Source organism: Desmodus rotundus, chromosome 4 (assembly GCF_022682495.2).
Source record: "Desmodus rotundus isolate HL8 chromosome 4, HLdesRot8A.1, whole genome shotgun sequence".
NCBI classification, from domain to species: Eukaryota; Metazoa; Chordata; class Mammalia; order Chiroptera; family Phyllostomidae; genus Desmodus; species Desmodus rotundus.
Genome location: NC_071390.1, coordinates 49,229,636 through 49,281,256, shown reverse-complemented (window position 1 = coordinate 49,281,256; position 51,621 = coordinate 49,229,636). Strand labels below are relative to the sequence as shown.

At 42.7% G+C, this 51,621-nt stretch overlaps 1 protein-coding gene and 1 pseudogene across 1 annotated transcript; both read left to right on the top strand.

The window, feature by feature from the left end:
• Nucleotides 1-9,183: 9,183 nt before the first annotated feature.
• PPA1 (inorganic pyrophosphatase 1) lies at nt 9,184-45,826 on the top strand. The gene is made up of 11 exons (XM_053922539.2): nt 9,184-9,391; nt 11,844-11,902; nt 21,435-21,488; nt 22,509-22,628; nt 24,438-24,524; nt 25,336-25,462; nt 40,426-40,553; nt 40,813-40,898; nt 43,843-43,912; nt 44,894-44,936; nt 45,483-45,826. Exons 1-11 carry the CDS (start codon nt 9,328-9,330, stop codon nt 45,512-45,514), a joined length of 870 nt encoding a protein of 289 aa, XP_053778514.1. The 5' UTR covers nt 9,184-9,327; the 3' UTR covers nt 45,515-45,826.
• On the top strand, nt 26,730-37,958 carry LOC128780669 (insulin-like growth factor 2 mRNA-binding protein 3 pseudogene; annotated as a pseudogene).
• Nucleotides 45,827-51,621: the final 5,795 nt, after the last annotated feature.

Sequence of the window (51,621 nt, the reverse complement as noted above, 5' to 3'; positions counted from 1 at the left end):
GCCTTGGGTCGTGTGCTCCTGCTGGCTGCAACGCCCAGGCCTTTGGGTCCTGTCACCAGCAAATGCTGCTGTTGTCATGTGCGAGCAAACAAATTAACATGGGTGGAAAAACCCAAGCTTAGTGATTCAGGCAAAGTAGGCTGTCACATAGCCAGGGGCAGTGTGAAATCACTCTGTGTTTGAGGAGTAATCATTTCACACCCCACTCTGTCTCCCTCTCTGCGGGGAGGTCAGGCCAGCCAAAGCCGAGCTGTCTGAGTACCTGAGCGGCCTATATTCATGTGTTTTGCCGGCCCCCAAGGAACAGCAGTTTGCATGGTGTGTTTTGTCCGTTCAGAGTGCTGCCCAGCGGTCTTCTGAAGCTACCGCTGATGATCATAATCACTCCCCTTTATTCTTGTCTGTGGAAGATGAGTCTGCTACCTATGCTATAAATTATGGAAAATATTGCAAAAGAACTTCGTGTTTACTTTTAACTTTCTGTTGCATTAGTAATCTTCCCCCTTTTGCATCTTCCTTCTGAACGAGAAGTTTCCAGGCAAAACAGCTATCCTCCCTGCATAAAGGTCAACAGTAAGCTGTGTTATCATGGACATAACCGCAGTATTCCCATTGCCCAGAGGGAAAACGGAGATGTGGAGAGGTCAAGGCACTTCCTTGACATTGTCAAAGTTCGTAAGTGGTGAAATCAAAACAAAAGTTTCAGGCTTTGTGGGCTGCAGTCCAGTGTTCTTGACACGAAACCAAATTACCTAGTTGGTTAGGTCCCCATTTTTAAGTGTGACAAGTTAGACAACACTCGATTCTGGCATGTGCACACTCCACAAACTAGTGTCTGCTGAGCCTGAGAACGTGCGGGCAGTGAGCGGAGATAGAAAGGGAAGAGTCGTCACGTGGAACAGTACTTTCTTGATAGAGTATCAAGGGTGGCCACATAACCAATGGAACGGACTGAGGGTGTCAGAAAAGGGTTCCCATAAAAACCGGAAATAAGTCTTGAAGACTGGGCTAGTGACAACCAGGTAAAGAGGAGGGTTTGAAGCAGGGAAGTGATGCACTCAGATCCTCATCTGTTAAAGCTCACACTGGCAGCCGGTAGAGAATGACTTGAGGGAGATAGAACTGGAGACCAGCGAGGCAGGAGCGAGTTATTTGTGAGAATCCAGGTGAGAAATCCCAGGATTGGCTAAGGCTGTAGAGATGAAGAAGAGGTGACAAGTTCAAGAGATGTTTGAGAGATCCACGCAATATTACCTAGTAACTGGTAGGTTGTGGGAGGATGGGTCGTCATCTAGGGTGATTTTAGTTGCCATTGACAGAAATCTGACCTAAGCCAGCTTAAACTAAAGGGATATATTGGCTCATAGAATAGTAGGTGCAAGGAATTGGTTGATCCAGTGGCTCAACAGTGACGTCAAGGACCCAGGTTGTCTCTATTCCTCTGCTCTGCCACCTGTTGTGCAATGTGAACTTCATCCTGAGCCTGGCTTTTTTTTTTTAATATATTTATTGATTATGCTATTACAGTTGTCCCATTTCCCCCCCCCTCACTCCACTCCATCCTGCCCACCCCCTCCCTCCCACATTCCCCCCCTATAGGTCATGTCCATGGGTCATACTTATAAGTTCTTTGGCTTCTACATTTCCTACACTATTCTTACCCTCCCCCTGTCTATTTTCCACCTATCATCTATGCTACTTATTCTCTGTACCTTTTCCCCCCCTCTCCCCCTCCCACTCCCCTATTGACAACTCTCCATGTGATCTCCATCTCTATGGTTCTGTTCCTGTTCTAGTTTTTTGCCTAGTTTGCTCTTGTTTTTGTTTTAGGTGTGATCGTTACTAACTGTGAGTTTGCTGTCATTTTTACTGTTCCTATTTGTGATCTTCTTTTTCTTAGGTAACTCCCTTTAACATTTCATATAATAAGGGCTTGGTGATGATGAACTTCTTTAACTTGACCTTATCTGAGAAGCACTTTATCTTCCCTTCCATTCTAAATGATAGCTTTGCTGGATACAGTAATCTTGGATGTAGGTCCTTGCGTTTAATCTTGGGTAATGTAATTATGATGTGCCTGGGTGTGTTCCTCCTTGGGTCTAGCTTCTTTGGGACTCTCTGAGCTTCCTGGACTTCCCGGAAGTCTGTTTCCTTTGCCAGATTAGGGAAGTATTTGTTCATTATTTGTTCAAATAAGTTTTCAATTTTTTGTTCTTCCTCTTCTCCTTCTGGCACCCCTATAATTCGGATGTTGGAACATTTCAAGATGTCCTGGAGGTTCCTAAGCCTCTCATTTTTCCGAATTCTTGTTTCTTCATTCTTTTCTGGTTGGATGTTTCTTTCTTCCTTCTGGTCCACACCATTGATTTGAGTCCCAGTTTTCTTCGCATCACTATTGGTTCCCTGTACATTTTCCTTTGTTTCTCTTAGCATAGGCTTCATTTTTTCATCTGGTTTTCGAACAGATTCAACCAATTCTGTGAGCATCTTGATAACCAGTGCTTTGAACTGTGCATCTGATAGGTTGGCTATCTCTTCGTCGCTTAGTTGTATTTTTTCTGGAGATTTGAAGTGTTCTGTCATTTGGGCCTCTTTTTTTTTTGGTCTTGGTGCATCTGTTACTTTAAGGGGCGGAGCCTTAGGTGTTCACCTGGCAGGGTAAGGTTGGTTGCTGCGCTGTGATGCTGTACGTGGGGGAGGGGCCGAGAGGGAGCAATGGCGCCCGACACCCACAATCAAACCGGGTCCCTCTGGCGCTGGTCCCCGAGTGGGTGGGCCCGTGCATACTCCAGGCCCCCGTGGGTCTCTCCAACGACCCCTCCCGCGAGGCTGGAAGTCTCCCCCCGCCACTGCCCCAACCCCCACGGGCGTTTTCAATCAGAGGTTTGAGGCCTTATTTCCCAAAGCTGGAGCCCTGGGTTGCGTGGTCTGCTTCGCTCCCCGCCATTTGTCCGGTTTATCTGTGGGCAAATGTGGGGCTGCGGGGTGCTACCCACTGCTCTGCCTGCCCCGCTCTCAGCCACTCTGAGTCCGACCCTCTCGGTTTATCTGTGCGAATGTGGGGCCGCAGGGTCTGCTAGTGCTCGGACTGCCTGCGCCGTTCATCCCACACTCCGCCAGTCTCGGTCCCGCCACAGCCACGCGAGTCCTCTCCACCCCGGTGCCCGTCTCCGCCCCTCCTACCGGTCTGGATGAATGTTTATTTTTTATTTCCTTGGTGTCAGACCCCCTTGCTGTTCGATTCTCTGTCAGTTCTGGTTGTGCGAGGAGGCGCCATCTTGGTTCTCCCGAGCCTGGCTTTCTTAATGGTGCAGGGTGCAGCTATCAGCCTTCAGAGCCACTACATTTCTTGTTTACATTGAGAGAGCACGAGAAAGCCAAAGGGAATATCTCTTCCCAAGACTCTCTCCTAAGAGAACAAAGTAACTTCTCAGAAGGAGTCGGCAACCGCATTGGTTCAAATTGGGTCAGGTATCCATTTCCAAACCAAACCCTGTTGCTAGGGCAATGCCATGTTCTGAATCCCATGATTTCCCAATGGGGTTCCGGAACAGGCAAAGGGGCTGAGATTTCAATGGTCGATTTAGACTGATCAAGACCCATGCTTGGAACTAGTATCCATCTCCAATCAAATTAATCTGGGGGAGGAGGTGAAGACTGTTGGGTAGTTGTGACCATTCGAATGTTCTGGGCTGCAAGAAACAGAAAACTCTGAATCAAACTGGTTTAAACATAACAACAACAAAGTCAACAACAAAGTGAGATAATAATCTCACATAATTTTCCACTTGGCATCTTCACTGTACGTTTATCACTATTACCTACAGACAACCTGTCCTCCAGGTTGCGAGACAGTTGGGGTTGGCAGATGCCATGACAATGTCCAAAAAAGACAGAACATGGCATCTGCCAGTTCTGTATATTATAGAAGCAAGAGAATCTTTCCTAGAAGTTTGCACCACGCCTTCCTTTTCATAACCTTGGCCAGAATTGTGCTGCATGCCCACAACCAAACTAGTAGTGATTAACTTAGATTTACGGCACCTCCCCTGGGGCTGAGATAGCACCTAATTCCCTGAAGCACGTAGCCATTCAGGGGTAGGTAGGTGTGTGTGAACAGCAACAGAGTTCTGTGGGGAAGGGGAAAGGGAGTGCCAAAGGGTACTCGGCGGGCGACCACAGGTGGCCACGGCAGAAGTTAACCAGGAGCCTGGAGGAACTTCCAGTTGCACTGACTGGGTAGCTGTGGCACGGATAACTGAGGTAGAGGACTCAAGGAGGAAAAGGTGAGCTCATTTTTTGACTTTGTGAACAGGAGATGCCAGCCAAACAGAGAAGTCCAGAAGGTGGCTGCATGTAAGGGTTGAGCACACTTTCTTCTTAAAGCCCCCTATTCTCCTGGCTTCCAAGACACCACAGGGCCCTGTTTTATGTCCTACCTCTCTGGTATTCCTTCTCAGACCCCTTTGTGGGGGTTCTGCTGCCGTCCTTCCCTGGAATACTGAGATTCCTTAGGGTTCTATTCCAGGTCCTCGGCTTCTTAAAAGAATTATCAGTGTATTTCTTCTCCTATGACCTAAATTGTCCAAATCAGTGACTTCAGCCAACCTTCCGTTCTCTTCTGAGTTCCAGGCCTCTTATTAACCACACTCTGGGCATCTCAGTTTGGACTTCAGTCTCTCCCCATCCCTGTAATCTCTATAGGATTCTCTCCATTATTTGATCACTTGGAAGGCAAACAGCGTACCAGGTAGTTTGTGATTCTCGGCAAAGTGGTTGGGAAACGGATTGTTACCTGTGTGCCTTGGTTGCTTTTAGCTGTGTTTGATAGGACACTACAAGAAATAGATAAGCTTAGAAAAGAACTGCCTGTTTTGTAAGCAGGGATGAAAGGGAAAAGGGAGAATTAGAGGTTCCAGGACCAACTGGGTGGAAAGATGCAACGGTTGTTCATTTTCAATAAAGGACAGAAATTGAGAAGTGCTTTGAGTAACAAGGCTGATTCAATCCCATATTAAAACAGCCTTGGGGCAGACACTAGATCAAAGGTTTGAGCAGCAGCTCCCAGTAAGTTCTTTAAAAAAAAAAGAAAAGAAAAAGATTTTATTTATTTAGTTTTAGAGAGAGGGGAAGGGAGGGAGAAAAACATCAATGTGTGGTCGCCTCTCATGCACCCCTGGCCTACAACCCAGGTATGTACCCTGACTGGGATTCGAACCGCGACTCGTTGGTTCGCAGGCCCACGTTTAAACCACTGAGCTACACCAGCCAGGCCCCAATAGGTTCCTTGTTGAATAAAATGGTTCAGGGAAAATAGGCTAAAGGTATACTCTCCAATGCAGGCTAAGTTCAAGCTACCCTAGCAATTAGTACTAGAAAGGGACATGTCTTGGAAGAATTATAGCTGTGGTGATTGGCACATGTGGCTGACTAGAATCTGCTCGGTAAAACACTTTCCAAGTTTTAAAGAGAGCTGCATAGCTAAGATACACCAGCTGGGTTAAAAGATCACGACTGCTAGAGAACATCTTTTGGGATCCCAAATTTCTGTGGACAGAAAGGAAGCTGAAAAAGCTGCTCAGCCCCCAAGGAGTGTATATTTTCCAGATGTGGCCAGAAGGATAATGGAAAAGAAAGGAACTTCCAGAGAGTTAAAGCCAAGAGCTATGAAGAACAATAAGAGAGAGCTATTCCCAGGGGACTGAACTGGAACTTAATCAAGACATGTTTCTTACACCCCACAGGATTTTGGATGTGTAAGGACCAGTGATGAATGAGAGTGTTTGATGGATAAGAGTGTTTATTTCAGTGTTTATTCTGTCCTTGTTCAACCACTTCATATTAGGTGTGGACATGGGGGGCAGTAGATAACATTTGTTTCCTTTTCAATTCATAAGTCTCTGGTTCAAGAGAAGCCATATCTTGACATAATACAGATGCTATCATGAGAAATTAAACTTTGACCCTGATGTCATGACGGGTTGAGACTTTTGGGTATTACTTTCTGTAGGGAGAGTGAGTGTATTTTTCACACAAAAAGGGGATAAATGAATACTTATGATCAAGGAAGTACATTGATAAAAGAGTCATAATTTTTTTCACCCTCCATCCCAACCAAACTACCTCAGTAAATGACAAACCATCAACCAGTTGTTGTAGCCGGAAACCCAGAAATCACCCTCAGACCCATCTCCCTCCTCTTTTACTTTGTGCGGCCGATCGCCAGTTCCGCCAGTTCTATCTTGACTATAGCTCTGTGCTCCACCTTGCCTTTTGCGGCCCAGCTCCAGGGCACCGCCGTCATCTTTCACGTGGGCCACTGAAGCAGCTTCTCATCATCCCCCCGCCTCTGGTGTTGCCGAACCTCAATCCAGGCTCCAAGCTGCTAACAGAGTCACTTTATAAAGCAATGCCAATCATGTCATGTTCCTACTAAAACTCTTCTTAGGTTTTCCATTGCTCTTAGGGAGAAGTTCAAACTCCCTCTGAGGCCTTCCAAGGCCCTCTACTGTTTAACCTTGACCACATCTCTGGTTTCACCTCTTAATAATCTGTTTCTGGCTTCTGTCCCATTTTCATCCTTCAGGTCACAGGTGAAGGTCATTTCCTTGAAGAGATTCTCTACTCCCATAATGCAATTTCTTGTACATCCTCTATTACTGTACTTATCCAAATTGATTGTAATTATTTGTTGAAGTCTGTCTTCCCTTCGGATTGGAAGTGAAGGCCAGAACCATGCCTCTTTAAGTGCTAGGTCCCTATCACTTGGCACAGAGCATGGCTGCAGTAAGTGTTAAATAAAACTTAGTTTTTGAAAAATTTTCATGTTATAGGAGCTGTACGTTGTACTCTCTTATACATGAGGTAATATGGGGAGAGTGTATCTCTAGAAAGAGAGAACATGAGAAGAAAGATAATCATGATTAAGATGAGAGGTGAAGAGAAGGCTAAGGGGGAGAATGCTTAATGAGTGGCCAGAGAAATAGGAGGAATGTCAGAGGAGAATGCAACCACCAGCCAGAGTGGAGAAAGCATCAGGAAATTGGAGGTATCCAAGAGAGTCAACCACAGCAATAGGCCAGGATGTGGAACGAAAAGTGCCATTGGATTTGGTTACAGAGCAAGAGAGCTAATGTTTGAGAACAGCTGAGTACCTCCTTTGTCAAACTGATATACTTAAGTATTTTCTGCGGTGTGGCTCAGTGGATTGAGTGCTGACCTGAAAACCAGAGGGTCGCCGGTTCGATTCCCAGTGCCCTGGGTTGCAGCCAGTCCCCCAAGCATTGTTGTTTCTCTCCCTCTCTTTCTCCCTCCCTCCCCACTCTATGAAAATAAATAAATAAAATCTTTAAAAAAAATAAAAAAGAAAGAATTTTCCCCTCTCCTCTTCATTAATTCCTCTATCCACTGGTCCAGCGCAAAGATTCACTATTCAATGAATCTACTCTAGGTCACTAGGTCAGGTATTGTGTTAAGCTCCAGGGAGACATGAGAAGGAGAACAAGGTCCACCTGGACCTGTGGGGCTCCCCACCCTTGCCTGCAAGAGAAAGTTACAAAGCACTGACTCGTGCCCCAGTGAAGCCAGGGCTTGACATTTCACTGGAGTTGGTACTGATGGCCTGCCTCTCCGAACACATTCAATGACACAGAAGTTAGTGTGCGAGTCCAGAGGTCAGCAAACTTTACTATCTTGCTCTGAGCTGGCAAGAGGCAAAAGGGAAAGTACGTGTGGCACACTATTGCATGATTTGTCTGTTCATAAGTCAGTCACATATGAGAATCCAGCTTTTTCCAAGAATACTAGTTTCATCTGCTCAAAGGCAGAAAACAGCAATTCAATGAAAAGAACATCTCAAAAAATTCTCTGAATAGTATTTGCTCTGCAGAGATTCCTTTAATATTCAGCAATACATTGTATTACTGACTGAACTACCCTTCTACTACTTTTTTCTAGCCTGTGTTCTAACTACTGGTGAAACAGTGTGATGTGGTATTCACAAGGTCAGAGAGTCATGGCCTTCTGAAAGTTAATGGGGGTCTGGATGGAAACAAGGGAGGGACACTTTCTATTTAATTAAAATTATCTTACTAGGCTTTCCTTTAATAAAGTGAACATCTCATTTTATATAATGGACATTGTTTTGCAAAAAGAAGAGTTTAAATCAAAATGTCTTTAAGGCACATTATGAGAAACCCAGGCCATCAACAAACTTTTAGATAAAACTTGGCATTCTTTGAAATGTGAATAACATTATTAATTTACAATTAGGATTTTTGAAATATATATATATTTAACAAATACGATTGGGTGTATAAGTGATGCAAATATCTGCCTACAACTTCCATCAGACCTTAGCTTTTGGGGTCTGGCCTGATAAATTGGAACATAAGTAGAAAAATAAGCTCCAAAGAGCTTTCTACCTGAGAGAAATGTCCTCAGGGGACTCGGAGCTCAAGCCTGGACTTGCCCAATGCTTCCATCTAAGGTCCCTGAGGACCTGGGATGGATTGGGCAAGGAGAGGCGCAGAGTGAATCCTCCTCCACTGGGGAGGGTGGGAATAACAAGTTATACTTTCTGAATGTTTACAAGCAGCCAGGCTCTTCCTCCAACTCCTGACGTATTAACTCAGTTAATCATCCTAACAGTTCATGAAATAGTTACTGTGACTATCTCCATTTCCCAGGTGGGAAACTGAGTCTGGGAGGTTAAAGGCAATTTGCCCGATGCCATACACTTAGAAAGTGGTGGAACTGCTACTTAGCTGGCAGCCATTATAGGTGTCAGTAATAGGCCCGGTTTTGCAGGCAGGGCCTTTCTGGTAAAGCGTGTGAGTTATAAAAAAAACCTTTTAAGATAAGTAATTACTCTGTAGGAAAGGGTGTGTCAGAGTCAAAGGCGAATTCTCCTTGTGCGTGGTTGGGGAGAGGTCTGCGACCAGTTCCTAGCTGCTTCAAGCTGAGAACTTGAGCTTGTACTCTCCTTTGTCAAAGCCCGAAAGTCCGCAGGCCAAATAATAGAGCCAAAATCGGCTGCCAGCCACGTGGCCCAGACTGCGAGCAAGGGGCCGGTCAGTGGGGGCGGGCCCGAGGGGGCGAGGCTAGGACCCAAGGACGCGCAGGCCGGGCAGAGTGCGCCTGCGCACGAGGTGGGCCGAGCCGGGGAGGCGCAGACGAGCGTTTGCGAGCCGCGTTAAAGGCGGCTCCCGGCGCCGCTCCCGAGTTCAGCCCTAACACTGCGCAGGCGCGGAGGTTTTCTTGTCAGTCGGATCCGCGTGTAGGCTACTGGCTCTGTGGCAGAGGCGGCGGCGGCTGGCCTCGGGCACCATGAGCGGCTTCAGCAGCGAGGAGCGCGCAGCGCCCTACACTCTCGAGTACCGGGTCTACTTCAGTGAGTACTGGCGGCCCCGCGGCCTTTCCCCGCCCCCATGTCCATTCATTCCCGGGCCTCGTCCCGCGTCCAGCCGGGGCGCCTGCGGCCCGCGCTTAGCCCCTTGTCCCGGGCGCGGGATGGGCGCCTCTGGCCGGTGGCTGGGACGTGGGACGACCCAGTAAGTCCCATTTCACGCGTCTGGACCGCGGGCGGGAGAGCGTGGGCTCGGTGGACCCGAATCTGGGCCAGGCTAGTTTTGCAGGTGTTCGGTAGTGTGTGATGGGAAAAGGAAACCTCTGAGTCACCCTAGAAAGGTGCCTAGAGGTAATCTAATTCCCTTAAGAGGATTGCTGAATTTGGAGGAAGAGGAGGAGGGGTGCGGGGGAGCGGGGGGAGAAGACGCCCTAAGACGCCCTAATTCCATCACTGTAGCTCAGACTTTGGGCACCAAGCGGAGTAAGTGCAGCTCCTTGTGCAAGACGGTGAAACAGGCCCAGATCGCGAGCGTTCAGTAGAGGACTGGACCCATTCCTTTCTCAGGGAAGGGTTGGAGGGGGATCCCGCCAGCGCCCCTGCCTCTCTGCCGCCTGTTTTCCCTAAAGCACTGATGCTGGGAACTGGCCTATGAAACAGAAAGCTGTTCTCTGCAAGTTAAACAGGTGACGTCAATCTGGCAAGCAGAGTGAGAAAGTGCGGAGTTTTTGCCCGTGTGCAGGGGCTAGGCGTCTAGGGGTACTTACCCCAAGTGCGCACTGTGAGCAGAGGTGGCCGCTGGCTCCACTTGCCCCGACGCACCACCTCTTGCCCTGTAGGTGGAGGAGAGCTACTTTCGGGTTCAATCTTACAAGTACCGCGCGCTAACCGATTGCGCCACTGGAGCTCCTACCTTCGGGTTTATCTTTACTCTCTACCAACCCCCTTCCTAAGCTACTAGGAAATAGATTATGGGAGATGAAGGAGGCGTTCGAAAAGGTGTCGCCAAAGGCCTTCTATTTTAACTTCACAGTTTCAGTATTTGGAAGAAAGTGGGCAGGTGCACTGAATTCTGTGAGTTCTCCAGTGTGTGAAGGGCAGGAAAGTGGGTTTAAGGGAACAAATGGGAATCCGGAAAGAGTGGACAAAGCTCCGATCAAAAAACTAAGTAGCCGGGGGTGGGAGGAAAAGGTAGGTGAACTCTCAAGTTTACACATCTAGTTGAACATTACACTACCATGTAAAGTCCAGGAAGGCTGAAACTCCCTTTTTTTAAATTTTGGAAATAGCAAGGGCAGTGCAGGAACTTTTGACAAATAAGTCACTGAGCTATTTTTCCGGAGTTAGTGTTGGCACCAGAAGTTCTTTAGAGGAGGGATTTAGAGGCGTGGCCCTGGTTTGGAGGCCCGGGAATGGTTTGAGTAATATTCAAGCTATATTTGCAGAGCAAACACAGCTTTTACATTATGTATTGGTAACGAATATTTGATAGCCGTCATGGAAGACCACAGCCACTCCTTGACTTTGGCACTGGCTAAAGTAACTTTATCAGATGAAACTCTCTGGAACTAAAGAAACACCAATAATTAGATCCAATTATATAATTTTAAGTTTTCTTAAATCATAGATTTCTTAGACTCCTTCCTTAATAGGAATTGTTTTTAACCTCTATAAATGTTACATTTACCAGTCTCTCTAAAACAGAGTGGGGGGGACTGCAGAGTCACAGTTAACTCTATGGGATTGGGAGTGGCCCCAGATTTTTCCTATTCCACTTTTGTTTCTAAACCTGAAGGGATGCAGTGCGGACTGACCCTTTGGTTAGTCTACAAAGAAAGGAAATTTTGAATTCCTGTTTGGATATAGTAGTTGGGTCTCTAGAATATAGAAATTACCCGTGAAAGTGTTACAGCAGCTTGATTATCCCAAAGAAAAATCATAATCTAAGGTGGCCCTATTTTACTGGAATAACATTTAAGACACCATGGTTTATAATCCAGCAAATTGATGCCCTCCCTCCTCTCCAAGCCCAAGTATCTCATTAGTTTTGTGAACTGCTAACTGATGTAAGATCAACCCCAAACAATTTGCTCACTTTTTGTATACTGTGCACTGCTAGGCTCTGGGGATACAGAGGTGTGTATGTAAGGCAGTCCCTGCCCTCACAGTACCCCTTTTGATTCCTGAGGAATGCATAGGGTGAAAATGTAGCCCAGTCTTAGAGGAGGGTCAGGAAAGATGCAGTATACAACCAGTTTTTTGTGGGGATAAAATCTTGTTATAAAAGTGTGTACTTTACCGCTCTGGTGAGTGGTGTTGAAAATGGGAGAGGCGGTGTGTGTGGGAGCAGGGGATGTATGGGAAATCTCTGTACCTTCTCAACTTTATTGTAAACCTGAAACTGCTCTTAAAAATTAAGTGTTTAAAAAAGTGTCCTTCATAGATCTGGAAATATAATTAACAAAAAAATAATAACTTTTTCTAATTTACTTTGCAGAAAATGAAAAGGGACAGTATATATCTCCATTTCATGATATTCCAATTTATGCAGATAAGGTAAGGTATTGCCACCTTTTGAACCCAGTCTCTTTACTGAGATCAGTTAGTTTCACATACGGATTTTCTTAAAATGAGTGCTTAAAATGCCTCATTGTGCTGTGAGTTAAAGGAACATTAACTAAATAAGAAGTCAGTCTTTTTTTCTTTTTTAAATTCTCACCCGAGGATATGTTCATTGAATTTAGAGAGAGAAGAAGGGGGAGAGAGAGAAAAACACACATTGATGTGAGAGAGATACACTGATTGGTCACTTCCTATATGCACCCCAACTGAGGATCAAACCCACAGCCTAGGTATGTGCCCTGACCGGTGATGGAACCCGCAACCCTTTCGGTGTATGGGATGGCGCTCCAACCAACTGAGCACCCATCCAGGGCAAGAAGTCAGTCTTAAATTCAGATATTCAGTTAAAGAAGCAACTGAATAAATAGGAATAGAAGCAAATGTTGTAAAGCTCTCAGTTAACAAAAAAATTACATTGGTCTTCTCTGTATGGGTATTTGGAACTAAAATCTTAGTACTTTATTAATGGTTTTAAAATTAAGTAGCCAGTTCAAAATTTGGGCTTTGAAATATTTACTAAACAGTAAAAATAAAGTAGATTATTCAGTGAATACAGAAAAATTCAGTATTTTTAATGGACTGGTAGACTTAAGGTCTACAAGTAGAGTTAATAAAGGTAAGTCCACAGACTTCTAAAAAAAGATGTCTATTCTTGTATATACCAGTGAGCCAAAGAAATCTAACTTTAGCACAAATTGATAGGTTTGCCACAAAATGGTAAGAATCTTTACTTTCCTAGGAAAAAAGTTTACAACTACATATTCCAAAATATTCATGATTCTTGGGCGGTAGAATTAATTGCTAGTGACTCTTTTTGTTTCTACTTTCATTTTTGCCTTTTTATATCTTCTCTCCTTTTTATAAAGAGCCGTGTTACTTGTACAGATTTAAGTAGTTATTTAGCCTACTTTCCAATAGGAGAAGTTTGTACTGTATTTAGGAAATGAAAAAAGAACAAACGCTTGATCCTTTTCTCTACCTTAAACCATTTTTTCCCACTTAGTCAAGAAGCTTGATTCACAGTGAGTGCAAAGCTTTTTGAGTTACAAAAGCTGCATAGGTTATTGGGGTTTTTTTTAGCTAGATGTCTGTACATAAACATGTGACCATCACATTGTAGTACATGACTAGAATACTAGTAAAGATGAAATTTTATTCGTGTGTGCTGTCTTACTATTTTTCTGTGCTCGATTATCAGAGAAAAATAGACAAATTCATTTCACTTCTGCCAGGAAGTTTGCTGCGCTTGGCAGAAAATGCAACCTGTGTATCACTTCCAGGGAGCCTGCCCGAGCGGCTCCCGCTGGAGGCCGTGGAGCACGCAGCCACGGGCCAGTTACATGCCGCAGTTACAGGAGGGCCTCTAATTGGCAAGTGTCCTCCTACGGGATTCTCAAAGTTGTATTTACTCAGAAACCTATTCTGTTACATCCGATCTCCTGGGAGATGGTAGGAACTGCAGGATCCTCCCTCCCTCTCGAATTGGCATCATTTGGTTGGCTTGAATGTTTGTTGTATAATTAGTATGTATAGTAAAGCCCTTTACAGTAACATCTCTGACCATCTTGAGTAATGAAGAGTTATAAAATGATGACCCTATGTTTAGTGATGGTACTTTGGCTTACAGATGTACTAAGGAAGGAAAACATTTTCTTGATGTACGTCGTATAGCTCTCTTGTGTGTGTGTGTGTGTGTGTGTGTGTGTCTTAGTCCATTTGGGTTGCTATACCAAAATGCCACAGACTGGATAGCTTATAAACAGCAGAAATGATTTGCTTACAGTTCTGGGGCTAGAAGTTTGAGATCAGTGTGCCAGCACAGTCAGGCGAGGACCCTCTTCTGGTTGCAGACCTCTCAGTGTACCCTCGTGTGGCAGAAGAGTCCAGGGCGCTCTGCAGGGCCTCTTTCATAAGGCACTAATCCCCTTCCTGAGGGCTCTACCCTCACACCCTAACCGCTTCCCAAAGGTCCCACATAATATACCATCATCTTTGAGGATTAGGATTTTGACCTAGGAAATTTGGGGAGACACAGTGGGACCATAGCAATAAGGGATTAGAGAATAATCTAGCCAAGGACCAGAATGATAGCAGTTGTGGTACCTAATCTTATTGCTGCTTCAAGTTACATCAAAATAGGACATTGAGACTACATTGGTTTCATGTAAAACATCCTCACTCCAATTATGGTGACTCCTTAAAGTCTCGGACTGGATTGGTTGTGTCTATACTGTAACCTGGGATTACTCAAATGAAGACTTCGTATTTTCATTTTGAGCCAAAGCTGGCTCAAAAGCACAAGCGCTTGCAACAGCTCTGTTTCACTGGTGGTCCAGACCTCCATGAACTTCAGCCCTTCGGATTCCTGGCTGCGAAGCAGGAAAGAGTTGTTTTGTTTTTAAGGAAGTTAAGGATATACAAAACAAGTAAGGGTGTGGTACACAAATTATTTTGGATTATAGCCTAAATAAAAGATCAGATTGATTCAGTTGGTTACAGAAGAGTGTGATTTTAAAATATTCCAATATGATTAAATTTATATAAATTTTTTGTGTGTGTGGCCATAGACCATCTTCCTAATATGGTCATCCATTTGCTAGGTGATTATGAGGGAAAGGACCTTTAACCTAAATCAGCCCCACTAAGGAAAAATGCCCAAAGGCTTATCCTATTCCAAGTCAGTTCCTTTCAATGTGGAAAGCTTTCAATTTAGTTTATCTGCCATTAGGTAATCAATCCAGCCAATTCTGGGAATCCTTACAATTTAGATACCCTGCTAGGATTATTTCCAAATCCATTGGCTAGAAGAAGGCAGAGACTCACTGGATTCTTTTTCAAGATTATGAGAATGTCCTGCCCTGGCTGGTGTGGCTCAGTGGATTAGCCTGTGAACCAAAGAGTCACTGGTTCGATTCCCAGTCTAGGGAACACGCCTGGGTTGTGGGCCAGGCCCCTGAGGGGGTGTATGAGGGGCAACCACACAGTGTTGTTTCTCTCCCTCTTTCCCTTCCCCTCTCTCTAAAAATAAATAAACAAAATCTTAAAAAAAAATGTCTTTTGCTTTGGGTCTGTTTGGGGATTAAATATAAAAAAGCACCTGTAGCTCAGAATGTCTTCAGACATAAAATTTGTAATATACCAGAAATTTTAAAAATCCAAAACATACCACAAACTGAAACATTGAGTCAATATTATCTAAATTTGAAAGTGTTCCTATATTATGACTGGATGTTTAGTTTTAGAAGTTTGGTATTTTTCTATTCCATCTTAAGCTTTGATGTTAATTAATACAATACTAGTCCTAACAATATAGGCCTCTACTTGTTTTTCAGGCTACTGTTGGGAGCATGGATAAATAATGGAGCTATGTTTCTTTTCTCTCCTAAAAAAAAGTCAAGCTTCTAATCAAATAGATCGGTTGATGCTTGAGAAATATAGCAGAATACTTTTTGCTGTATGTATCATCCTTAACTTTTTAAAGAGACTATGTCAGCGTACCCAAATTTTTTAAGACTCCTTTTACTTCTCAAGTGGATGCTTTTTAGGTTACTCACGTTCTTACAGGGCTTGCTTTCTTTCGAGCTTTCTATTTCTTTTTATAAACAGCTCCATAAATTGAAATTTTAAAAATGTCACAGAATTAATAATATCAACACTGTTTGTCTTCCCCAAGTTGTTATTTATGTAGCATGTTTGGGTTTTCTGGGTTGTTTTGTTTACCTTTTGGTTTTGCATTTTCCAGACCAAAGTTAGAACTGGGAACATAGAGGAAAACTGTTAACAATGAAACTTCATTGACGTGTTATAACTAAAGAATAAGCTCCTATTTCTTCCCCTCAGATGAGCGTAAGACTGAAATTTGAAAACAGCTAGTCTAACCGTAATGTCTGTGGTTAATCAACTTTATCAAAAAATTCAGTCGTGATGATTAAATATGCGTACAGTGTGCTTATAGCAAAGTCTCGATACACCAGTTTGGAGATGAGACCTGTGATCACCCTGCTACTGTAGTATTCCTGTCCGGTCAGTGAAGGTACAAGCCTGCTCCAGATACAGGATTCTTGCTGGGTGTGCGCCATATGATCCCGCAATCCGCTTCTGGGTATAGTGTGAAGGCAACGAAAACAGCATATTGAGAGCTGTCCGCACTCCCGTGTGCTTTGCGGCACTAGTCACAGGAGCCGAGATGTGGAAACAAGCTGTGTCTTCAACAGATGAGTGGATGAGAAAAATATAATGTAAACAAAATATATATATTATGTGTAATAGATATATATGAATGAGGGGGGACCCCCCAAAACCAGAATTTATTTATAAAACATTTATTCATTCTTACATGTGTAAACTTCAGTCACCTTCAAAGTACTCTCCATTTGATGCAATACCCCTAGCAAGATGTTTTTTTCCACTATTCAAAAACAGTTTTTGAGCTTGTCGATTTTGATGCCTTTTAGTGCTTCTGCCATTTTTTTGTTTCACCTCATCCACTCGGACAAAAATGTCTCCATTTGAGGACTTTTTTCATTGTGGGAAACAAAAGTCGCTTGGGGCAAGGTTGGGTTGATAGGTGGGGTGAGGCACGGGAGGTGGTGGAGCATGCCATTTCTTTGGTCAAAAATTGCATCACTGAAGGCAAACCCAGCCTCTCACAGCACCACCCGCTGGTACACTGATACAGATGGGTCCCTAGAACACTCACCTAGTGGGGGAAGCCTGTATTACAAGGGGCCCGCCCTCCAGAAGATAGCTTCGTTTTTTTGGGGGGTGGTCCCTCCTCATATATGTCTCATTTATATACATATATATAAAATTACAACAACACGGATGAACCTTGAAAGGCATTATGCTAAGTGGAATAAACCAGACACAGAAAGACAAAATTGCCATGGTATCACTTGTATGTGGAATCTTAAAAAAAAAAAGTTAAAGGCATAGTAACAGAAAGTAGAAGGGTGGTTATCGGACTGAGGGTGGAAGAAATAAGGAGAGGTTGGTAAAGGGTACATACTTTCATCTATAAGATGATTAAGGTCTGAGGATCTAATGTAAAACCTGGTGGCTATAGTTGACTCATACTGTATTGTATAATTGAAATTTGGTAAGAGAATAGAACTTAAGTGATGCCTCCTCCCCCCAAAAGAAAAGATAAATGTGTAAGGTGATGGATATGGTAATTAATAAGATGGGGAGGGGCAAGAAATCTTTTGACAATATACATGTGTGTCAAATCATCACAATGTACGCTTCAGATATCTTATAATTTCATTTGTCAGTTATTCCTCAATAAAGCTGAAAAAATAAAAAGATATAGGTTAAATTTCATATATCCCTAAAATTTATTTGAAATCTTTTTGATTAATGGAATGTTATAATTTAAACTTATTAAGCTTTCAGTCTCCTTAGAATCTGGACATCTTTAACATTCTTACTTTATTGATGAAGTGATTGTTATACTTCTGACTTTGCGAAGTCAGAGCTAAAGCTGTAGTTGGCCTTCTCCCCTCCTTCTGCAGGCCTGTCAGAATCAACCCACTAAGGACCCTAAACTGTCTCCCTTTCTCTGTAACTATAAACAGGGATCCGAGAGCTCTGATGCCAGAGCAGGGATTTACAAATCCAAAGCTTAGAAGTAGAGAATGGAGTTCGGAGAAGTCCTAACAACGGGGCTAATGAAACGGTAAATTCAGGACTGAGCTAAGTAATAGTTGAAACCAGTTAGGATTGAAGAAAGAAGGTATGAATTTCTGGGTGGTACTAAATTTTCTAAAATCTCGTCTCAGTATTTTTAAGTACATAAGCATTGGAAATACTATATGCATGTCTTTCCCAATTTTTAAATTATCAAGTATGTGCAACGTACAGTCTGCCATTTTAACCATTTTTAAATATTCAGTGATATTAAGTGTTTTCATATTGTACAACCATCACCACCCCTCCCCTCCCGAACTCTTCATCTGGTGACACTGAAACTGTACCCGTTGAACAGTAACCCCCGTTCCCCGCCCGGCCCGTCTCTTCAGGTGTCTCGTGTAAGTGGAATCATACAGTATTTGTGTTTCTGTGTCTTGGCTTATTTCCTTTTGCACAGTGTCCTCAGGGTTCATTCATGCAGCATGTGTCAGAATTCCCTTTAAGGCTGAAGAATATTGCGTGTATATGTCACATTTTGCTTCTCCATGTACGCATCAGTGGACCCTTGGGTTGCTTTCACGTTTGACCTACTGAGAGTGATGCTGCTCCGAACGTAGGTGTGCAGACATCCCTTCAAGACCCTGACCTTCCGTCCCCTTCAGTGTATACCCGGGAGTGTCATTGCTAGATCATATACAGGGTCTGGCACAAACAACGCCCCTGTTTTTTTATTACAAAATCATGAGCATGTAATTCTGAAACATAACAATATCACACCCATGCACACCATATGACATTTTAGGTAAGTGTTCAGATTAAAACTATAAATTATTACACCCATGTTGCTACCCTACCAACCACACTCCAGGAGGCCTTACTTCTGCCACACCCTTGTCTGTTACATCACATTTCCCGAGGCCAGGAGCCTGGAGAAAGGCTGAGGACTCCAACAGGGCATCGCGTTGAGGAGGACTTACATAGGAGGTGTGTCTTGCGCGGTGGCGAGATAACACGGATATCCTCCATGCCTTCCACGCAGTGTTTACAGCTGAAAACACCAAGTCTGGGCGCTGGGAAAGGAATGAGTATTGAATGCAAGGGAAGGGGGGCCGCTAGGTGCCCGGCGGCTTTGGCGGCAGAGCTGGTTAAGAGATAAGATCAAGGGTGGCTCACTACAGTTCCTGTGTACATTCGCAAATGGGGGGTGGGGGCGCAAGAGTCGATGTGGCAGATTAGCTTAGAGACTGAGTCAGCTATGGCCGTAGTGCACGATAAAATAATTCCACTTGTAAGTTTTTGAAATACCGCTATGCTGTTTTCCACAGAGGCTGAGCCGTTTTACTTTCCTACCACTACTAGCACACAAGAGTTCCAATGGGAATGCAGGTTTTAACAGTAAAAGTTTTTCTAGCGATGGCTAATTGGTTGAATTTCTCACATCTGTTGCTCTGAAAATCGTTTCACTTTCCCCTAGTGGCAACCCCCTGAATTAGTCCTGGTGTCTAAGAGAAATAAACTGCTCCTTCCTAAGTAGTTCCTGCTAATATATGAGAAACCTCTTTTTATGTGGAAGTATTTAAAAGCACATTTCTATGTGATAATTAACGGAGAAAGGAATAACTAAAAGCTACTGCACATTTTTTGCTTTTATCAAAAATACAGGAATCACTACAGCATGTCCATACGGTTGAGGATGTGTTAAAGCATTCATCTGACAGACCAGTCCCTCATCTACAGTAGGCTTGTGGAGCCCAAGCTGCAGCATGAGGCCTGCAAGCTGGTAGGACCTGGTCTGGAAATCCAGCCCTTCTGGAGTTAAAAGCTTTTATTCTGTTCATCCCTAGTCTTCAGTGCCTAGAAAAGTGTCTGGGACATAATTGTAGTGCTCAATCAATATTTGTTGAGACAAAGAAATGAGTTGGATATGTGGCTTCTTGCAGGATACTCCTTGCTATTTTTGGCTCAGCTAATGATGTTTTCTGTTTGTTTTGGTTTCCATTAGTTATGCAGGTTTGTGATATTAGGTAATGTGGTTTTGAGATTTATATATTTATCATTTCATTCCATTGGGGTGTTGAGTGTAGTTTTCAAACTTTGAATTAGTGGTTTCAGCTCTATTTGCTACTTTTTCTCTAGGCAGTGTATTCATTTTGTAATATTTTCTTAAAAAAAAAATTAACCACCAGTCTCCTCCATTATGTCAGCTCAGTTTAACCTTTCACGTAGCAACAGCTCCATCTTGTGAGCTGGTAGAATATTGCTGCTGGAAACTGAAAGCCCCTGCTCTGTTCCACCCAGTCTCGTGGACTTACAGGTCCTACATCTTAATGCCAAAGTGATGCAGGTAGATGCTGTTCTTGTAAACTACCCTGAAATATTAGTGTTACTTTTCTAAAGCCATTCATTATTACTTTCCAAGGATAGGACCGTTTATTCAGTCCTGGATTTAAATATTACCTCCATTCTTTGTAGTTTTTGTGTTGTTAGCAAGTAAGTGTCAAGAGGCTGAGAACTATCTTAGTCACCCTTGGCTTAACCAGGAACTTACATGGTTGGCAGAAGTTTTTACACTCTTGAACATAAATCTGTGTAGCTTTTCTGATTGGTTAAAAATAGCAGCAAGGTACTTATTGACTTGAAACCTTTGACTTATTGTTGCTCACCAGTCCTTGTTTGTTTTTTTAATTGAATTTACTGGGGTGATTTAATGAAGTTACAAGGTGATGTCGGTTAATAAAGTTATGTAGTCTTCATCTGTACAGTTCTATAAGTCCCTATTTTTAATGCAAACTAGAAAGGATGTAGTTCTAAGAAGTTGTGTAACTATGTGCTTTTCCTTTGAAATAAACTTTTAAAAGTATACATTTTATAATAGAGTGATCGCAGACTTGGCTTCATGTGTGCCTCTTGTAGAGGCTGTGAACTGAAAAACCGAATTTAAAGTTTTATTCCTTGGTGAACATAATTTTCTGACTCCTTGAAGCTCAGTTTTAATTACACACCCTACGTCAAGTTGATATTTAACTTAGGTGTGCAAAATGAGATCACTGTGTGATTTTCTTTCATTGTGTTTTTAAACAGTAAGCACTTGGAAATTTTAAAAATATTTTATTTTTTTTTAAGATTTTATTCATTCTTAGTAGGGGAGGGAGGAAGAGGGAGAGAAACATCGATTGGTTGCCTCTCACATGCACTGTGAGTGGGAATCATACTGGTGACCTTTCACTTTGCAGGATGACGCCCAACCAAGTGAGCCACCCGGGTAGGGCAGAAGTATGTCGTTCATTTTAAAGTAGTCAACTTACGGCTGTAAACTAATCACACTAGAAATGCTGTTGGTTAAAATATTTTTGGAACGTACTTTATTTCAGCGTCAAACTTCTTGTCCCTTCGATGAGTGAGTACTTGATTTTTAAAAACAGCCAAATTGGGAGGATAATGTGGGTAATTTTGTTTGAGGCTAAAACTAAAGTATGACAAAGTAATTAAATGGATTTGGGATTTGTTTATAAACCACCTCTGAACTAAGCGATCCAAAACCATTCTGAGTAATTGCAGAGTCACAGTGGAAATGAATGGGCTTTGGAGACGATTGCTTTGAAGGTGGACTTCCTCAGAGACGTAAGTTCTGTTAGGTCTAGAAAGTGTTTCCTTTCTTTATAAAACTATTCTCTACACACACACACTCTCACTCACACACACACACACACCGGCCCAACTGTGTAATTATGACTCCAAAGATCTGAAATGACGAGCAGTTGACTTGGAGGGACTAGGGCACCTCGTGGAAGAGGACACATTAGCTCCTGTGACCATCTGACCTTCTGTTTTTCAGGATGTGTTCCACATGGTAGTCGAAGTACCGCGCTGGTCCAATGCGAAAATGGAGGTATGTTTGCCTTAGATTGACTGGCAGATGTGGGATGTTACCGTATTTTGCCACATACAAGGTGCTCCTGTGTAAAATGCGCACCCATGTTTTTTGGCGCATTATACCATTATTATACTCGTGGTATGTAATCATTATACCCATGCATGATGCTAATCTGTATTTTCCCCTCAAAAATTTGGGCCAAAAAGCACACATTATACACAGCAAAATACTGTGGTTTTCATCTAACCACACTGATTTGCTCAAGGGTTAACAGCGAAGGCCCAAGGTTTCCTCTTTCTAGTCCCAATCTGTTTTCCAGTTGTTTCTCCCATTGCCTGCCAATCTTACCTCTGTGCCCCAACTAAACTCCACCATTTACAGTATAAAAATGCACCACAGACTTACCTTCCCGATGCCTTCGCTTCTGGAGTTCCCAAAGCCTGGAATTCTCCTGTCTTGTTCTTTTTAAATGTCACGACTTCACAGAGTCAACAGGCTCTCCTTGGCCACCCCAGCCACAACTGATCTTATGAGAATTTCTGCTGCATTTTGCTAATTTCCTTCTGATGACACCTAAGTAAATATTTGGCTTTTTGTTATGGATATTTATTATGTGTTTTGTATCAATTAAGCTTTTTGAATGTAACCCACTTTGCATGTAATAGACAATCAAAGATTTCAGTTTTTTAAATGCTCTAAAGGAAAGCTGAATTTGGTAATATTTATTTTGCCTTTTTAATAAAAATCTTTTATTTCTCAAATGTTAGGATTTATTCCAGGTAAGTTCAGTTTTTGCTCTCTGGAATTAATAAATGTTCTTTTTCCCTTCTTGATAGTTCCCATATACCTGAATGTTTTCCACTGAAAGGCTGACTGTGGAGAAACTTTTATTTCAACTTACAAAAACATTAGGGGTGTGATACGTCGTTACAGTGGGAGGAGTGGTGTGCATTCCATGAGTAATTTCTGCAAGTCCTTTATCTGAATAGTATTTCATGTCCAAATAGGTGGTGATTGGAAATTTTTTAATTTCAGATTGCTACAAAGGACCCCTTAAACCCAATTAAACAAGATGTGAAAAAAGGAAAGCTCCGTTACGTGGCCAATTTGTTCCCTTATAAAGGGTATATCTGGAACTACGGTGCCATCCCGCAGGTATGCCTCTGTGCGGTTGTGAGAAATGTACTTTTCAGCGTGCAAAAAAGTTAACCCTCTGCTGATAGTAACAAAAGATTTAAACACCTTCAGAAAGGTTTTGCTAGAATAGCCTTTAAAAACATAATGGGTAATTAACTGTTTTAATACTTCCTTGAATAACTTACTTTCAAGATAAATTGAAAGGTAATTGTTTACAAAAATGTTGAAGTTCACATTTGAAAGTTCTTTTTTGAAATATTTACCTTTCTATAGAGACTAGTTATAAACTATACAAATTCTTTTTGTACAGAATGAGTGGCAAATCTATTAAGAGAGACAGTGCAGGCTAGCGGTTATAAAAGCATTGATTTTTGGCCCCAGACAGACTAGGGTTCAAATCCCAAGGCTACCACTTGCTAAGTTACCTAATTGGTTTCTGTTTCGTCCTCCCTGAGACATGACTATCTCCCCCGGAGTTATTAATAGTACTGAGCTCTTGTGGCTATTCTGAGGAAGAAAGCACTTAGTTCACACAGCTGCTGACCTTTGTGTTTAGAGTCCTGATTCCTTCTCTGAGCCAAGCTCTCTGTCATAAGTAAGTAAGATTCTGTTTTCCTGACTAGTCAACCCTCTGGGGCGGGGGGAGTCGGCATTGTTTACGAATTAATCCCCAGCACTGTGCCGGTGTGCGGTAGGTCTTGTGTAACATCTGAATAAAGAATCACTAGAGTCCCGTCTATTACGAGTAAATGATGGGTTTAATTCTGGCTTGGCTGGGATAATGCTGTGACCCTCAGGAGTTTTACACAAAACATCCAATTAATTTTTTTCCTATTGGTAAATGGTTTGTGTTTACTAACCATTAAGCCTATTAAGTGGAATCTACTGTGAAACAATCTGTTACCAAACAGAGGTCAAACTCATCTAGCTTGTTAGGTAATTATGAAGTTGTTTGCCTTAATTATAGGCAGACGCCTTGTACCTCAGTTGATTTAGTATTCAGCCTTGAAATATCATCCATCCGGGAAAACAGTGCTGACATTCTTATTCTTCTGTAGGCTGGATTTGGCTTTGTGGGACCCGGTCCTCCTCTATCCCCCTTCGTATCCCAGCTGAGTAGGCAAATGTATCTAAGAAATGTGTTCTGGATTGGGGGAGAAAAGAACCAAAACAACAGCTATGCTTGGAACTGCACTTCTTGGCAAACGTAGGCCATCTGTTCTTTTATGAAATGCTCTGCAAGGACTCTCTCTTGCAATTTAGCAGGAAAGAAAGCCAGCAATTTGAAGCTTCAAAAAGTCTAATTAAACTTTTTAATTTTGGCTCCTGGCCAGCAGTGACACTCTTACCACAGTGTCAGAACACACAGTGTCTGCTTCCGTGTCACCGCCTCCCTACCTCTGCTCTGGGAACTCATTTTAAAGAAAATCTAGTTAGTAGAAGATAGTAAGTACCAAGAGTCCCTCAAAGCAGTTTCCTTTTAATATGTTTTTTAAAGTAAATATTTAGGCCTATATCTGTGTTTGCATTCATCTCAGTTATTAGGTGGGTGATTTTTGTTTGTTTTAAATAGGATCACTACCTTTTTTAAAGCTTAAATTTAGTGTGGCATTCTGTGCATGATAGGAGCCCTAGCATTTGATCAAAGTTATTGTGTGTAGTGAAGATCCTTAGATGTGAATAAAGAATTTTTTACATGGGAACAAACAGCCGGAGGTTACTGTGTTTTCAGAAGGACTGACGTGGTGATATCTTCTAATGTCAGCACGATGCCCTCTGTCAGGGCATACGTAGGAACCACGTGTTCTAAGCCCTTCTTCCCCCTAGACTTGGGAAGACCCCGGACACAACGACAAACACACTGGCTGTTGCGGCGACAATGACCCAATCGATGTCTGTGAAATTGGAAGCAAGGTAATGGAATCTGGAATGTTTTTCTTTAGTGCCCAGATAATATTAATGAAATATATAACATTCACACTTTAAAAAGTATTATGAATAATGATGTCTCTTCGGGCAATTAGAAACTTCCATTTTATTTAAAGCTCTTGTCTATTTGTATAGTTATAATTTGTGTATTTAAAATCAGCCTGGAAAACGTGTGCCTATGTGACTTACATATGTGCGGAAGGAGTGGACATGTCTGCATTGCTTTAGAAGGCAGGCGACAGCAGTCAGTAAGTGACGGGTATTAGGATGCAAATTTCATCTCAGTCCAAGGGGTTCCTCTACAAAGTAGGGGTGCTTTAGGGTTCGGACTGTAGTTACATGTCTTTATGATATTTCTCAGGCTTGTGGAAATAGTAAACAACTGGAAAAAGTTGTCATTCAGTTTCTTAAGTCATTCAGTCATATTGTATGATGTCTAACTCAATGGCTTCTATAAAATAAGAGGTGGAGAAAGTATGTTAAAACATGTATTTGAAACAAATTATGGAGGGTTCATTCTTTGGCACAAACAATGACAGTTAAAAAAATATTAATTATCCTGAATCATGTTACTGATTCTCTTAGGACCTGTAAGTAGTGAAGGTACATTTTCAACTTTGGAAAGACTGGTAGGCATTTATTCGTTTAGCTTTTTAAAAACTGCTTAAAGGAACAGTCTTAAGGTAAGTCTGCAGAAACTTGGCATCTTCCTTATTTCCTGCTATCGACCAAGCGAAGCTTTTCTTCCAAAGTTTCATTCTGTAGTATTGTCCTGACGGTGGCTATTCACTCTCAGGTATGTGCAAGAGGCGAAGTAATCAAGGTGAAAGTTCTGGGCATATTGGCTATGATTGATGAAGGGGAAACTGACTGGAAGGTGATTGCCATTAACGTGGATGATCCTGATGCAGCCAATTATAATGGTAAGAAACGTTCAAGAGTCTGAACGTGCCTGCATCTGATGCGCCGCTTAACCGGCAGTGACGGAATTGTAAACTCACGCCTTCAAACTGAGAGAGAGTGAGGGAGCAAAACATTTGACGAAGCCTTGTTATTTCTAACACTGAGCTTCTATAAGTAAGTAAACTTTCTCCATTCCAGGAAAGAAAAAATATCTGACGGTTTGTATTTACTGTTCTCTGCTTTCGTTCTCCACATACTCACACTCAGTTGCTGTAGTCATTTATTTTTAAATATCTGTTTTAATTGAAATGTAATCCATATACCATAAAAAGTCATATTTCTTTCTTAACATTTCTATCATCACAGAAGGGTTTATTGGACAACACTGTAGAGTCCCTAAGGGCTTCTTTTTTTACTTTTAATAATTTTTTATATTTCAATGATAGTTGATGTCCAATATTATATTAGTTTCAGCTATACAACCCAGTGATTAGACATTTATATAACTTACGAAGTGGTCACCCTGCTGAATCTAGTACCCATCTGAGACCATACGTAGGTATTACACAATTGTTGGCTGTATTTCCTATGCTGTACTTTACATCCCCATGACCGTTCTGTAACTACCAATTTTTATTTCTTAGTCCCTGCGCCTTTTTCACCCCTCCCCCCGGGACCCCTCTCATCTGGCAACCATCAAAATGTTCTCTGTATCTAAGAGTCTGTTTTCATTCTGCTTGCTTGTTTTGTTTTTTAGATTCCATATATACATGAAGTCCTATGGCATTTTTCTTTCTCTGATTTACTTCCCTCAGTACAATACCCTCTAGGTGCATCCGTGTTTTTTCAGGCGGCAAGATCTCAGTCCCTGTCTTGGCTGAGTCATGTTCCATCGTGTGTGCGCACCGCTGCTGCTGCATCCATCCGTCTGCGGATGGACACCAACGTTGCTTCCGTGCTGTAAATAATCCTGTAGTGAACATATAGATGCAAATGTCTTTTTGAATTAGTGTTTTGGGTTTCTTTGGATGAATACCCAGAAATGGAATTACTGGGTCCTTCTTTGTCTCTCTTTTTAAAAAGATTTTATTTATTTATTTTTAGAGAGGGGAAGGGAGGGAGAAAGAGAAGGAAGGAAACATCAATGTGTGGTTGTCTCTCGAGTGCCCCCCCCCCCACAATGGGGACCTGGCCCACAACCTAGGCATGTGCCCTGACTGGGAATCGAACTGGTGACTTTGGTTCTCAGTCCAGTGTTCACTCCACTGAGCCACACCAGCCAGGGCCTTCTTTGTCTCTTGTATGGCCTTTGTTTTAAAGTCTGTTTTGTCTGGTGTAAGTATTGCTACCCTAGCTTTTGTTCCTTTGTTTCCATTTTCATGAAATATCTTTTTCCATCCCTTTATTTTCAGTCTTTGTGTGTCTTTCAGTCTGAAGTGAGTCTCTTGTAGACAGCGTATATCCACAGGGTCGTGTAGATGACCCTGTAAGGGTTATGTTTTCTTATCCATTCAGTCACCCTATGTCTTTCTCTTAGAGCATTTAATCCGTTTGCATTTAAAGTAATTGTTGATGGATGTGTAGTTATTGCCATTTTATTATTCATATTTTTCATTCTTCTTCAAGAAGACCCTTTACCACTTCTTGTACTACTGGTTTGGTGGTGATAAACTTCTTTAGCTTTTTCTTGTCTGGGAAGTTCTTTATCTGTCCTTTGATTCTAAATGACAGCTTTACTAGGTAGAGTAACCCTAGTTGTAGGCCCTTGCTTTTCATCACTTTGAATACTTCTTGCCCATCCCTTCTGGCCTGCAAAGTTTCTGTTGATAAATCAGCTGACAGTCTTATGGGAGCTCCCTTGTAGGTCACTAACTGCTTTTAAGATTTTTCTCTGTGTCTTTAGTCTTTGGCATTTTAATATGATGTGTTCATATTATTTAATATGATGTGTCTTGGCATGGACTTCTTTGGGTTGATCTTGTTTGGGATTCTCTCTGCTTCCTGGACTTATGTGTCTTTTTCCTTCACCAGGTTAGGGAAGTTTTCAGTCATTATTTCTTCAAATAGGTCTCAGTCCCTCACTCTCTCCCCTCCTTCTCGTCCCCATGTAACGGAGATGTTGTTGTATTTGATGTTGTCCCAGCGGGCCCTTAAACTCTCCTCATTTTTTAAAAAATTATTTTTTCTGTTTGTTGTTCTAATTTGGGTGTTTTCTACTACCTTGTCTTCCAAATTGCTGATTTGATCATCTGCTTCAGTTAATGAGCAGATGATTCCTTCTAGTATACTCTTCATTTCCGGCTGTAGTCTTCATTTCTGATGTGTTCTTTTTTATGGTTTCTACGTCATTTTTTTTCTGTTGTTGAAGTTCTCCTTTCTTTGAGCATGGGGTATATTTCTTTGCCTCCCCATTTTGGCTGCCTGTCTGTGTTTGTTTCTGTGTATTAGGTAGATTTGCTATGTCTTCCAGTCTTGGTAGGGTGGGCTTATATAGTAGGGTTCCTGTAGGGCCCCGTGACACAGCCTTCAACCACTGAGCCGGGTGCTCCAGCTGCGCTCCCGTGTGGCTGTGTGTACCTTCCCACTGTAGTTGAGCCTGGATTGCTGTTGGTGCATCAATGGGAGGGTTTGAACCCTCCTCCCCACCCCAATGCTGACAGGTTACAAGGACCAGCTGTAACTACTGTGGAGGAGCTGCTGTAGGGGCTGACCCCATGGAGCAGAACTTGCTCAGTGGGGCTCTGGTGCCTGCTGAGTCCACCCCTTCAGTGTGTTGCTTGTGTAGGTAGTTGGGTGGTGCCCTGGTGAGGTCTGAAGCTGGCCATAGGGGATGCTGGCTCTGAGGCCTCTCGGGAGGTGCAGGCGAAGGTCATCCACAGACAGTGCCCTGCCTGGGGCCACTCAGCATGAGCTACAATGCGGTCTGCCGATGGCTGCTTCTTGTGCTGGGCCTGGATGTGCCCAAGAGAGGCCAGGCTGTGAACTGAGTCCAGCTGCTGCTGCTGCTGGGCATGAGGCCACTTAACAAGAGGTACAGGCCTGCCGAGGCCAGATGCTGCTTATTTGGGGTTTGTGAACTGTTGAGAGAATTTAGGACAGCATGAGCCAAGAGGGATTGTTTGTATGAAAAAGCCAGTGGAAGTGGCTTGGGTGGGCCTGTCAGGTGGGGTGGGTCTCAGGAAATCACGAGGGTGGAGCCGAGTGTTAGGTTGATAAAGGCTGGATATGGCCTCCAGCTGCTTCTGCAGGGGGACAGCTCAGTGAAGAAACAATGGCTTCTGCCAAAGCTGCCCCTCCAGGCCCTACCCCAAAGCCAGATAATTCAGTTGCTCCCTGTATGTCCCTGGTGCCCTTTGAGCTGCCACCTGAGCATTGACACTCAGAGTGAGTCTGAGTAAGTCCCTTCTGGCCCTTTGAGACGAGCACCTGGAGCTCCAGCAGCCCTCCATCTCACTCAGCCACAATCTGCTTTTCAAGACAAGAAGTTATGGGGGCCTCTCTTCCTGGCACTGGAACCCTGAGCTGGGGGGCCTGGTGTGTGGTTGGGACTCCTTGCTTTTCAGGGGGGACTACCATAGCTGAGATACCCCTCCTAAATTTTAACTGCCACACATGGGTATGAGACAAGGCTGTTCTGCATTTCTGCCCACCTCCCCCCCACCCCCCACCTTAGTTACAGGAGTTCTGTTTAGCTAGATGTCAGCTAAACGATGGTTGTTCTGTAGTGTAGTTATCATTTTGATGTGGTCCTGGGAGAATGCGAGTACTGCCTTTAAGGACTCTGCCCTCTTGACTTGAATCCAAAAGTCACCATTTTAAGGTGTACAATCCTAGAGTTTTTAATATATTTACTAGGGTATAAAACCATCACCACTGTTAATTCCAGAATATTGTCACCACTCTAACGGGAAACCGCATGCCCATCAGCAGCCACGCCCTGTTCCCACTTCCTTCAGTCCCTGGCATCCACTAACCTACGGTCTGTCTCTGTGGGTTTGCCTGTTCTGAACGTGTCACATAAATGGGTTCATACGATGGAATGTCTGGCTTCTTTCACTTCGCATAATGTTTTCCGGTTCGCCTGTATTGTTTCATGTTCAGTACCTCAGTCCCCTCTTCTGGCAGGAAAGCTAACACAAAATTCATTCTGACTTTTTCGAAGTACACCATTTGGTGGCAGTTAGCACGTTCACATTATTGTGCAACCACCACCGCTAACCAATTGCAGAACATTTGCATCCTTCCAGAAGGAAACTTTGTACCTTTAAGAAGACACTCCCTATTTCTTCCTTCTCCCAGGCCAGCCTGACAAACACTGATCTGCCTTCTGTCTCTATAAATTTTCCTGTTCTTGCTATTTCACATATGTGGAATCATAAGATATACGGCCTTTTGCATCTGGTTTCTTAGTATGATGTTTTCTAGGTTCACCGTGTTGTAGCATGTATTAGTACTCCTTCTTTTTCACAGCCGAGTACCACGCCGTTGTGCGGACGTGTACCACATTGTGTTCACCCATCATCTCCTGATGGCCATTTGGATTGTTTTTGGCTGTTAGGAATGATGCTGCTGCTACGAACAATCCTGTACAAGCTTTTGTGTGGACATACGGTTTTGATCCTCCTGGGTGTATGTAACTAGGAGTGGAGCTGCTGAGTCATATGCTAACTGGTATGTGTAAGCTTTTGAGGAACTGCCAAACGTTTTTCCAAAGCCAGCTGTACCATTTTTTAGTCCCGCCACAGTGCATGAGGGTTTCAGTTTTCCTGTTTCCTTGCCAACACTTGTTATTAATCTTTTTTATGATAGTCATTCTTGGTATATCTTTGTATTATTGAATTATAAGAGATCTTTATAAATTCCGGATACTAGACCTTTATTAGATATATGATTTGTCTGTATTTTCTTCCATTTTGTTGATTGTCCTTTCATTTTCTTAATGGTGTTCTTGAAGCACTCAAGTTTCTCATTTTGATGAAGTCTAATTTATCAAGTTTATTGTTGCTTTTTGGTGTCATATCTAAGAAACCATTGCCAAATCCAAGGTCACAAATATTTATACTTATGTTTCCTTTTAAGAGTTTTATAAATGTAGCCCTTACATTTAGGTCTCTGATCTGCTTTGAGTTAATTTTTGTCTATGCTACGAAGTAGTGGTTCCGCTCAGCATCGTTCTTGTGCGTGTAGTTATCCAACTGCCCCAGCACGCTTTGTTGTAAAGGCTGTTCCTTGTCCCATGGAAGTGTCTTGGCACCACTGTTAAAAATCAGTTGACTATAAACATGTAGGTAGTGGTGTAAGTTGATTATGTAAAGTCCTTTTTGAAAAAATATGTTTATACCCTCCAACTCTTTGTCCAGTTTATCTTATTTGTATATTAACCTTGCCTCTAGTTATTGACCCGGTCTATTTATCTAGTTATTGAATTCGTTTTCTCTTGCACGTCTGAAGTGGGCCTCACGGGGCTCAGATGAAGGTGTCAGCAGGATTGCATCCCTACTGAGGCTGTAAAGGAAAATCATTTGCCAGCTTCTAAAGGCTGCCCACATCCCTCGTTTCATGTCACCTGTCCGTCTCCAAAGCCAGCAATGGCAGCTCGAGTCCTTGTCACATCTCTGACTTTGCTTTTCTGCCTCGCTCTTCGATTTTATAAGGACCTTTATGATTACGTTGGGCCTGCCAGATAACCCAGGATAGTCTCCTCATTGCAGAATCTGCTGATGAGTAACCTTCACCCCATCTGCATCTTCATTTCTCCTTATTCACCGTATTCACAGGGTCTGGGAGTCGGGGTGTGGGCATCTTGCAGGGGAGCAGGCAGTACTCTGCCCGCAAGTGGTGAAACTTTCCTGTCTGACACTGGGATGGAGGGTATGATATTCCATAGAATTTTATAGTGTCAAAGGAATGCCCCCTCCCCTTTTCACAGCAGTCTAACCCCTAGCCCCCAGAACCTGTGAATATTCTCTTTACATGGCACTGGACTTCAGATTAAGGGTAGGACCTTGAGATGGCGAGCGTGTCCTGGATTATCCACTTGGGCTCCATCTAGTCACACGAGTCCTTGAAAGCACAGAAACTTTCCCAGCTGTGGTCACAGGGAGACGTGATAGCAGAAGAAGGTTCAGAGAGAGACATTGTTGGCTCCAAAGGTGTCGGGTTGGGGACGGGTGACAGACGTGCCAAAGAGCGTGGGTAGCCTGTAAAAGCAGGGAAAGGCAAGGAAACACATTGTCCCCTGGAGCCTTTAGAAAGGGCAGGACGCAGCCCTGCCAACACTTTGCTTTCAGGCTGAAGAGATCATGTGGAACTGGTGGCCCACAGGACTGTAAGATAGAAATATTCGGTGGGGGTTTTTTTGAGCCACTAAGTTTGTGATCATTTGTAACAGCAGCAAAAGATAACTCATACACAGAACAAGGAGTGAGCCTGAGTATGTGCAAATTTAAAAAATCATTTATGAGGTCATTTCCTGGGTGGAATGCAGACTGACTAGAGAGTCCATTATAAATGTGGGGAATAATCTCACTGAGGGGGTGGGAGAAAAGCTGCCGGACAAGTAACTTTGGAAACTAGCAGCAACGGTGAGACTAGAGGCAGAGGGGATTGCCCATAAGCGCTGTCCCTGAGTGGTGAAGTCATTTCTCAGTGGAGTACAGGTGAACAATTCCGAAACCGCTGTATGTGCCTACTGAGACTGGGGAATTAGTGAGTGGAGGCTGGCTGGTGCGAGCCGGGCTTCTCACTGTTGGAGCGGGAGGGTATAGATGAGCAAGGCAGGGGGCTAGGGCGGGGAATGACACGTGTGGTCATGGAGTGGAGTTGGAGGCACCAGTAAGAACTGTTTGACTTCCTAGAGGTATGGAGAGACACATGCGAAAGTGTTTTTGAGATTACATATACACTGGACGAGGGTACTTCTGTTCTTTGCTCTATCAGCTGAGATGGCCTAAAAGACCCATTCAGAAGAAATGAGCCCACCTGGCATCAAGATCTCTGGCACCAAGAGATCTTGATTTCTATATCTTTCTTCAATAAAAGGAACCAAGGCTTCTTTCGGGTTCCTTTTCTAGTCCTGGGGCTGGGGCAGGGAACATCTAGAATGAGTCGGGACTACCTTGAAGTGCCAGAAAGTAAAGTGCTTTAAAAAAAATAATGACGAGGGTTTGTCAAAGGAACACACAGTTGAGCGTGCTTCCCGTGGCCAAGCTGCAACAATTGGAGCGACAAAAGAAAGTAGTATTGGATTATAACCCAAAGTATAAAATAAATATCCGTGAGTCCATATGGACATAAATAAATGATTGCATAAATAAACAAATGGGGAAGAACAGACAACCTCCCATGCAGAAGAATTCCAAGTGATTAGTGTAAAGACTTCCATTCCTGCAGCATGGGCCATGCACGGTGACTTCCTTCAAGGGTCCAGTCTGGAAGGCGGGGCTGGGAAGAATAACTTGACAGCTGAAACCTAACAAACACTACTCAGCCAGGTTATCGAGGGCAACATCAAGAACACTTAAAATGACATGTTTTGAATGGCATTTTAGCTCTGTGGTCTTCCTCCCGCAAGCCTAACTAGGGTTAGCCTAGACTAACCCTAGTCTAATCTTGAGGAAAAAATAAGACAAATCCCAGCACCCCTCAAAACAGTCCAGGTCATTAAAAACAAGTTTGAGAAAGTCATGGCCAAGAGGGGCCTCTGGAGACCTGATACCGAATGGAATGCACGATCCTGGAATAACAAATGGACTTGTGTTAATAATGATCTATTGCTATTGACTAAAAGTGTCCCCATTTGGAGCATCAAACAGTCTAAAACTGATGTTCATCATAAAGAAAATGCAGGTGCTGCCAAGGAATCAGTTACTGTCTTTTTTACCCCTGAAGGCACCTCTGTGGCTTGTAAGTCTATTCTGGAGGTTATGCATAAGGAAGCTCAAGATAAGAGATTCACAGAAAAGATTGCCTTGAAGATTTTAGCCCAGAATAACTGTATCCATTTTATTGGTAAGGAAGGAAAAAGCCTTTAAAAACTGAGTAAGACACACACTAAAACCATGGTATCCATTGCTGTATAACCTGCACCATTGCAGTTAAAGACAGTGTTGAAAGTGCCAAAGCTGAAGAAGAAACAATGAAGAAAATCAGGGAGTGTGTGAAAATGATTGCTTCTGTGAATTTTCAGGCACATTTAGTTCCCGGACTAAATCTGAATGCCTTGGGTCTGTTCCCACATAGTTCAGGGATGCCAGCTGTCACCTTGGGGTCCCCCCATTCAGCTGTGACTCCTCCCCATCCGTAGTCTGAGCAGTCAGAAAAAACTTTCATCTGCTTATCTCCCAGCCTTATTTGTCGGTGTGCTGTTATCAGCAAGCAGGGGCTGCGCAGCACACCGCTCGCTTTGCAGGAGCTTCTATTAAGATTGCGCCTGCTGAAGCACCAGCTGCTAACGTGAGGATGGCGATTATCACTGGGCCTTGAGATGCTCAGTTAAAGGCTCCGGGAAGGATTTATGGAAAAATTAAAGAGGGAGGCTTCGTTAGCCCTGAAGAAGAGGTCAAACTCGAAGCTCATAGCAGAGTGCCATCCTTTGCTGCTGGCAGTTACTGAAAAAGGAGGCCAAACAGTGAATGAGTTCCAGGATTTGTCAGGCACAGAAGTTGTCGCTCATGGCCAGATGCCTGATGAGAGTAGTGGTCAAAATAACTGGTCATTTCAGTGCTTGCCAGGTTGCCCAGAGAAAAGTTCTGACTCGGGTACTGGCACCAACAGCAGAAAGCTCTGCAGAGTAGACCACCTGAGTCAAGACGGAAACAGGCGCTGGAAACAGCCCAGTGCAGAGGCAGGTGCCAAGCCACAGACAAATGGCTCAGCCAGCAGAGGGCGCTGAACCCACGTCCAGAGTCACACGCACAGGGTTTTACCTAGCCACTCGTCTCTGAGGACCAGGCCACTTTGGAACCTCTGTCTCTGAGAGTATATACTTTACGCTCTCTGAAATGTATGACACCCAGCTTAAAGAAAAAGAAGAGGGAAGTGAGGGAAAGAGAGGCGCTCTGCACTTCCCTTTCGTTGTATTCTCAGTGTAACAAAGTTTCTAATTTTTCTTAATATTCCCCCATAAATGCCAGACACTGGCTTAATGATGTATTCATTGAATTCATCAAATAAATACAAATAGGTTGCTCCTATGTCCAATAGTTAAAATTGGATGGGAACAGAATTATTACAGGAGCATAAATGTTAAGCTATTAGCATAGAAAAATTATTCTGTTTTATTTTTACCTGACGCTGAGGATAACCTAAGGGAAGTACTGAGTGGTGTTGGCAGGGGTGTCAGATGTACGTTTTTACCCAACTACCTCAGTGAAAGCGAATTTTTGGTGTTTTGAAAAATTCATATAATTTATAAAGACAAAAGTGCAACTGTTTTTCTTTTTTTTAATAAACTTAAATTTTATTAGTTAACAGGCAAAAAAAACCCTCCCCAAACCCGAGAATTTTACTTCTGGCTGGAGACAGTAAAGCTGGAAAACTGATTTCAGACTTTTTGCGGCTTTGGACGTGCGTATCAGTTGGAAAACCCAGCGAACGTTCGATGGTGTGGAACAGTGCCTGTGGCTGGGGAGCAGCAATCCCGGTTATGTTTTTGTTTGTTTACGGTAGGGTGCGTTTTCGATGGCACTGTTGGCCAAGTTGCAGGAGATTTTGGAATGGCTAGTTTAAATGGCTGCGGGAGACTTCAAGCTTTTTGTCTGGGTACAAGATGGAATGCATAAATGCTTCGTGTTTTTGACGGGCACTGCCTGAAGGAAGTGCATCGGTGAAGAGGCGCGGCCTTGTGGACTTGAAACCGACTGGCAAGTGTCGGCTTGTTGTACAGGCTGCCGAAGTTTGCCAGTCCTCTCCGGGCTGGCGGGTCTGTGCTCTGAGCAGACCCCAGAAGCACTGTTTCTGTGAAGGCTGGTGGGGCAGGCCGATGGTCCTCCCCAGTGTATTGACAGCGTTTAAACGCAATAAAAGGCTGTCGCTCCGTGTGCCAGACACTGTCATGCACTTCGTTAGGCTATTTGGAAGATTTTTGAACAATGATAAACCAAGAAAAGGAACGGCCATCTAAAATATCACATAAAGTGTAGTGGGACTTCTGTATTCTCTGCAACTAGTTATTTGAAAATCAAAAGGTAGACAGTACAGGAAAATAATTTTTGGAATATAATTTGAACAACTGTGATAAAACATTTAACCACGATACCAAACTCATTTGCCCATCCCGTAACTTGACAGCAAAGCCCAGCCTGTACAGTTACGTGAGCGTGGGTGGTTTCCAAGGCCGCTCTTCTCCCAGATTTGTTTCTGTGTTGCTTTCTTTTATAAAATGGTCACAGTCATCATATTACCCTGATCTGAGGGGCATAGATAATAATCCTTTCAAAAATCATTTGGCTCATCTGTATCTCACAGTGAATTTCTGTAGGCTAAGTAAGTTTTTCTGAAGGGCAGTGTTTCTGATGTTACAAATGAGATGAGATGTTTTCCTAAATGTTTTCAGAAAACCAGTTTGTTTTGTAGTTTTAGCCTAAAAGTACCCTTCTTGTTACTGAATTACCTAGTGTTCTTTTTTTTTTTTTTTTTTTCATACAATGAATTGCTTTAAAAAAATCACGGACTGGCTTTCTGGTTGGATTTCAGGTGAGATGTGCTTCAGGCCAGAGTTCTTCCTTGGTATTTGATTATCCCCTTTTGGTGGCTTTAAAACAATACAGATAGGTGCTACATTTATATCTGCTGGCTTAAATTCTGCCATATCTCATCCCTAGCCTTTAGTATGGCAAATCATGTTTTGTTTCCAATGAAGCATTGATAATGGAGTATCTGGTAACGCGTAGTTAGGAAATAATTCTGCAGCCGAGTTTGTGCATACTGCATACGGGTCGTTCCTCATCTGTACTGTACCCCAGATGCAGCTTCATTTTCCAAATACCTTGATGCAGAGTAAAGTTTGTCACCGTTAGATGAAAACAACCACACACCTTCTAAAATTAAGTTTATTAGGGAAAGCAGGCAGCTAGAGAATGGGTAAAAGGATGTCAGGTGCCACTGGGAAGGCCTGAAGACTGTGGGAGCCACGCACATCTGGGCCTGATCTCTCAGACAGTTCTGCAGATGGCACAGGCCTGACAGCTGCGCGTCACTCATTGGGAAGAGCACTTCCAGTCACTAGTAGGCTGTGACGTTCTGTGGTTTTTATTTCATTTTTTTCAGTTGCAGTTGACATTCAATATTATTTTACATTCGTTTCAGGTATAGCATACTGGTCAGTTTAATTTATAAAGTGGTTCCCAGGTGGGTGCTAATAATTCTGGCACCCACCTGGCACCATACGTAGTTATTACACTATTATTGACTACATTCCCTGTGCTGTACTTTACATCCCCATGACTGTTTTGTAACTACCAACTTGTACTTCTTAATCCCTTCATCTTTTTCACCCATCCTTTCAGCCGCCCTCCCATGTGGCAGCCCTCAGTCTGTTCTCTGGACCCGTGAGTCTGTTTCCAGACTGTGATGTTTTGTCTTGTTGGGATTCTGCCATGAGGCATTACCCGGAGCGTGGTTAGCGCTAATGCCTTCGAAAGTGCTCCTGTCACTCTCCACAGATGGAACATCTTAGTCTGGTTACAGAAGTCTTCATATGCCCTTGCCATTGAGTCCTATATTTCATACCCATGGTTACCCATGATTAGAAAACAGGGAATGTTTTGTAGACTCCAAAGACTCAACCAGTGCAAAGCAACTGGTATAATGGGGCCTTGATAAGCTTTGAGGCCACATTTACTCCTAACAACTTCAATGTTATCAGACTCATTAATAAGGTGTACATGTCAAAGATTTAAGTGTTCCTCCAGGAAATCATATGATTTCTGTGCCTCAGAACTGCAGGGGACAACATTGTCATTTATCTGGTATGTTGCAACTTACCTGTTGGGTTCTTAGGTCTGATTAAGGCATTTGATTCAAATTAAAATTTGAAATTTTTTATGCAAGAGTCAACATCTTTACATTCATTACAAAAGAGGAGTGTTGATGATTATAGATGGTTAATGAGATAACAGCAACTGGCCGTCAGCCAGCTGGTAGGAGAATTTGTACCTGAGTTCAGGTATCCTGGCAATGGACCGTTCTTTTCCTAGGCATTGTATTTTCTTAATCACAGACAGGTAAGCAAGGCCACCTCACAGCACTGTTATTCTGTCATTACCGTGTAGTGCCAAGAAAGTCTTTATCTCGTTGAGATTTGTCTTGCTAAGATAAATAAGAAAGCGCTGGCTGGTGTGGCTCAGTGGATTGAGTGCCGGCCTGCGAACCAAAGGGTTGCTGGTTCGATTCCCAGTCAGGGCACGTGCCTGGGTTGTGGACCAGGTCCCCAGTAGGGGGTGCGTGAGAGGCAACCACACATTGATGTTTCTTTCTCTCTCTTTCTCCCTCCCTTGCCCTCTTGCTGAAAAAAAATAAATAAAAATCTTTAAAAAGATAAGTAAGAAACATTTACCTTCTTATTGGGAAGAGCAGGGGACCAGGTGCTAGGATGTGGATTGTTTGACTTGTTTGACCCATATATAAACTGGGATGAAGTTCATAGTTATCTGTAAACCCATGATTTCGTGAGGGTAACTGAATGAGAGACCGTAGGTGAACAGGCTTTGTGAAGTGAAAAGCACCATATGAATGAGAGATGAACCGCCACTTTCACTTTCTATACAGGTTCTATACAAGAAATATTTTTGAAATATCCTAAATAAGAGTGATTTTTTTAGAACATTTATAGAAAAGTGGCCTTATGATCAGTATCACTTTGACCCAACAACTGCACTTCGAAGAATCCAGTCCACGTAATTTCCTACAAATATACACAAAGATGTACGTACAAGGATATTCATTGTGGCTCTGTGTATGCCCTTGTAGCAAAAACCTGGAGAGAGCTTCAATAGCTAGAAGTTAGATGGAAATAATTATGGGCTGCCCAGGCAGTGGAATACTGTGTGGCCATTACAAAAGGAGGTGTTTTTTCCTACGTTTTTGGGGGGGGTTTGGTAGTCAGGGTTCCTTAGTCTGGATCTAGCATCCCTTTCCATGTCTGGCTCACAGTTAGGGAGTTAGTCAGCTTTTATATATTTTTCTTGCTATGGTATAATGCAGAAATATATTTCAGCTTTGTCTCCAGTTCCTGCAAAAGGTTCCTAAAACCCTTGGAATTTCCTGAGCGACGAGTGTCTTTTGTTGTTTGGGATAAGCCCCGTTCTTCAAACCTGAGTTTATGGTAATAAGGTGACCTAAGGTGGGGGCCCTAGCTAGCCTGTGACCGGGGCTGGTCAGCAGAGAGACCAAGTGACTAGAGGGTGCGGCTTTCCAGCCCATCCACCAACTTGGGGGGAGGCGCTATTGATTGAGCTCTTTAAAAACTCTGGAATAATGACATTTGGAGCCCTTCTGAGCTGGTGCTCATGTGAATGTGCTGGGAGGGTGGGACCCCCACCCTGAGAGGACGTGGAAGCTCTGTACCCCGCTTTCCTCCATACCTTGCCCTATGCATCTCTTCCATTTGGCTGTTCCTGAGTTGTATTCTTTGTAATAAACTAGTTGACATAACTAAAGTGTTTTCCTGAGTTCTCTGAGTCATTCTAGCAAGTTATTAAACCTAAGAGAGAGAGTTGTGAGAAACCCCGGTGTATACAGGTTCGTCTGAGGTATGGGCGGCCTGGGATCTGCCAGAAACAGGCCAAGTCTTTTGGGACTGATTCCTTTAACTTGTGGGATCTGATGCGAATTCCAGTAGTGCCATTGTTAAATTAAGTTGTTGGACACTCCCTTTGTGCCTGAAGAATAGGAGAATTAGACAATTTGTTGGAAAATACCCCATATTTCCATTTTGGATTTCTGGATTTTTCAGGTAGTTCCGTATTACCTGACACATTTTATGTGAGTTGTGAGTTCCTTGAAATTTATCAGTGTGCTCTGTCAGGGTATCTCAGGTGGTTAGAGTGTCGTCCTGATATGCCAAGGTTGCGGGTTCGATCCCCAGTCAGGGCACATACAAGGAGCAACCAGTGAATGCATGAATAAGTGGAACAACATATCTCTATATCTCTCAAAGCAATAAAGTAAATTTGCAAAAATGAAGAAATTTATCAGTGTTTAAATAGTTCCCAGTTCACTTTGTAAACTTCCCATATGTTTAGTGGTACTATGAAATAAATGCATACGTTCTTTAACTGTTTATTTTATAAATTGGACTTAAACAACGTTATTTCATACAAATACCAGTAATACTCTGTTGTTGAGCATATTCCTCCTTCCAAAAATCCTTTCCCTAATTGATTCCTTAGCACTTGGGTCTGCCGCGTGCTTGCACTGTGTGGCGGCTTGGTCCTCTAAAGCTGACGGAGGCCAGCCATTGTCGATGGCTGTACGGAAACTACAAAGTGTTTTAAACAGAACACTTCGCTGTTGGCCAGGACTAAAGCGCTGTGATCCCGAATAGTCACATTTAATACGTAATGCATCAGTGGTATCAGTGAAATCCACTTTTCCTTTCTTTTAGTACATCATTTTGGTGTACTTTTGAGAATGTAGCCTCAGCCTGTCCTTTTTTTTTAGTATCTCTCCTTCTCAGAAATTATCCACACTTGCCAAGCTGTTCTCTCATTTTGTGGCCCTGATTATCTCTCTTTTCTTATCTAATAGAAGTTCGTGTGGTACTGATTGTTCCCTTACTACTGAATGTCAGAGCTGTTCGTACACACTAGATGGTTTCCTTTTAATGTGTCCGTGGCCCCCTCAACAAGTGGTTAGCCCTCCCATCATCCTGAACCTTTTTCAATGACCATCCCAGAGCTCTTTCAAAGTAAATACGTCCTTGGTATTCTTGTCACATAGATAATTGCATATGCATCTTGCAATCTGCCTCTTCTCTTCTAAGATATTAATGATGTCAAGCGGCTGAAACCTGGCTACCTAGAAGCTACTGTGGACTGGTTTAGAAGGTACAAGGTTCCCGATGGAAAACCAGAGAACCAGTTTTCTTTCAATGCCGAATTTAAAGATAAGGTAATACGTCACTCGGAACTGTAGCTTCAGGTCTGCTTGCATTGAGATTTGTACTTTAACCTACTGTTGCCATTTAAACACTGCGTGATCACTTAAACACTGTCTAAAGACACGCCAGTCACGATGTCGATTTATGCATTTAATTGTTTTCCACTTTTGACTCATGGAAATGATTCAAAACAGGCAAAGTTATCAGGCTTTGGGAAAATGATCCTAAGAATACTTTTCTAATTGTTATGCATATCTCTTCAAATTACAGGACTTTGCGATTGGTATTGTTAAAAGCACTCACGACTTTTGGAAAGCCCTGGTGGCAAAGAAAGTCGATGGAAAAGGCATCAGCTGGTAAGCATCGACTCTGCGTGCCTGACACAAAGCAGACCGGCTTGCCCCAAAGGCTTTAGTAACCAGACCACGCTGTATCGTTACTGTGGCTTAGAAAAGAGACCATTGGTTTGTCCTTCAGCGCTTAAGTGAGTGGGAAGGTATACAAACACCTGCAAAGTGCCCATCAGATACCGTATTTTTCAGATTATAAGATGCTCTTCCCCCCACCCCCAAATTTGGGAGGAAAATGGGGGTGCGTCTTACAGTCTGAATGTAGCTTACCTGGCTGGGGGGGTGGAGCAGTGGTGGAGCAGGGTTTTTTTCCCCTATATTCCTCTTCTGAAACCTAGGTGCATCTTATGGGCCAGTGCATCTTATAGTCCAAAAAATACGGTACTCTGAACAAGGTGAAGTAAGACTCTAAGGAGGACGGTAAGATCAGAGCTTCGTGAGGGTATCTGGGAAAGGTTCCTAGCGTCAGGGTGTCAGAATGCAATGGGTAAGGTAAGGCTGGGTGCACGGGCTAGTGTTCTCCGATGTAGGTCTGTAAGGTGCATCGCAGCCAAACCCGTATCTACCACGCACACAGTTTACTGCCACCGATACTAGCGAGTAGTTACTGCGCAGTAAGTGTTTGCCAAGCTTGTGACAGAGATGGAGGCGGATTAAATTTAACCAAAGTCATCCCACAGTGAATGTTTCAGAGTTAGCACTCGTATCCAAGTCTATCTGGCCCCCAGCCCAAGGTCAGACAATGTATTTCTTAGGAATTTAAAGATTTATAAGAGAATGTCCACTATCATCACTTAGCTAACATTGTTCTGGCAATAGTAGCCAATGAAGAAATGATGTGTTTTGATTCAGGAATGTTGGAGAAAGCGGAGCCTATTATGGCAGATGACATGATTGTGTACTCCGAAAACCCTAGAGAAAGTAAAGAATTCAGCAAGATGGCCGATTACAAAATGAGTATATTATATACAGGTGACCCTTGAGCACTATGGGTTCGAAGAGCATGGGTCCACTTACATGTGGATTTTTTTCAATAAATACATACAGTACTGTAAATGTATGTTCTCTTCCTTATGATTTTTTGTTTAGGTTTTATTCATTTTAGACAGAGGGGAAGAGAGGGAGAAAGAGAGGGACAGAAGCATCAATGTGTGGTTGCCTCTCACATGCCCCCTACTGGGGACCTCGCCCACAACCCAGGCATGTGCCCCGACTGGGAATCGAACCCATGACCCTTAGGTTTGTAGGCCGGTGTTCAATCCACGAAACCACACCAGCCAGGGCTCCTTATGATTTTCTTATAACATTTTCTTTTTTGTAGCTTACTTTATTATAGTAATATAGTATATAATACATATAAAAATATGTGTTAATAAGCTTTATGTTATTAGTAAGGCTTCTGGTCAATAATAAGGTATTAGTTAGGTTTTGGGGGAGTCAAAAGTTATATGTGGATTACATGTCAGTGCCCCTAGACCCCCTGTTGTTCAAGGGTCAGCTGTATAAGTGAGAGCATACGGTATTTGCCTTTTTCTGTCTGACTTATCTGACTTGACATGATGCCCTTGGGTTCCTTGCATGTTGTTGTAAATGGCAAGGTTTCGTCCTTTTCCGTAGGTGAGTGATGCTGCGTTGTGTGCACAGACGTATGGCATCTTCTTTAGCCTCTCCTTCGTCAGTGGACACTCAGGTTGTTTCGTATGTTGGCTACTATGAATAGTGCTGCAGTGAATGCTATAGTGAATGCTGCATGTGTTTTGAATCCGCGTTTTTATTTTCCTCGGGTGAATACCCAGAAGTGAAGTCCTAGATCATATGGCAGTTGCATTTTCAGTGTTTTGAGGAATCTCCACACTTTTCCATAGCAACGATGTGCATTTCCCACCAACAGTGCACAAGGGTTCCCTTTTCTCCACATTCTCACCAACATTTTTTGTTGCTTGTAGTTTTGATATTAGTAACTTTTAACAGGTGTGAGATGACATTTCTTTGTGGTTTTGATTTGCATTTCCCTGGTGAGTCAGATTGTTTGTTGGGTTTTTTTTTTCTATTCATTTCTTTGAGTTCTTTATTTTGGATATTAAGCCCTTATTAGTATGATTTGCAAATATTTCTCTTATCCTGTAGGTTGCCTTTTTATTTTTTTGATTATTTCCTTTGCTATGCAGAGACCCTTTAGTTTGATGTAGTCCCAATTGTTTATTTTTGCTTTTGTTGCCTTTGCTTTTGGTGTCAAATCCAAAAACTTACCACTAAGACTAATGTCAAGGAGCTTACCATCTGTGTTTTCTTCTAGGAGCTTTATGGTTTCAGGTCTTATATTTAAGTCTTTCATCGATTTTGAGTTAATTTTTATGTATAGTGCAAGATAGTGGTCCAGTTCATTCTTTTGCAGGTGACTGTCTAGTTTTCCCACCACCATTGATCCAAGAGACTGCCCCTTTCCCCACTGTACACTCTTGGCCCCTTTGTCAAAAATTATTGCCCAGATATGTATGGGTTCATTTCTGGCTCTCTCTTCAGTTCCATTGATTTGTGTGTTTCTATACCATTACCATACTGTTCTGATGACTCTAGCTTTGTAATATAGTTTGAAATCAGCGGGTGTGATGCCTCCGTCTTTGTTCTTCTTTCTCAAGATTGCTTTGGCTATTTGGGATCTCTTGTGGTTTCATACAAATTCTAGGATTTGTTCTATTTTTGTGAAAAATACCATTGAAATTTTGATGGGGATTGCATTTAATGTAGAGGGCTTTGGGCAGTATGGACATTTTTAACAACTTTAATTCTGACAATTCATAAGCATAGGATATATTTCTATTTATTTTAGTGAACCTTCTTATATTATTTTATAATACATATCTATAAATAATATATTATTTAGAAGGCATTTTAACTCTTAAGAGAGCAATTTGTGTTACTGCACCTCACGCCTGCTTCTGTCTTACAGCATGAATACCACAGTGTCTGAGAGCCCCTTCAAGTGTGACCCTGACGCTGCCAAAGCCATTGTGGATGCTGTACGTAAGAGCTCCCTGGAAAAAGCACAGGCATGGGGGCTACAAATGCGGTGCTAAGTGGGGAAAAGTACTTCTTTGAACTCGTATTTGAGCACTTCCTGTATGCACAGCACTGTGCGTGGTCCCAGAATTACAGAGCACGTGCACATGGCTGTGGGGGGGTGCGGTTCCTAGTCCTAGAAAAGACTTAAGGTAGTGCATTATGTATCAGAGAAATAATTTTTGTACTATTCGTTATCTGATTTGGGTTAACCAGAATACTGAACTAGACTATCCTACTTTATTCTCATTTTAGGGAAAACAAAAGAAAATGAGGTCTGACTTGCTAGTGCTTTGTAATTGAGTAAGAGGAAACACACCAATTTAATGATGAAGGCAGTGCCCGTAGATGTATCTTTATAAATGAATCCTGACCAAGTTGGAACGAATAAGAAAAATCGGAAAAGTCATTGGTTAGCAATCATGACTTTTCAATGAGAACACTCTACCTACATTGTGTGTGTGTGTGTGTGTAGTACATATGAAATCATTGTATATGTGTAAATGTTTTTATTCTTCATTTCAAATTTATTTATTTGTATTATTCCCACGTGTATCATTAAAATAGGGTTGAATTTGTTAGCATTTCTTAGCAGTAGAGCAAACTTGCATTGTTCCTATAAATTACTATTTTTATTATTTTGTTAATCCTCACCCGAGAGGATTCGAGAGATATGTTTGATTTGAGAGAGAGGGAGAGAAACATCGATCTGCTGCCTCCTGGACGGGCCCTGACCAGGGATCGAACCTGCAGCCCTTTGGGGCACAGGACGGTGCTCCAGCCAACTGAGCCCCCAGCCAGGGCCCTGTAAATTACTATTTTTAGAACCTAAAAATTAGGATAATCATCTTCTGTTCAGATTCATTTTAATTTTTGTGTCAGTATACTTTTAGCTTTTTAAAAAATAGGATAGACTAATATATTTTAATAATTTATTTTAGTTACCACCACCATGTGACTCTGCCTGCACAATACCAATAGATGGTAAGCTCAACATTCTACTACAGTAACATTAAACACTATGTGGGGGGGGGGGATTATCGATAAATCTTACGTACCGTATCCATACAGAAAGGAAGGGAGGGGGAGAGAAACTTCCCACAGAGTGTGTGGGAAGAAGGATGGCTGTACACACCACCTTCGGTGCCAATCCCAGGCACAGCCACTTCCAAACCATGGTTCTAGGAAGACGCTTCGTGGACATTGGAGAAGGCTGGGCTCTGGGTCCCCATCTGGCCACAGGCTGCTTCCCCCAGAAAGCGGTTCTCTCCGCATATAGATGTAGAATTCTCTGTAAGGTTCTGCTGGTGAGAATCACGGTTAGATGATTAGTATCAAGAGCAAGGAAGCCCAAAAGAAAACCCTGTGATTAATCACCTGTTTTTGCCTAGTGAGACTGCATGTATGAAAGTTTGTTTTAAGGTGATCCATAATAGGACACATTAAAGCACGTATATTATTCTTTGTTATATGTTGGGTGCATTTTGGTTAATGATTATTCTAATTTGTTTTTATTTTCTCTGAATGTAGTGGATAAGTGGTTCCATCACCAGAAAAACTAAGGAAATGTCTCGGATACATATGGATATTGCTGCAGCCTATTCATCTGGAAGTAGTAGATGCAAAAGTAGTGGTTTTTCAAAACTTTAAATTTATAGAACTAATCTACCAAAGCAAACTCTTGTGACCCATCCAATATACTTAGTGTATTACCCATATAAAAGCATTTTTCATATCACAACTAAGATAACTTCGAGTACATGCTTAAATATCAAAGCAGTTATTGGAATTTGAAAGTCATTTGTGAATAAATGTGCAAGATATTGGATGTATATGTTTACTGAATGTTAGGAAATAAAATTATTTTGCTGAAACTTGGCTCGTATTTTTATTTTTTTCAAGAAGCCAGACATTACCAAGCTGATGAGGGTGCTGTTTGGTGTTTGTTTTCCTGTCGATGATCTTACAATTCAATGTTATAATTATTAGAATAAAACCAACTTTATTTGGGGGAATCTGAGAGTGAAATTCTTTATTTTTACAATAGTCTTCATACCGGACTCTTACCTAATTCTTAGTATCCCACTGTAAAGCAAAAGCTTTTGAATTTAACCCTGGCTGGTGTGGCTCAATGGATTGAGTACTGGTCTGCAGACTGAAAGGTTGCTGATTCCATTCCCAGTCAGGGCACATGCCTGGGTTGCAGGCCAGGTCCCCATTTGGAGACATGCAAGAGGCAACCCATCAACGTTTCTCTTGCACATCGATGTTTTTCTCCCTCTTTATCTTCCTCCTTTCCCCTCTCTCTAAAATTAAATAAAATATTTTTTAAAAATAAAAACTTTTAAAAGCCTCTAATTTATATCATATTAGTAGAAAACACAATCCTGTGCACCTTTTGAAATGAAATATTACTTTTTTTACTTTTCTAAGCAACTAATTGAGCCAGTAAGTCATTTACATTATTTTCTGAGTTACAAGCCAGAATAGCTTGGGCTGTGGACCTACACAGACCTGAATTTTTAATCCTAGCCCATCTGCTCGTTAGCTCGGTCATCTTCGGTCAGTCACCAACCAACCCACTTCAGTTCCTTCCTTTGTAAAAGTGAAGAGATGTTATTCATGTAATATATTAAGTGTCCCTTTTTTTTTTGAAAAAATTTTTTAAATATATTTATTGATTATGCTATTACAGTTGTCCCATTCCCCCCCTCACTCCACTCCATCCTGCCCACCCCCTCCCTCCCACATTCCCCCCTATAGTTCATGTCCATGGGTCATACTTATAAGTTCTTTGGCTTCTACATTTCCTACACTATTCTTACCCTCCCCCTGTCTATTTTCCACCTATCATCTATGCTACTTATTCTCTGTACCTTTCCCCCCCTCTCCCCCTCCCACTCCCCTATTGACACCCCTCCATGTGATCTCCATCTCTATTGTTCTGCTCCTGTTCTAATTGTTTGCCTAGTTTGCTCTTGTTTTTGTTTTAGGTGTGGTCGTTAATAACTGAGTTTGCTGTCATTTTTACTGTTCATATTTGTGATCTTTTTCTTAGGTAACTCCCTTTAACATTTCATATAATAAGGGCTTGGTGATGATGAACTTCTTTAACTTGACCTTATCTGAGAAGCACTTTATCTTCCCTTCCATTCTAAATGATATAGCTTTGCTGGATACAGTAATCTTGGATGTAGGCCCTTGCCTTTCATGACTTGGAATACTTCTTGCCAGCCCCTTCTTGCCTGTAAGGTCTCTTTGGAGAAGTCAGCTGACAGTCTTATGGGAAGTCCTTTGTAGGTAACTGTGTCCTTTTCTCTTGCTGCTTCTAAGATTCTCTCCTCTTTAATCTTGGCTAATGTAATTATGATGTGCCTTGGTGTGTTCCTCCTTGGGTCCAGCTTCTTTGGGAGATTCTGAGCTTTCTGAAGTTCCTGGAAGTCTATTTCCTTTGCCAGATCGGGGAGGTTCTCCTTCATTATTTATTCAAATAAGTTTTCAATTTTTTGTTCTTCCTCTTCTCCTTCTGGCACCCCTATAATTCGGATGTTGGAACGTTTCAAGATGTCCTGGAGGTTCCTAAGCCTCTCGTCATTTTTCCGAGTTCTTGTTTCTTCATTCTTTTCTGGTTGGATGTTTGTTTCTTCCTTCTGGTCCACACCGTTGATTTGAGTCCCAGTTTCCTTCTCATCACTATTGGTTCCCTGTACATTTTCCTTTGTTTCTTTTGGCATAGGCTTCATTTTTTCATCTACTTTTCGAACAGATTCAACCAATTCTGTGAGCGTCTTGATAACCAGTGTTTTGAACTGTGCATCTGATAGGTTGGCTATCTCTTCCTTGCTTAGTTGTATTTTTTCTGGAGCTTTGAAGTGTTCTGTCATTTGGGCCATTTTTTTTTTTTTTTTTGTCTTGGTGCATCTGTTACTTTAAGGGGCGGAGCCTTAGGTGTTCGCCAGGGCGGGGTAACGCTGGTCACTGCACTGCCTGTATGTGGGGGAGGGGCCCAGAGGGAGCAATGGCGCCCGCTCCACCCTCCACTGGACTCCAATCCCTGACTCAGCTACCCATAATCAAACTGAGCCCCTCTGGTGCTGGTTCCCGAGTGGGTGGGCTTGTGCACACCCCAGGCCCCTGTGGGTCTCCCCAACCACCTCTCCCGTGAGGTTGGGAGTCTCTCCTGCTGCTGCCCCAACCCCCACGGGCGTTTTCAATCAGAGGTTTGAGGCTTTATTTCCCCACGCTGGAGCCCTGGGTGGCGCGGTCTTTTGCTCCCCACTGTCTGTCCGGTTTATCTGTGCGCGAATGTGGGGCCTCGGGGTGCCACCTGCCGCTCTGCCTGCCCCGTTCTCTGCCACTCTGAGTCCGGCCCTCCCGGCCTATCTGCGGGAATGTGGGGCCGCAGGGTCTGCTAGTGGTCAGACTGCCTGCCCTGTTCATCCCACACTCCGCCAGTCTCAGTCCCGCCACAGCCACGCAAGTCCTCTCCGCCCTGGTGCCCGTCTCCGCCCCTGCTACCGGTCTGGATGAATGTTCATTTTTTATTTCCTTGGTGTCAGACTTCCTTGCCGTTCGATTTTCTGTCAGTTCTGGTTGTGCGAGGAGGCGCAGTGTGTCTACCTACGCCGCCATCTTGGTTCTCTTTTTTTTTTTTGAAATTTTTAATGAGATCATTGTATCAAAGGCAGCTGTAAAAAATAAAAGAGATTATCTCTACACCTTGCCCAATTTCCCCCAAAGGCAAGGTTTTGTAAACTTTCATATAATATCACAGCAAGGACTTCAGCTGGTACTCAATGCGTTGATCTTACTCAGATTTCCCAGTGTTCCTTGTACTCATTTGAGTGATACATTGTTCTGTACAAGTTAAGTAGGTTCCTGTATCCTACAAGATACTGATTCTCCCCTATGTTTTTCTCTAAAAGCTTTATAGATTTACATTTTACATTTCAGTCTGTGATCATTTGGAGTTTATTTTTTGTATGAGGCGAGGTTTAGGCCAAGGTTCATTTACCCCCTATGGAAGCCCAGTTGCTTTAGCACCATTCGTTGCAAGGTTATTCTTCCTTAAATTGCTTTTGTGCTTTTGTTAAATATCAGTTGTTTGGGCCTATTTCTGGGAGCTCTGTTCTGTCCCACTGAGCCACGTGGCTGGCCCGCTGTCGGTACCACACACTGAGCCACGTGGCTGGCCCGCTGTCGGTACCACGCTCTGTGGGTTACTGTGGCTGTATGGTAAGCCTTACTGCCAGATAGAGTGTCCTCCACCTTATTCTGTATCAAGACTGTTTAACTAGTTCAGGCCCTGTGCCTTTTTTGTTGTTTTAAATTTTTTTTAAATAATTTCTTTTTAGAGGGGAAGAGAGGGAGAGAAATATCAGCCGTTTGCCTGTCACACACCCCCAACCAGGGACCTGCCCTGCAACCCAGGCCTGTGCCCTGACCGGTGACCCAATCCATGACCTTCCACTTTGCAGAACAATGCCCGACCAACGGAGCCACACTCGTCAGGGCGGCTCTGGGCCTTTTCAGTGAACTTTTTAAATAAGTTTTTTCTGTGTTTATTGTCTATGCCTGTAAGAAGTTTTACTGAGATTTTGATAAACATGGCATTAAACCTGTAGATCAATTTTAGCCATGTGTTTATTTTCCTGATGTGTTTTTCTGTCGTGATTTCTAGTTGGGTTCCATTATGGTCAGATAACATGCTCTGTATGATTTCAGTACTTTTATATTATTAAGATTGTTGTACAGCCCAGCGTGCGGTCGGACTCAGGGGATGTTCCACAGGTGCTTAAGAGAAAAAATGTGTATTTTGGTGGTTTGGGGTGGGGTGCCTTGTTTTTGTTAGCCAACTCCTGTGCATTGATCGTGTCGTTCACATCTCTGTCCTTGATTTTTATTATTTTGTCATTTGCTGGAAAGGTGTTGGCGTCCTCAGTTCTGACTGTGATTCATCTTTTCACTGTTTAGCTGTATCAGGTTTTCTTTTTTTCCGTGTGTTTCGAAGCTCTCTCGTTTGGTGTGTATATGTTTTGAATCTTTATGTCTTCTGGTGGATTGATCCTTATAGCATCGTGTATTGTTCCTCTTCGTCTCCAGTAATCTTCTCTGTAGTATCAGACATTATTAATACAGCCACCTTTAATGTCTGCAAGGTATATCTTTTCCTATTCTTTTACTTTCAACCTACATGTGTTGTCGAACTTGAAGTGAATTTCTTACAAGTAGCATATAGTTGAGTTGTATTTTTAAATCCACATTTCTAATTTCTGTCTTTTAATTCTACACATTAACTACTACTAAAATTCTGTGGCACACCAAAAATACATATTTTTGCCAATCTGAAAAAACAGGTATAATTTTGATTCACTCACACTGGATGGCTATTGTTGTGTTGGCTGTTGTCATTTTTTTTATTTGACAATCTAAGGGAAAAGAGGTCAGTGCCCCTGACTAAGTACTCAGGTATTGCGTGTTGTAAAAATTCTTGCGGCACACTAGTTGAAAATCACTGATTTAGACCACTTACATTTAAGATAATTATTACTACATTAGCACTTGATCCTGTTTGGAGTTTGCTCAGCTTCTAGGGTCTGTAAGGTAGTGTCTTCACCAAATTTGAGAATGTTTTTCAGCTAAATTTTTTCAAATGCTCTTTTTAGCTCCTGCCCCACTCTCCTCTCTTCTGAGACTGATGATATGAATGTTGGGTCTTTTGTATTGTCCCATAGGTCTGTGGGCTTTGGGTCTCCCCCCAACCCCTGCTGACCCCCCAGTCTATTTTCTCTTTTTCAGACTGGGTGAGTTCTTCCGTCCTCTTCCACTGAGCATGCTCTGTCATCTCCACTCCAATACTGAAGCTACCCAGCAAGTTCTTCATTTCCGTTACTGTATTTTCAGTTCTATTATTTCCATTTGGTTCTTTCATATAACTACTATTTCTTTCCTAAAAGATTTTTAAGCTTATTTCAAAGGAATTTCTTATTGACTAATTGCAATTTTAACCTGGCTGCTTAAAAATTCTTGTCGATATTCATCTGTGTTGACATCCATTGACTGTCTTTTCTCTTTTTTTTTTGTTTTTTAAGATTTTATCTATTCATTTTTAGAGAGAGGGGAAGGAGAAAGAAAGGGAGAGAAATATCAATGTGTGGTCGCCTCGCACGCACCCCCCCACCGGGGACCTGGTCCACAACCCAGGGACGTGCCCTGACCAAGAATGGAACTGGCAACCCTTTGGTTCCCAGCCCTCAGTCAATCCACTGAGCCACACCAGCCAGGGCTGATTGTCTTTTTTTCATTCAAGTTGTGCTTTTCTTGGTTCTCGGTATGATGGACGGTGGTTAATAGTGTCCTGGAAATTTTGTCTGCTATGTTAGAACACTTCAGGTAAATATTTTTGCTGGCGCCACCCGACTTGGGGTTAGCACATGGGTCTTGGTCTACTTCTGTGGTTTCAGTAGCAGCATAATTCTCAGCAGCTTTGCAGGGGTGTTTTGGTCTGATTGGTTTATCTGGTGCCACTGGGGCTTCTGCTGATCCCTGCAGATACTGCCTGAGAGGGCTGGGTATCACTTGGTAGAGGAGGGATGTGGGGGTTCCCCAACTGGTCCTCCCAACCCACCTCACTACTCTAGTGTCTCTGGATGGGAGAGGAGAATCTTAG

Coding starts and splice junctions, on each gene's coding strand:
- PPA1 (XM_053922539.2), top strand. CDS start 9,328: ATGAGCGGCTTCAGCAGCGAGGAGCGCGCAGCGCCCTACACTCTCGAG. Junction 11,903..21,434: donor TTCCAATTTATGCAGATAAG/GTAAGGTATTGC, acceptor TCTGTTTTTCAG/GATGTGTTCCACATGGTAGT. Junction 40,899..43,842: donor GATGGAAAAGGCATCAGCTG/GTAAGCATCGAC, acceptor TCTGTCTTACAG/CATGAATACCACAGTGTCTG.